The 68,870-nt window shown below is 46.0% G+C and overlaps 1 protein-coding gene across 13 annotated transcripts; it reads right to left on the bottom strand.

Moving 5' to 3' along the window:
- Positions 1 to 37,154: 37,154 nt before the first annotated feature.
- On the bottom strand, positions 37,155 to 68,474 carry SRRM1 (serine and arginine repetitive matrix 1). Of its 13 annotated transcripts, none has more exons than XM_045035309.1 (18): positions 68,322 to 68,474; positions 65,343 to 65,432; positions 64,967 to 65,089; positions 62,669 to 62,839; positions 61,967 to 62,082; positions 60,440 to 60,643; positions 59,607 to 59,801; positions 59,165 to 59,284; positions 57,041 to 57,315; positions 51,817 to 51,897; positions 50,692 to 50,778; positions 48,068 to 48,212; positions 47,639 to 47,680; positions 43,820 to 43,930; positions 41,295 to 41,759; positions 40,526 to 40,721; positions 38,801 to 39,010; positions 37,155 to 37,987 (listed from the first exon to the last, which is right to left on the bottom strand). In XM_045035309.1, exons 1-18 carry the CDS (start codon positions 68,340 to 68,342, stop codon positions 37,883 to 37,885), a joined length of 2,757 nt encoding a protein of 918 aa, XP_044891244.1. In that variant the 5' UTR covers positions 68,343 to 68,474; the 3' UTR covers positions 37,155 to 37,882. The 13 variants fall into 13 exon arrangements, with proteins under 13 accessions (XP_044891244.1, XP_044891247.1, XP_044891245.1 ...); XM_045035312.1 differs by having other exon boundaries at positions 48,068 to 48,188; XM_045035310.1 differs by having other exon boundaries at positions 50,692 to 50,775.
- Between the last annotated feature and the right edge of the window lie 396 nt (positions 68,475 to 68,870).

The following is a 68,870-nucleotide window of genomic DNA, read 5'->3' as shown; positions in this document are numbered from 1 at the left end:
GTCCTCTTTACCCCGGCACAAAGCACAGGGCCTGGCCCGGGAGTCGATGCTGACAAAAGTGCTGATTATGTGGTTGATGATCTCTATCTTCAAAGCCTGTTCTGATTCTAATATACCACTTGGCTTCCCCATTAAAATGTGATCCATCTAATCATTGAACTATTCTGCAGCTGTTAAAACGATTGTTTGCTTAGGGCAGCTGGGTGGCTCAGTCAGTTAAGCGCAGGACGCTTGGTTTCAGCTCAAGGTCACGATCTCGTGGTTCATGAGTTCGAGCCCCACGTCAGGCTCCGTGCTGGCAACGTGGAGCCTGCTTGGGATTCTCTCTCTCCCTCTCCCTCTGTCCCTCTCCTGCTCACACACTCCATCTCTCTCAAAATAAATAAACTTTTTTTTTATTTTTTTTTTAACGTTTATTTATTTTTGAGACAGAGAGAGACAGAGCATGAACGGGGGAGGGGCAGAGAGAGAGGGAGACATAGAATCGGAAGCAGGCTCCAGGCTCTGAGCCATCAGCCCAGAGCCCGATGCGGGGCTCGAACCCACGGACCGCGTGATCGTGACCTGAGCTGAAGTCGGACACCCAACCGACTGAGCCACCCAGGCGCCCCACAAAATAAATAAACTTTAAAAAATGATTGTTTGTTTAAATAAGACATAGTTCATCCATAGAATGGAATAATACACAGTCATTAAAATGATGTTGAGGGTTGCTGAGAATAGATCCACGGACAGGGTCTGGCCACCAGGGTGATGGCATTCTATCTATACCTCTGGCCTCCGCTCAGTGCCACTGGCTACTCTCTTAGCCCATACCCCACTCCTACTTCACCCTGGCTCCAATTTCCTAGTCAACCCTAACACAGCAGCCCGGAGGCTCAGAAATGATAATAGTGATCATCACCATCGTCATCATCGCTATTATTATTAGATAGGACACTATTTGGGGAGGTTTACTGGATACTCAATATGCGCCTGATTGAGTGGGTTACAAATACAATCTCATTTAATTCCTACAACCTCATTTAAGACCTGCCATACCTACGACACGAGTGGAGTATTCTTTTTTATTTAAGATGTTACTTTTAAGTCATCTCTACACCCACCGTGGGGCTCGAACTCACCACCCCGAGACCAAGAGTCACGTGCCCTGCCAACTGAGCCAGCCTGGTGCCCCTGAGTTTGAGTATTATTAGTGCTCCCCATTTTGCTGAGGACAAACTGAGGCTTAGAGAGATTAAATCACTTGCCCAAATCAATCAATCAATGAATCAATTTGAACCCAAGGTTCTTCTGACTCTAGATGGTGCTTTGCTGCACCGTCCATCGGGCAGTACTCTGTGTTCAGCAGTCTTCCCCTAAACGCCTGCTCTGCCCTTTGCCCTTTGCCTCAAGAATATGGCTGTGATCTTCAACATAGACAAACAGCTCTGACCACAGAGGGTCTCCACCCAGAGCTTTGTGGCCCTGAGTCAGATGAGCAGCTCATTCCCTACTGTCTGAAGGTGCAGAGGATGCCAAGCGGTTGCCCCGGGAGAATCCCAGGCCTGGGTAGCCTACTCCCCGGCTGTTTCCTTGCTACATAAGAGCAAACGTCGACAGTCCTCTCCAGCCATACATTTGGACTTGAATAAGGACGTCTCTTGTCCATCCTTGGGCATTCACAGTTCATTTATTTGGTACTTTGAGGCCCGAACAATCAGTCCCTTAGATCACAGCTAGGTAGCAGAGGGGGCGTTAAACTATTTGAAATTCAAGCAGTCAGCTGTATTTTTTTCAAAGCTGAGAAGTGTCCTTCACGCTTCCCCAGTGCTGAGCCGTGCTCGTGCTCGTGCTCAGTGCCGGCAGCCGGAGGAGCCCTGCAAAAGGGGAAAAGGAGAGGCAGCAGGCTGATGTTTCCGCAGCTGCATCCCACACCCTGGGGGGGGGGCCACCTTCCTCGCTTGCTGGAGGCTTGGTGATACCTGCCGGCACACAGAGCTAATGTAATGTCCACGTCTGGACACCCAGGGGACGGTCCCCAACAGAAGGACAACAGCCTTGCCTGCGCTGACCACAGACACGGCCAGGGACCTGAGGGATGAGCCCAATACTATTTTCTTCTCCCATTTGGTTTACCTCTTAGTTTTCAGGTGAGATTCTGGAACGAATCCTTTCTTCCCCTGCCATTCTCTTCAGTTGCTGGATACACCCCACCAGGGCAAGGACCAGAACCCCTGGATTCACCCAGCGGGGCTCCCACAGGAGTGGGCATGTCCAAATCCCACAGAATGCTGATATAGGCCCCATCCCAGTCCCTCAACAGGGGAGGGCGACAAGAACAAGGAAGGTGAAAGGGGGCCGGGCGCCTCATCCTGCTGATCAGAAATAAACACTACAAGAATCAGCAGGAACAGGATATTTACATGACCTTAAAGTGTCCCTACAGATTGCTTATTGCTTGCAAGGAGGAAAATTGTAACTTCTACGGTGGAGAAACACCAGACCACCTCTTAACTGTTGCTCAAATTGAGCACCACTCTCTCCAGGCAGACAGACATGGGCGGAAGGGGTGGGGGGGGGGGGCGGGGAAGTGATGCATATGGTATCAGTTTTGCAAACATTCCAGCTGAGAATGCAAAACCTGAATCTAGACAAGAGGAGACATCAGACATACCCAAATCGAGCAACATTCTATAAAATAACTGGTCTGTATTCTTCCGAATACCAGCGTCGTGAAAGGCAAGGCAAGGCGGCTTGCTGTTCCTGACTCAAGGAGATTAGAAAGACACGTCAGGCAACTAAATGCAATGCGTGAACTTGGCCAGATCTCGTACTGGAGGGAAAAGAAGACCGTAAAGAACATTCCTGGGTCAACTGACAGCATCGGAATACCGAGAGTAGATTAAAGTATTATGTCAATGTTACATTTTCTGGATTTCATAGCTGTACTGTGGTTGGGTAAGAGGATATTTTTGTTCTTTAGAAGTACATAGTGGGGCGCCTGGGGGGCTCAGTTGGTTAACTCTCTGGGTCTTGGTTTTGGCTCAGGTCATGATCTCGCGGTTCGCGGGTTCGAGCCCCACGTCAGGCTCCACACAGACAGTGCCAAGCCTGCTTGCAATTCTCTCTCTCTGCTCCTTCCCCATTCGTGCTCTCTCTCTCTCTCTCTCTCTCCCTCTCAAAATAAATAAACCTAAAAAAAATCGCATACTGAAGCGTTAAAGGGGAAAGGGGCATCAATGTCTGCAATCTGCTCTCAAATGGTTCAGAAACCATAATGTGTATTCCATAATTATATGTATCTATCTATATGTCTATATATCTACCCATCTATCTGTCTCTATTTACCTATCATCAAAAGAGAGAGACAGAGGGAGAGAGAATAAACATGGCAAAATGTAAAAAAAAAAAAAAAAAGGTGAATCTAGGTAAAGGGTATTTAAGAGCTCTTTGTATTATTCTTGCAACTTTTCTGTTAGTTTGAAATTATTTTATTTTTTTTGTTTTTATTTTTTTAACGTTTATTTATTTTTGAGACAGAGAGAGACAGAGCATGAACGGGGGAGGGTCAGAGAGAAAGAGGGAGACACAGAATCCGAAACAGGATCCAGGCTCTGAGCGGTCAGCACAGAACCCGACGCGGGGCTCGAACTCACGACCGTGAGATCGTGAACTGAGCTGAAGTCAGATGCTTAACCGACTGAGCCACCCAGGCGCCCCTGAAATTATTTTAAATTAAAATAAACATCATAGGAGTCCAGAGGGGGGAAAAGTTGGATCCCCGATTGAAATCCAGGGAGTTCTTCCCCCTCCTCTTTGAGTAACAGAACATTCTATGACTTCTCTCTTTGAAGGACTTTTTGTGGGTTCATTGGTTCCTCTTTTGCTAAGAGCCAGGAAAACACTCTAGCCCTCTTAAAGACTTTTTTCTTTTTTTTTTTTTGTCTTAAGTTTATTTACTTATTTTGAGAGAGATAGAGAGAGGCAGAAGGAGAGAGAGAGAGAGAGAGAGAGAGAGAGAGAGAGAGAGAGAGAGAAAGAATTCCAAGCAGGCTCCGCATGGTCAGCTCAGAACCTGACAGCTTGAACCCACGAACCATGAGATCACAGCCTGAGCCGAAACTAAGAACCAGATGCTTAACCAATTGAGTCACCCAGATGCCCCTAGCCCTCTTAGATCATTACCACTGGGACCACCAAGTCTGGCCATAAGGGCTGGGCTTCCCAAGTGGGCCAGGTGAGAAGCATGGGGAGCACAGGCACACCCCCCTGTCATTCCAAAGTGAAAAGGCAGAGATTCTGAGCCTCTGGGACCCATGTGGAAAGTAAGGAGAAAGAAAAGGCTACACATGATTCCTCCACATGATGACAGAAGCCTAGCACCCCACCTCCCTTTGTCTCCAGTGGGGCTGAGAATCAGCCGAACGAGAAACCACCTTTTTTTTTTTAATTTTTTAATGTTTTTTACTTCTTTTTGAGACAGAGAGAGACAGAGCGTGAGCAGTTACTTCTTTTTGAGACAGAGAGAGACAGAGCGTGAGCAGGGGAGGGGCAAAGAGAGAGGGAGACACAGAATCCAAAGCAGGCTCCAGGCTCTGAGCTGCCAGCACAGAGCCCGACACGGGGCTCGAACTCACGGACTATGAGATCATGACCTGAGCTGAAGTCGGATGCTTAACCGACTGAGCCACCCAGGCACCCCCCAGATGCAAGGATGTTTAACACAGATATAAACTGAGCACCTGCTATGTGCCGGACATTGCTCTAGGCCTCATGAATGCCATAAAAATAGAACAGAAGCTCTCACAGAACTTCCATTCCAGTGGGGAGTCAGGTTCTATTAGGAAGAGACAAATAGATACATAACGTGTCAGGAGGTCATGTGCTGTGATGAAAAAGTAAGTTAAGGGGATGGAAAGTTTACCCATCTGTGAAATGGGGTATCTACAGGTATCTCACTCACACCCTCATCACAAGGATTAAGTGAAGTCATGTATAGAAAATGCTTAGGGGCTCCTGGGTGGCTCAGTCAGTTAGGCATCTGACTTCAGCTCAGGTCATGATCTCACAGTCGGTGAGTTCGAGCCCCGCATCAGGCTGTGTGCTGACAGTTCAGGGCCTGGAGTCTGCTTCGGATTCTGTGTCTCCCTTTCTCTCTCTGTTCCTCTCCTGCTCATGACCTCTTTCTCTCAAAAATAAATAAGTATTAAAAAAAAAAAAGTGCTCAGTGTTTAAGACAGAGCGTTAAATACTTTACATGCTTTGTAAATGCTCAAGAAGTGTGTATTTGTTTGAATGGATCATTTCGTTTATTTAACAAGAATCTCTTGAGAAGTTTTTAACGTGTACCAGGCCCTGAGTGGGTATCAGGGTGATATAGCCCACCTGCGGCATTCAAGCTCAAAACCGTCTAGAGGGGGAGACAGATAAACAGGCGATTCCGAATATCACGTGATGAGAACCAAGCCTTATCGAGTGCTTACCCTGTACCAGGCACTATTTTGAGCATTTTATCTGTGTTGAGTCATAGAATCTTTTACAACAACTCTGAGCTTAGCACTCTTTCACACATGAGAAAACCGAGGTTCCGAGAGGTTAGGTAATTAGCCCAAAGCTACAGGCATTGCAAAAGGGGCAGAGCTGGGATTCTGAACTAGGGGACCCCGGTGTGTTACGGGAGCCCCGAGGAGGCCCCTGACAGGACTGATCAGGGAAGGCTTCTTGGAGGAGGGCCCATCGAAGATCAGGTTTGCATCATGGGTAGATAGTAGCTGGACAGTTGGGGAGAAGGACTGTTCAGGTTGTGCGTGGGCCCGAGGGGAGAGAGAGAAGGCTGTTGTGCTTCCCAGCTATTAGTCTGAGATGAGGAAGCGGAGCAGGGTGGGTCAGGGAGGACTTTCTACCGTCCGAAGAAATGTGGCCTTTCTCTTTGGTGTGGGGGTGCAGTGAGGAGCCGGTGAAGAGGCTGCCTGTCCTGGTGGGGGTCCACCAGGTTGAGTGGAGTGGGCAGGGGGGCGCCCCCACGGTTCTGCTCCCTGAGCGGGTAGGTGCCCACTTTGATAGAAACAGCCACCTGGCCGGGGGACTCCTAGTCGGACCCGGGGTCTCTCCAAAAGGGGGTCACCTAAACAGCCAGAACAGGGGTACCTGGGCCAGTTGCTCAGTCAGTTAAGAGCCTGATTCTGGATTTTGGCTCAGGTCATGACCCCACGGTTTGTGGGTTCGAGCCCCGCGTCGGGCTCTGTGCTGACAGTGCAGAGCCTGCTTGGGATTCTCTCTCTGCCCCTCCCCTGCTCTCTCTCTGTAAAAATAAATAAATAAATGTTAAAAAAAAAAAAAAAAAGAACGAGAATAGAGAATGAGAGGGGGAGCCCATAGCTGGGTCCCTGAGATGGCAACTGTGGGACCTAATGGAAATCTGGGGCTTGGGTCTGGTTGATATTCTTGACTAAAAATGAAACAAAGCAAAACTTTCTGAGGGCCCCTGGCTGGCTCAGCTGGTAAAGCATGTGACTCTTGATCTGGGTTCTAAGTTTGAGCCCCATGTTGGGTGTAGAGATTACCTTAAAAAATAAATAAATAAATAAATAAATAAATAAATAAATAAAAACCACAAAACCCTTTTTTTGGAAAGGTTATGCAAGCATATGGTAAGATAAGTAAATAATAATTCAAGCAGTCCCATGGAGCCTAAGCCCAGAGGCACCCCCCTCCCTCCACCTGGGTCTCTCATTTCCCCTCCCCCCAGCCCTGCGCTTGACCATTTTTCTGGACTGCCTTCCAAAGACATTCTATGCATGTATGCATAGGTTTATGTAGATGCGTCCCAGGGAGGAATTTTAATAATGAATTTTAATGTTCTTCTTTGGTGGTGGCGGGGAGTCCATTAAAAAGTAAAATATGTTCATTGTAAAGAACATGGGGGGAGAAAAAAAAACACGAAAAGGAGACAAACAGAGCAAAAGCTGAGCCGCAAAGGCAATCGCCGCTCACCCCCTTCCACTTCGGGGCCCCCACCTTTTCCCTGTCTCTCAGGCCTCGGGAGGGGGGGTCACCTCCCTGCCCACCAGAGACAAAACCTGGCTTCCCGCCTTGGTCTGCCATTCTCTCCTCCCACTGCTGGGCTGGGGACCCGGTGAGGGAGGTACAAGGAGTGTTACGAGCCCCGGCTTTGGGGTCAGAGTGCCCTTGGCCAGCTGTGTGACCTTAGGCAGGTCACTTAAGGTTTCTGTATCTCCCTCTCTCTCCTGCCCGAGTAGTGCTTGCCCATGGCATGCACTCAATGCTTTTATCATTCCGGTGCTCTCGGCCAGAAGGTGAGGTGGATAGGAGCCCGTTCCGTGTTCTGAGGGCCATGTCTCCACACGCCCTCCCTCCCTCCCTCCCAGGCTACTCTGCCCCTAAGCCCCAACTTCCCAGAAGCGTATAGCTCTTTGCTCATGCCGTACCCTCTGACCCTCTTCTCAGGCTTTCCAGCCTGAGGAAATCTTCCTCAGACTCCAGGATTCAGAGGCGAAGCCTCCAGGGATCCTCCCACAAATAAACCTCCACCCTCAGTCCAAATAAACCTCTTCCTCCTCTGGATCCGGCACCACCGCACAATGGACGAACGCATTGTATTCAAATGATTTGTGTAACCCAGGGATCCCCCCCCCCAGACCCTCCAGTTGACAGGGGTCACTATTCTTTAAAGTTGCGTCCACAACCGCTTTATGAGTTCCCAGCAGATCCCTCCTCTGGCCAGCCCCCTTATTCTGGGAAAGCTTGCCCCAATATCAGTTCAGAGCATGCAGGCCGAGAAGGCAAAGCTAACCAGCTCCTGGCATTGTTTCAGTGCCGTTACTGGTCCAGGGATGACCACATGACACAGCTTGCCCAGTCAGACTGAAGGGAAGCCCTTGGATGTCCCGTTTAGGGGCACAGCCTCTTCCTCTTGCCGGAAGAGTAAGGATGCTTGTTGGTCTAGAGGCTGCGGGCAGCCATCTTGTCATCAAGAAGGTAGCTAACCTTGGACTGGATCCAACGTGTAGAATCAGAGACGGAAATCTCCTGGGTCCTTAGGCCACCGTGGAACCACTGAATCAATCCATCCTGAGGCCAGGAATGCTCCGGGACTTCCTGTTGGTGAAATAATAAATTACCTTGATGTTTAAGCTTGAGTCGGGTGTCCACATCACTTCTCACACCACAAGAGCTCGGATTGAACTTCTCGAGCACTTACGACGCATCAGGCACCGTTCTGAGAGCTCTGCATGCAGAAATTCACTTAGCATTCACAGCTACCTTCATAAGTAGATGTGATCTGGGTCACAGCTAATAGCACAGTCTCTGGACCGAGACCTCCCGGGTTTTCATACCTCTGCTACCGATTGTATAAACTTAGCCAGCTGCTTACGCTTCCTAGTCCTCAGTTTCCTCATCTGAAAATAGCACCTACCTCATAGGGTTGTAGTAAGCTTTAAAAGAGGACAATCCAGGGGCGCCGGGGTGGCTCAGTCGGTTGAGCGTCCGACTTCGGCTCAGGTCATGATCTCGCGGTCCGTGACTTCGAGCCCCGCGTCCGGCTCTGTGCTGACAGCTCAGAGCCTGGAGCCTGTTTCCGATTCTGTGTCTCCCTCTCTCTCTGACCCTCCCCCGTTCATGCTCTGTCTCTCTCTGTCTCAAAAATAAATAAACGTTAAAAAAAAATTTAAAAAATAAAATAGGACAATCCATAAAGTACCTGTATCAGGGCCTAGTACCTAGAAGATGCTGAAAAACTTAGTCTTTATGTTATTGTTCCCATTTTACAGATGAAACCAAGGCTCAGAGAGTCTATGACAGGACCTAAGTTTACACTTGCAGTAAGTGTGTCAAACCCGCATCATCTATCTCTACGGTCTGCAGTCTTTTTTTTTTTTTTTAATTTTTTTTTCAACGTTTATTTATTTTTGGGACAGAGAGAGACAGAGCATGAGCGGGGGAGGGGCAGAGAGAGAGGGAGACACAGAATGGGAAACAGGCTCCAGGCTCCGAGCCATCAGCCCAGAGCCTGATGCGGGGCTCGAACTCACGGACCGCGAGATCGTGACCTGGCTGAAGTCGGACGCTTAACCGACTGCGCCACCCAGGCGCCCCCTGCAGTCTTAACTGCAGGGTTCAAAGCCCCAGTGCCCGCCTGGGGAGAAAAACCCAGGAGACGTGCAGGTTACAGGCAGTCCGTCTCATCGGCCTCCCAGGACCGCATCCACTGAACTGGCCATCTCCAGACACGTCTAGCGCCCCAGGGGTGCTGTCCACACCCCCAGTTCCGGTCGTGGAACACCACCGCCCACAAAGTGGTGGGAAGGCTGGGGTGGGGCAGGCGGTCTGGAGGGTTAGCGGTGACAGTGCGGGGTGCCACCACTTAACAGCTGAAGTTTGATTGTTAAATAGCCTTCTTCTTAAAAGCCCAGCAAACATTTCCGCCCCGGGAACCCTGGGACTCTACACAGGCTGCCTTTTTCTTCAGGCTCCGATTCTCTGCTCCCATTTTCGGTGACAAGTCTCCCCTCCTTTGCTCACAAGAAGCCTTCCTCTCACGGGCAGGGAGAGGCTGTGGCAGGGAGAGGGCAGTGCCGCTCACACCCGAGGTGGCCATCGGTGTACGTGGCCACGCAAAGGCCTCGTCTTCCCGGAGGGATGCCGTGGCCAGGTCTTAATCTAGCATTTCTCCCCCTGCCAAGTCTGTGAGCGTGTTGGCATTCAGGCCTCTGGCTCCGGGGCCCAGTCTTCTTGCAGGGAGTGTCCGAGGAAGGAAGACCCAGCTAAGGCACCCCTGGCCCTTCCCGACTCGGCGGCTCACCCCACCTCCCCAAGAGGCAGTCCCGAAGCCGGGCCTCTCGGCCTTTCCTGTTCTCTTCCCAGGCTCCGGAAAAACAACAGGATGTGAACTGCGCCTGAGCCGTTTTTGGACTTGACCGAGTGGCAGGTGTTGGCAGGCCGTCCGCAGAGGCTAAGGCTCCTTGCTCAGTTCCCCGCATCCCACCGCCAGCCCCCACCCGTCACCCCAAAGGTGGGAGAACCCCGTCCCAGGAGATGAGTAATGGATGCCCACGGATGAGTGGGGTCCACTGTGCACCCCAACTCCCGAACAGAGGGGACAGGGGCAGAGAAGGTCAGAAGGTGGAACTGCAGCCAGATGACCTGGGTTTGACTCCCCGGGCACAACTCTCTGCCTCAGTTGCCTCATCTATAAAAAACAAAAACAAAACGGCGGTAACAATAGTCCCTCCCGCCAAGACGGTGAGGAGTAAGTGCTTTATTCTGTGTAAAGCACTCAGAAGAGTGCCTGGCACATAAAAAAGCGCTAGGTCCGGTGTTTCATGAGAAAAATAAATTCAGTAAACGTTTAAATGTTGATTTATTTTTGCGGGGCGCCTGGGTGGCTCCGTCGGTTGAGCGTCCGCCTCCGGCTCAGGTCACGATCTCGCGGTCCGTGGGTTCGAGCCCCGCGTCGGGCTCTGTGCTGACCTCTCGGAGCCTGGAGCCTGTTTCGGATTCTGTGTCTCCCTCTCTCTCTCTCTCTCTCTGCCCCTCCCCCGCTCATGCTCTGTCTCTCTCTCTCTCTGTCTCAAAACTCAAATAAAACATTAAAATAAATAAATAAATAAATAAATAAACTTCGCTGAACAAGTGATAAAATTGAGGCACGGGGAGGGGCAGGCTGTCGCCCAAGATGTTATAGCCGGAGGGTGACAGCAAGCGCTAAAGCTTAGGGAGCGCTTTCAGTGCCCCAGACGGAGGGTTGTTTCATCGGTGTTTTGTTCTTGTCCCCAGTGTAGAAGTGAGGAACTGAGCACAGAGAGGTTGAGTAACATGCTCAAGGTCAAATTGCTAGGAAGGGGTAGAGGCAAGACTGACCCCCAGGCAGCCTGGCTGAGCAAACAGCAGGACAAAGCTAATAATTAACTGTCGTCTACGGAGAGCCCCCAGCGGTATTGCAAAATACGTCATCTTCTCTCATCCTTACACCACCCAGCGAAGTAGGTACCATTACTGTGCCCATTTCACAGATGAAGGAACTGAGGCCCGGGGAGAGTATGCAGTCTGCCCAAGTTCTCACAACAAGGCCGTGGCAGAGCTGGGGTTTCTAAAAACTAGGCTCTCCCGCCTCCCCGGCCCTCTTGATTTCCAGCAGCTTCCCCCCCCCCCCCCCCCCCCCCCCGTCTGGCTGGAGCCTGTCCTGTTGCCCTCCGTCCCTCCCGGGCCCCGGGGCAGCGCGTGCAGAGAATGCAGAAGCCACTGAACCACAGTCTGGACAAATGCGCATTATAAGCACGGTCCGTCTGCCAAGCGGAGAGAGAGCCTTAGAATGTAGCCAGAGCCAAGCGGCTGCTGTTCGGGACCAGCCGCAGCCTCACTCCCTGCAGCCGGACCCCAAGATCAAGGATGCTCTGGGACGACTGGACTCCGCCAGGCTCGGAACACCCACTGGTAACAGCGGTGCTCAGCTCGGCTGGATCTCCCACACACATCGTGCCAAGACTGGGCTTCACGACGACCTAACGAAGAAGGTTCTGGGAGTAGCGCCATCTTGCACGGGGCAGGACAGTTGAGCGTGAGGAGCATTGACTCTGGAGCCAGACAGCCTGAGTTCCAACCCCAGCCCCGCCACCGACTGGCCGTGGTCTCAGGCAACTCTTACCCTCTCTGGGCCTCAGTTTTCCCATTACTAGAAGAGGATGATGAGAGCACCTACGCCTCCCAGGGTGGGTAAGAAAACAGCGTGAGGACACGGGAAGCACTTCGAAGAGTGCCCAGCACACCAACAAGCACTATGTGTTTGCTATTTTAAGGAAACCGAGGCTCCAGGAAGTCCCGTGACTCGGCTCACCTCACTCAGGTGCCACATAAAAGAGCCAGGACTTGAACTCAAATCCATTTGACTCCCGAAGCAGCCCTTTGTCACACGTTGGGGGCAGAGTCCCCCGATGGATGAGCAGGGTTTGGGGTTGAAGGGAGACAGGCATGTTAGGTTGACGTGGGAATGGGCCGCACAGCTGCCCCGTAGTAGAGCCAGAGAAAGGGCCCCGTCCCCACAGCGCCAACGCTCAGCCGCGCCCACCCCGCCTGAAGGCAAGGCAGATCAGTCCAGAAGAATTCCTTGGGCACCTACCGCGTGCCACGCCAGGAACTGGGCACTGAGAAAAGAAAAAGATATCACACACGGGTCTCGTCCGCCAGAAACCCAATAACCTAGTGAAGGAGATGAGTATACAAACACACAAATCACAATCAAGCAGCCAAATAATGGTTCCTTAGTGGACAGGAACAAAGAGCAAATTCTCTTTTATTTGCGCCTGGGTGGCTCAGTCGGTTAAACGTCTGACTCTTGGTTTCGCCTCAGCTCATGATCCCGCGTGTCGTGAGTTTGAGCCCCGCGTGGGGCTCAGCGCTGGCAGTGTGGGGCCTGCTTGGGATTCTCTCTCTCTCTTTCTTTCTCTCTGCCCCTTCCCCGCTCGCTCTGTCTCTCTTGAAATGAATACATTAAAAAAAAAAAAAAAAAAGAGGGGCACCTGGGTGGCTCAGTCAGTTGAGCATCCGACTTCGGCTCAGGTCCAGCTGACCAAGTTAATGAAAGGGGAAAAGCGAATCAGCCCCAAGTAGAGAGCCCAGCAGAAGTCACAGAGTACATGGGGTGTCTGGGGGGAAGGCAAGTCCAGAACAAAAAGGCAGATGGGAGCTCAAAAGTGGTTTGAGGCCACAGTAGGCAGGGCCCCTGTATTGGTCAGAACTCCTGGGTTGCAAGAGACAGAAAGCCCAATTCCAAGAAGCTTAAAGGAAAAGGAAACGTATTGACCTCAAGAAACAAACAAAAAAAGGCAGCTTGTCTGCTTCAGGTATAGCAGGACTTAGTGAGCTCAAATGATGCCACCAGCACCTGGTCTCCCATCTTCCTGATTCTCCCTGCGTTGGCTTCATTCTGGAGCAGGTTCTTTCCAGATGGAGGCAGCCCCAGGCTGACACCCTCGCGGTTCCAAGCCCAGTGGAAGGAAAGATTCATTTCTCCAAATGTTCAAACACAGATTCTGAAACTGGATCTCCCTGGAGCTGTTTGGGTCACATGACTACGCCGGAACCGGCACTGTGTGGGGGTGGGGTAGAATATTCTCATTGGCCAGACGGGGGCCTATGGTTAGGTGTGAGCCCCACCCAAACGGCAGAAACTGGGGGTGGGGGAAAGGTGGCTTCCCAGGAACTAAAGGATTTGGAAATCAGAAGGAAGAGGAACAGGGGCCGAGTGGGCAAAGAAGGCAGGGCAAAGACCCTGAGGCCATGGTCCTTTGGGCAGTGGGCAGCCGGCGAGGCCTTTAATTCACTGAGCGGCTTAAATTAGATTTGTGCCTTGGGAGTGAAGAAGGGGGAGCGAAGGGGGGCAGACATGCTTGAGGGAAGACGTAAGTGCCTTTAAGAGATCGTGGAAGCCTGGGGCAGAAGGCATGGAGAAGAGGCCCAAGTGCAGAAGACACCTGGCTGGGATGCCCCAGTTGTCACTGGAAGGGCTTTTCAAGGACCAAGACCACGTTACCCTCTTGCTATGGGCCTGCAGATGCCAGCAAGAGTGTGGGCTGAGGGCCCAGCCTCCCTTCCCCCCAGAACTCCATGACTAACTCTCTCCCTCCATCTGCTCCCACACTTACTCAACACCCCCCCACACACACACCCCTACTCCAGCCCCGGGCCCCAGAGAATCTGAACTCCTGTGGCCCCTGTGCGGGGTGGTCACCTTGACATCAGGTGGCCGTGAGGGGGTGACTCAGCACCTTCACTTCTCCCAGCCTTAGCAACCCCTTCCTTAGTTTCTGACCTCCCACTCCATGCCCCTGGGGCCTGGGACACCACCTCGAGGGCTATAGGCAAGCCAGCTCCTCTTTGTGGTGAAAGGAGCCATTGTGAGATCAGCCTGAGAGCTGGCAGGCGCTGGGCTGGTTCACGTGGCTCTCCCAGAGGCCCTGGGTGCAGCCATTCCTGTTCTGACCGCTTGGGCCTTTCCAGAGAGCAGGGAGGAGGCCTAAGGGGGCTTGGGCTACCACAGGGAGCTTCTGGGCCTGCCTTAGCTAGACCCCAAGTGTATGCTAAACATTCTGGTTTCCATCTGCCTTGAGTCTGAGGGAGGAGCCTGGAGGGCAGGCTGGCTGCTGGAACCTTTAGAAACTTGGAACAGGCAGGACTTGCCAGCTGGCCCCCAGCAGATCTGGGGCCTTCGCCAAACTGAAAGCCATGGTGTGCTAGACCAGGCCAGAAGCCTGGTCCCCAGCAGCCCGGCCAAACTTGGAGAGCTGTGGAGGGAAAGGCAGGGCAGCGAGGCCGTCCAGGAAAGGTTATGAGGTTTGGGGGTGGGCGGTGAGAAAGGAAAGAGTTTCTTACGGTGTCAGCCCAGACTGCCAGAGACCTTCCAGACTGGGCCTGTGGTGATGTGTCATAACAGTCACTACTATTTCTTGAGTACTTTACTAAGTGTTGGGCACATTATCTCATTTAGTCCTCCTAACAACCACATAAGGCCGATGTTATCCGTCGAGCTTCCTTGTACAATTGTACAGGTTGTTCACTGCACAGGGGACCCAGGCAAGGGACGGGTGAAGGCCCAAACGCACCCAGTGCTGTACTCACCAGCTGTATCCCTGCAGACCTGTGTCTGTACTAAGGTCCCATTCCCCTTACGTTACAGCTGAGGGAAGGCAGGCTCTGAGAAGACGAAATGACTTGTCTGAGGGTCCCATAACTAATAAACCACAGAGAGGGGCGCCTGGGTGGCTCAGTCGGTTGGGCATCCGACTTCGGCTCAGGTCATGATCTCACGGTTCGTGAGTTCGAGCCCCGCGTCGGGCTCTGTGCTGACGGCTCGGAGCCTGGAGCCTGCTTCGGATTCTGTGTCTCCCTGTCTCTCTGCCCCTCCCTCACTCACGCTCGTCTCTCTCTCTCTCTCAAAAATAAATAAATGTGGGGCGCCTGGGTGGCGCAGTCGGTTAAGCGTCCGACTTCAGCCAGGTCACGATCTCGCGGTCCGTGAGTTCGAGCCCCGCGTCAGGCTCTGGGCTGATGGCTCGGAGCCTGGAGCTTGTTTCCGATTCTGTGTCTCCCTCTCTCTCTGCCCCTCCCCCGTTCATGCTCTGGCTCTCTCTGTCCCAAAAATAAATAAACGTTGAAAAAAAAAATAAAAATAAATAAATAAATAAATAAATAAATAAATAAATAAATGTTAAAAAAAAATTAAAGAAAAAAACTAATAAAACACAGAGGATTCAGACTCAAGGTCTGTCTGACTCTGAAACCTCTCACTTAACCACAACACTCTCTGTGTCCAGGCCTGTTCACTTATACTCCTCTCTACCTTCCTCTTTCGTTAGGACCCAACTGCTCCCAGTCTGCAGTATGGTGGGAGGCAGGACACCTGGGTCACACTCCCAGCTCTACCTCTTATCCACGTTTCCTCTCCACACCTCACTCTCCTCATCTGTAAAGTGGGTATGCCAATTAGAGCTCTTTAGGAGTAAGTAACAGAAACCAACTTGGGTGGGGGAGGGGGGCGGCACTTGGGTGGCACAGTGGGTTGGGTGTCCGACTCTTGATCTCGGCTCAGGTTGCGATCTCGTGGTCCGTGAGTTGGAGCCCCGCTTGGGATTCTGTCTCCCGTTCTCTCCTCTCCGCCTTGGGCTCGCTCGCTCTCAAAGTAGATAAATAAACTTAAAAAACAAAAAAGAAACCAACCTTGGCTTGCTTCAGCAACGACGGCAGCAAAGGAATGTGCTGGAAGGATCTGAGGCTGCCTATAGAATGGAGGGAGGAGGTAAACCAGGCCTAGGAAAGGCCAGAAATCTTAGCCACTCAGGGATCCAGCAGTGGGGATAGGGACGAGTACCTTTAGATTAGTTCTGGAAGTAATCAACCAGGCTCCGTTATCGGAAGGGGAATGGTTGTAGCAGCCCCAGAAAACTCATGCCCACCTCAGGGAGGAGGACGTCCTGTTGGTAGGGACAACCTGAATCAAGTGAACTCTGGCTGGGGAGAAGCCCCTCGAAGGCGGCAGAGTAGCATAAGACATACGGAAGCATCATGGATCCCTGCCCTTCATATCCAGTCATTTCTGACTTTGCCCCCGACTGGTCATACGTCCTTGGGCAAGTCACTTTTCCTTCTGGAGCAGAACTTTCCTCATCCATAGAAAGAAAGTGATTATCTTTAAGGCCTTTAGTAGCCCATCCCAGAGGAATTTGGGATGCGAAAAGATATTCCTGGGAGCAATTCCTCAACCCGAAAGAATGAATCAGGAACAGTGGAATTTCAGGCTTCCGTGAAGATGGTATTGGGCGGGGTTCTGTTTGTCACACCAAGTGGAGACGCCCTCGCGTCCCCTGGGAGGCTGAGCGGGGAGAGGGGTAGCACAGGCACGGTGCCCCAACCTCCTGCCTCCAGGACTTTGCCACGAAGGGGCTCCAGAGCTTCTCGCTCAGGGGCAAGGGGCGGGTCACTTTTGAGATTTCAGCCACTGGAAGTTTCCAGGCAGAGGAAATACAAGCCGGCCGGCAGGAGACACGGGGCCTCTGGACCGCTCGTGTCACAGAGCCTTTGTTGACGGGACACACGGATTTAGGACGGTGGACTGAGGCACTGTGCGAAGAGGGCATCAGTTCTCTCTGGGCCTCGGTTTCTACCTCTGTCAAACGGGGATGAGGTCACTGTTGTACCAACCTCCTGGGGCCTTTCTGAGGGTCAAATAGGAAAATACGTATGAAAGGAAACCTAAGGTGGGGGTGGTGCCTGGGTGGCTCAGTTGGTTACTGTGCCTGACTCTTGATTTTGGCTCCGGTCATGATCCGGTGGTTTGTGAGTTCGAGCCCCGCATCGGGCTCTGCACTGACAGCACGGAGCCTGCGTGGGATTCTCTGTCTTCTGTCTCTCTGCCCTTCCCCCCACACGTGTACTCGCTCTTTCTCAAAAAATAAATAAGAAAGAAAGAAAGAAAGCGAAAGGAAGAAAGTGAAAGGAAGGAAGGAAGGAAGGAAGCCTGAAGAAACATAGGGCGCCCAGCTGCTGAATAAGGACTTGAACGTGAGCTTCATGGGCCAAGGCCTGTATCCGCCTCGTTCCCTGCTGTATCCTCAGCGCAGCTTCGCATCCAGCATCCAGCAGGTGCCCCCAAATCATTTGTCGAATATTACCAGCTAACACATCATATGGACTTATGTTCTAAGCACTGTTCTAAGAATTTTCCACAGATGTACTCCTTCAATCTTGACGACCACACGGGTTCTGTTGCTGCCATCTCCGTTTAGAGGTAAAGACACTGAGGCACAGAGACTGAGTCACCTGCCCACGGCCGTGCCCTTGTAAGAGGGGGAGTGGGCTTTGAACCCCGGGCGGTCTGGCTCTAGGGTCTGTGATCTTACGCCTAACTACACCTGCCTGAATGGCTAACTCACAGAGTAAATACATGAATTAACGACTGTGGGTATTTACGAATGAGCTCGGGGGTTCAGACTTCTCAGAGCTTTGCTTTGGGAACGTGAGCTGAAGCTCCTCTCTCTCTCTCTCTCTCTCTCTCTCTCTCTCTCTCTTTTTATTACTCTGTCAGCAGGTTCTGGTATTTACGGAAGGCACATTGCAAAGGCCCCAAGTGGTCTTATCACCTTCCTCCGAACCTGTTCACCCACCCTCTCCCTCCCCCCAATTTCAGCTCCAGCTGTCACTGAGGACAGTTGCCCAGGACAGAAACTTCCAAGTCACCGCTGACACCTTCCTTTCTCTCACCTGGACGGTCTCTGGGCCCTCCTCAAGGTCACAGCAGAAACCTTATCTCATACCGAGTTCATCCAGATGTCACCCCGGTCATCCAGGTATAACGACTTGCTGAGGCCCCCCCTGTGTTTTAAGCTTTCATGAAAAGTTGGCTCCCCTAGGGGCATCTGGGTGGCTCAGTCGGCTGAGCATCCGACTCCAGCTCAGGTCATGATCTGACACTCCGTGAGTTCGAGCCCCGCGTCAGGCTCTGTGCTGACAGCTCAGAGCCTGGAGCTTGCTTCAGATTCTGCGTCTCCCTCTCTCTCTGCCCCTCCCCTGCTCATGCTCTGTCTCTCTCTGTCTCAAAAATAAATAGAAACATTAAAAAAAAAAAAAAAGTTGGTTCCCCTAGCCTATCCCACTGTGACAGGATTCATAGCTTGTCTCCTGGTCCGGTTAGACTATTGCTGCAAAATGAATCAACTAAAACTTAGCAGCGTGAAACAACATCATGTTATTATTTTTTTCTGACAGCTCTGTGGGTCTGGTGGGCCTAACGAGGGGCTCTCTCTCTCTCAGGGTTTTTCGCGTGTATGCAGTCACGGTGAATGGAGTTGGAGTGATCTAGAAGCTTCCTCATGCACACAGCTGGCAGCTGACACTGGTTGTCACTAGAATCGCAGTTGGGACTGTTGGCCAGCACACCTACACGTGGCATTCCAGTGTGCCCTGGGCACAGCTCGGTGGCTGGATTCCAAGAATAAGTGTCTCTAGAAACGGGAGGTGGAACCTACCAGTCTCTTGAGATTTAGGTCACTTCTTTTTTTTTTTTAATTTTTTTTTTTTACATTTATTCATTTTTGAGAGACAAAGAGAGACAGGGCACGAGTGGGGGAGGGGCAGAGAGCGAGGGAGACACAGAATCCGAAGCAGGCTCCAGGCTCCGAGCCGTCAGCACGGAGCCCGACGCGGGGCTCGAACTCACAAACTGTGAGGTCATGACCTGAGCCGAAGTCCGACGCTTAACCGACTGAGCCACCCAGGCGCCCCAAGATTTAGGTCACTTCTATGGTATTCTATTGGTCAAGCAGTCACAGAACCAGTATTCAAGGGGAGGGTCGGAGCATTTGGGGGCCACGTTTCAGAGCCACCACACCGATCTCTCTGGGGACCCTTGCGGAGGGGTCGTTTCCCCTCGTTCACTCCGCAATCCCTCCTTTCCGTACCACCTTCTTCTGCTGGATTTAACACCCTTCAGCTCTCAACTCCCTTGAAAGCTCTTTCTACTCCACTGGCAGCCCAAAGGTCAACGCCCCTTGCTCTCGATTTTTCCCAAGGTCATGTGTCGAGACGCAGGAGACTCGTACTGACTTACCCATGGGTGATTCACGCATGAAGGGCGAGAATCCCTACGCTGCCTGCGGCTGCGTGCGGATGATTTCTAGCCGCCCGTCGGCCCTCTCTGCCCTCCAGCGTCCTTCAGCCACCCTGGGGCCCCCATCCTCCCTCCTGCCTGGGCTGCATCTTCCCACCAGGCTGCTAAACCCTCCCCCACCCTCAACCCACTCACCTCGCCTCTTTCAACTGCCTCTCTCAAGTCCACACCGTTTAGCACCCTGAACAATGAACTTCTCAGCCCCTTCTTCCCAGTGCATCCCAGCTGCACTCAGGGAGGGCTCTCTTTCCACAATTACAGTATCTTTGTAGCCAAGAGAGCTGCCGAACACAGGCGGGTCCCTCCCCTAAGGGGAATCCAGCTACCAGAATGTTCCCCCTGCTTCACTTGGATTTGGAAGGGCCCTAAGAGAGCCTCTCACTCAACATCCGACCCCCGGTCCTGGGAGCGGTATTCCTTCTCCAATTGGTCACAGATGTGCCGTAGGGGTAGTGTGGCCAATCGTGTGCGGGGACCTCTGGTCAAGGTGGAACGGCCCCCTCTGACTGCAGTGCCATTAACTAGCACCTTCTACAAGCAAGGAAACCCTCTAATCACTTCCATGCTACATGGTAACCACCAGCTGCACGTGTCTATGGAGCCCTTGAAACGTGGCTGGTGAGATGGCGGTAATGGACTTGAAACTTTAATTGATTTTAATTAATTTTAATTTCAGTAATCACGTGTGGCTAGTGGCTACCATGTTGGACAGCCCAGCGTCAGAGTCTTTAATATTCCAGTAAGTGTTAAGTGGTTTTTCCCCACATGTTTACCAAGGATTCTCTCTCTCTCTTTCTCTCTCTTTATGGAGTGCATTTAACTCTGTTTGTTTGTTTGTTTGTTTGTTCGTCTGCAGTCTGGGAAATGCTCCTCTGGTCCGATCCTTATTTGACAACCGATCCCAGGGAGCAGAAGGGACTTTCCCAAGGTGACACAGCAAGTCAGTTGCCCAGCTGAGACTTGAACTCAGACCTCTTCTCTCTCCTAGTCGAGCTTTGCCTCTCTGGCCTTTTGACAGCTTTCAGGGCTGAAGCCAAAAGAAAGGACAGACATTGAGTTTGCTTAATGTTCAAGTCTGTGACAGGACCTCACACATCCTTTCAATAACCCTGTCGGGTGGGAATTAGTCGCCCCAGTGTACGCATGGGGGAACTGAGGCTCAGAGAGAGGAAGCGACTTGCCCAAAGCCATCCATGTACGTGGCCATGCCTGAAATGAGCAAAGCTGCGTCCAAAACGTGCAGTCAGCAGGAAAAAGGTGGGGAAGCGCCAGGAAGGAGAAGAATAAGCCTCCGAAAACAATGAACAGAGAATTGGGGTGGGGGCAGGAGCCCAGGGAACTGGCCCAGGCCCAGAGGAAAATCAGGGTAAGCAGAGAAAACGTTTGCGTAAACCAGAGGCAAAAACGACCCCGACCATCACAGCGCAGGGATGGGCAGGCCTCTGGTCTTGGGCGGCCGTTCTATAGGTTGGCTGGCACCCAATGGGGGGGGTGGCCGGGGCAGCTGGTGTGAATGCTCTGGCCAACAGGGGCTGCTCTGACAAGTTGGCGAGTGGGAGAACCAATCGGATCCTCTCTTCTGTGGGGTTTGGAGGTGAAAAGTTGTTGATAGCAGCCAAAGACACAGAATGAGCCAACGGTTGGGTAGCCTTGACCTAAACCTGTGTAAACGCTGCAGTCACAGACTTGAGCAAATGAGCAATGGCTCGTTGGAAAGAAAGGGTGACATAAGAGCCTTCCACGAGTAATGAGTAATTAGGGACAATGCATAACATTGTGCTGTGTGGGTAGCAAGAGCTCCATCATGGAGATGATTCAAGACTTCTTGTCTGGGAAGATGGGGGCTGGGATGGGATCTAGACCAGCTGAATGGACTGGGGAGGCATCACTTCCTCCACCCTGCACATTGATCTTAGAGAAGCCGTGCCTGCTCCCACAGCCCTGGTCGTGGGCGGTGGGCGGTGGCCCCCGGCCCCCCGGGGTGGCTGCCAGCCCCAGCTGGTCAATCAGGTTTATTCTTCTAGAATTTTCTATTGAGACCTAGACACCGGCCCCCGCTGAGTGCTTGAACTGAGGAGACCCAAAAAGCTGGGCTGGAGACAGCGGGGAGCCCTTCCAAAGCTAGTGGACAGGGGCAGGGGTAGGGGGTGGCGCGTGATGGCATTTCTTATTCTCTGGTTTTGTTTCTGGCCCCTTGGGAGCTCTGGCTGCAGTGCCTTGCCCTGGCCTCGCTCAGGGATCCTGCCAATATCCCCCACGCCCCCTCCCCCATTTATGCCTAAGTGGGCTGGGCTGAGCAGCCTCTGACCTTGCAGCTCGAGCAAGGCCTATGTGACCTTGTGTGTCTGGGTGTGAAGGGATAGAGTAACTTTTGTGCCCGTGAGAGCCCATGTGCTTGGTGAGGGTATATCTTTGTGGACAAACCACTTTTCTCTGACCCCCAGTCTTCCCACTTGTGTGGGGAGGGGTTGGGGGAGGAGAGAAGAGGCTCTTACTTAAAAAAAAAAAAAAAAATTAATGTTTATTTTTTTCAGAGACAGAGCGGGAGTCGGGGAGAGGCAGAGAGAGAGGGAGACACAGAATCCGAAGCAGGCTCCAAGATGTCAGCACAGAGCCCGACGCGGGGCTCGAACTCACAGACCGTGAGATCATGACCTGAGCCGAAGTAGGACGCTCAACCGACTGAGCCACCCGGGCAACCCCCAAAGGGATTCTTCTGATGGCCAGCTTTCTGTTGCCGGGCTATGTGCCCTAGGAAAACCGCATTCACTCATTCATTCTGCAAACGTTCACTGAACACCTACTATATGCCAAGCATCGTTCTAGGCAGCAGGGATGAAGCAGTGAATAAAACAGACAGAAACAAACAAAACCCTTTGTACAGATTGCCCTTAGTTTCCTTATCTGGAAAATAGTTGAACCAAAAACTCTTTGAGGTAACCCTAGGCTGTATCTGTCCACAAAACGCGCCTGCCCCCGCCTATAAAACCCGAATCTGTACTTCAGGCTCCTGGAGGGGGTGGGGCAGGGGACCTGGAACCCGAGAGGGAGGCGGGTGGGCGGTGATGGCTCCTGGGCTCAGGTTGCAGACTCCGCCGGGCCTGCCAGCTGGCCTTGCCCTAGCCCCATTCCTGGCCACCCTTCCCCTGTTACTGCTCAGCTCTCCCTATTTGGCCCAGGGGCTGCCCCACCCACCCTCTCTGACTCACCTTCCCCGGGCTTCCCTCACACTCCACCCTTGACCTTTTGGTGGGGTGGGATCCTGGAACACCAGGCGGTTAAAATACCTGCCCCACCACTTTCTGGCCGTGTTACCTCAGGCAAGCTTCTTCTCCTCTCCTCCCCTTTGTGTTTCCCTCTGTGAAATGGGGATAATAATAGTACCTTACATCATACGTGATGGAATCATACGTGCCTGGCACATGAAGTGTTCACGTTTTGTGACGCACAGGCTCCTAATGGAGCGGTGGCGTTGGCCCGGGTTCCACAACAGGAGCTTCAATTTTGTCCTCTATGGAATGAGGATAACAAAGATGACATCTTTGGATAACAGGCAAGGCAAAATGCCTCTGCGTGTTTTAGAATTCAGCTCTGCCTGGAACCAGATGGATCGCTTTGAGCGAGTCTCGTCTCTTCTGAGGCAGACCCTTCCTTCCCCTCTTCCTTCCCCCCTACCTTCTCCCCTCCTTCCCCTCTTCCTTCCCCCCCCCCCTCCAAGGGGACTCCAGGAGAGCCCCTCCCCAGGAGAGCTCCCCTCTAGGAGAACCTGCCCCAGGAGGACCCATCCAAGGAAAGCCCCGCCCCAGGAGAGCCCCCACCACCCTACGCCCTTACCTCCCACCTCCACCCCTGCTCCAGAAGAGGTCTTGTCCCCTTACCCAATGGTTGGTTCAGGCAACCCTGGCCAATGGGAGGCAAGAGGAAGTCTGCGGGGCCCGCCCTGGGAGGGTCTCCCCTCTCTTACAATGTGTCACAGGGAAGAGAGAGTTCGCTGCTTGCCTCCGGACCCACCATTGTGGGTCCCTGACACCTTTGCGGCCATTTGGGGACTGTGAGAGAGGGATGCGCCAAGGTGCCAAGAAAGGAGCTCACAAAGAGGGTAAAAGCCCTGTCCTGGTGGCCCGTGGAGTCCCTGGATTACCGAGTTGGAATTCGCCAAATCTAGAACTTTGGGCGGTCTGTCAGATAAATGTCTTTATCGTTTAAGCCACTTGGGGTTGGCTTATCTGTTGCTTGAAGCTGACAGAATCCTAACAGATAGACTCTCCTGAGCCTCAGTCTTCTTCTCTGGAAAGTGGAGATGATTCCCACCTCACGGTTGCCGTAAACATGATAGGAGGGCACACGTGTGAAAAGTCCAGTGGCCTCTGCATAAGCAGGGGCTCCCTCTTGTTTTTCTTCTGCGAGGCCAGGACCAGGTGCCCCTGGGTAGCACGGCTGACTCACTTGCTCCCGCTGGGCTGGCCCCAGCTCCCCAGCGGGCGTCCCAGGCTGACTGGGTGTTCCCCATGGGTCCAGCACGGGGAGCGCCAACGCAAGTATCACCCCCAACCACACGGTGAATCGAAATAAGCCAGGGGACCGGCGCCGGTTCTGTCCACAGACACGTGGTGGCTAGGGGCCCGGACTCCGGGGCAGCCAGACCTCCGGTCTGAGTCACAGCGGTGTCACGGCCAAGATGTGTCATCGGTTACATTCACTGCCTTATGGCTCAGCTGTTTGGTCTGTAAACTGGGAATAACAGTGGCACCTGCCTCACAGATGCGATTGAATGAACAAATGTGGTCAGATGTTTGGAACCAGTGAGCAGCTTCCTTCATCCTTGATTCCCTAGCTTGGCCCGCGTCCAGCTTCCAGGTCCTTAAAAGCCTGTGACTTCAGCGGTCATCTGGTCCAACTTTGTCCTTTCTTTCTTTTTCTCTTTCTTTCTTTCTTTCTTTCTTTCTCTCTTTTTCTTTCTTTCTTTCTTTCTTTCTTTCTTTCTTTCTTGTCTTTCTTTTTTTCCAGTCTCTTTTTTCCTGTCTTTGTGACTTCCTTCCTTCCCTTCTCTATCTCTTTCTCTTTCTTTCTTTCTTTCTTTCTTTCTTTCTCTCTTTCTTTCTTTCTTTCTTGTCTGTCTTTCTTTTTTTTGGTCTTTCTCTTTCTTCCTGTCTTTCTGTCTTCCTTCCTTTTGTCTTTCCTTCCTTCCTTCTCTCCTTCCTTCCTCTTTCTTTCTTTCTTTCTTTCTTTCTGTCTTTCTGTCTTTCTTGTCTTTCTGTCTTTTTCTTTCTTCCTGTCTTCTTTCTTTCTGTCTTTTTTCCAGTCTTTCTCTTTCTTCCTATCTTTGTGCCTTCCTTCCTTCCTTCTTTCCTTCCTTCCTTTTTTTTTCTTTCTTCTTTCTTTTTCTTCCTTCTTCCTTCCTTCCTTCCTTCCTTTCAGTAGTGCAACTTCTTCAGATAAAATCTTATGTGAAGGAACATTCATAGCTCTTCATTTATAATAACTAAAAACTGAAACAACGCAAACTGCCCTCAACAGGTCAATGGATGAAGAAACTGGCATTTCCATGAGGCAGAATACTACTCGGCATTACAAAGGGATGCGCCACGGATACATGTGCCAACAGAGATGAATCTCAAAGTAATTACGCTGAGTACAAGAAGTCAGACAGAAGAGAGCACGTACCGCAGGCTTCCGTTTACATAAAATTCTAGAAAATGCAAACTGGGATGCCCGCGTGGCTCAGTCCGTTAAGCGTCCATCTTTGGCTCAGGTCATGATCTTGTGGTTTGTGAGTTGGATCCCCGTGTCGGGCTCCCTGCTGTCAGCGCAGAGCCCGCTTTGGATCCTCTGTATCCCTGTCTCTCTGCCCCTTCCCCGCTCACGCTCTCTCTCTCTCTCTCTCAAAAATAATAATAAACGTAAAAAAAAGAAAAGAAACTGCAAACTGGTATATAATGAGAGAAGGCAGATCAGTGGTTCTTGGGTCACGGGAGGAATTAAAGGGCATGAGGCAACTCCTGAGGGGGATGCATATGTTCACTATCTTGATTGTGTTGATGGGCAATGCTTTTCAAATTGTACGCTTTAAATATGTCAGTTTATTGCCTATCAGTTTCCCCCCAGTAAAGCTGTAGAAAACAAAACCAAACAGACATCTCAGGTGAAAGCCGAGCGTGTAAACGTTGAAAGTGAAGAACGGAGCCCCTCTGGGCGGTGGGAGCCGGGCCTGGAATGCCAGCTCGCGCCCTTGGCCTCTCCCCACCACTCAGGAATATCCACGGCACGCCTGGCCTCCACTGAGCGCAATCTGAAAAACCACAAAGGCTTCCGAGAAAGGGCCTTGCCCGAAGTCATGCAGACCGAGCCGGGTGCAGCCAGGGGCAGAAGCCGGGTTTCCTTCCTGTGCAGCCGGACTCTTTCCACTAGACGCTGGGGGTCCGGCGGGTGTTCGTCAAAGACCTCAGGGAGGAGCCGGCGACACCGTCAGTTACTGGTCTGCTATACTCTGCGCTCAGCCCTACCCTGGGCTCTGAGGGGAGCACAGAAGCAAGCGGGCCCCGGTCTCTTGTGCTTAAACGAGCACTCAAGTCTCGCTGGAGGCAAGAAAGACCTGGAATTCAGGAGGAATCAGAGACACAAAATTATAAAGATGGCTTGGTGTCGAATCCCCGGGCTGGAGCACTGGCGACGGCCAACCGGGAAGACAGCGTGTGTAGAGGAAACTTTCTCGGGGCGCCTGGGAGGCTCAGTCGGTTAAGCGTCCGACTTCGGTTCAGGTCACGATCTCCCGGCTTGTGGGTTCGAACCCCGCGTCGGACTCCGGGCTGACAGCCCAGAGCCTGGAGCCCGCTTCGGATTGTCTCTCCCTCCCTCTCTCTCTCTCTGCCCCTCCCCTGCTCACGCTCTCTCTCCCTCTCTCAAAAATAAAAATAAACATTAAAATAAATTTTTTAATAAATAAAAACAAACACTGTTTCTCCAGCAGCCCAGGAAGAGGGACCGAGGGGCAGCACTTTGTGACAGGTGTGGGAGGTGGCTATTGTGTGAACCCCCCCAGGACGAGACTCAGGCCCCAGGACCGCAGTAGGCCAGTCCCCTCAAGCTAAAGTTCCTTATTTCAAAGTGCAGACACTGAGGCCCAGAGGGGGGAAGGGGGTGAACCAGAACTAGAACCCCGGCGTCCTCACTCCAAAGCTGCTGCCCCTCAGGAGGGCTGGGAAGTGGGTCTTCCCTCCTAGAGTCTGGTGTTTCTCTCCGTAGGACGGATGGTGGGGGCTGGACCTCAGGCTGGGTCCTGGTCAGTCAGACCAGGGCAGTACAAAGACAGGGGCTGAGAGGGGAGGAGTATAGCCAACCCATCCAGGCCTTTCTAAGGCTGATGCTGGGTCAGGCGATGACAGACTTCCTCGCCAGTGAGCCCTCTGGAATGCTTGGAACTCAGTGGTGACAGTCCAGAAGTTTCCCTTCCCCTAGAGGGCCCTGGAATGGAGGGAAAGTTCTAGATAAGCACCCAGGGCTTTGGCCTTTCATCCTGCCCTGCCTCCTCTCTCCCGGGGACTTCGAGTGTGCGGGGGCGGAAAGAGCCCCTCTGGGACGCGCGGCCGGGCCTCGTGAGCCTGCCCACTTCCTGCCCCACCTCCTGCGCTGGGATTAAGGAAAATGACGATCTCTTACATTTAGACAACGCTTTGCAGCCCACAAGGAATGCTCACATCCTTCTTCACTAAAAATGTTCCTCCCCAATCCTCACAATGCAGGGGAGAATCATTATCCCCATTTCACAGACAAGGAGACAGAGGCCCGCAGAGATGCGTGGTTTTCCCTGGCCACGGAATGAGTAAGGGCTCAGAGTTTGTTCAAGAACCCAAGGCTCGGGGCGCCTGGGTGGCGCAGTCGGTTAAGCGTCCGACTTCAGCCAGGTCACCATCTCGCGGTCCGTGAGTTCGAGCCCCGCGTCAGGCTCTGGGCTGATGGCTCAGAGCCTGGAGCCTGTTTCCGATTCTGTGTCTCCCTCTCTCTCTGCCCCTCCCCCGTTCATGCTCTGTCTCTCTCTGTCCCAAAAATAAATTAAAAAAAAAAAAAAAAAAACGTTGAAAAAAAAGAACCCAAGGCTCCGGCCTAGCTTTGCTCCAGCCAATTCCTACCCTCACGCCCCTGTAAATACCAAGAGGGGGCGTCACGTGATGAAAAGCACGGACAGGCTCTGAGACATTCAAGCTGCGTCAAGTCCCAACTCTACTGTTGACTTTTGCTGCATTTTCTATAGTTCCTTCACCCTCTGGGTTTCAGTTTCCTTATCTGTAAAAGGGGGTAATAATAGTAACCACCCATTACGGTTGACGTGAGAATGAACACGACGGTCACACATGAGGTACCCGGCACATGGTGGGCAGAGAGCACTCAGTAAATGACAGTGGCTGTTTTGTCACGGGCCCTGGAGGTGAAACCATGTCGGGCCTGCGGCTCTCTGCCTTGTCCCGGCTCCTCACTGGCTGCCGGGAGGATCCAGCGGGATGGCAGCGTGGGGATATATCTCTGCCATCATGTGAAACCACCACCCAAGACCCGACTGTCTGAAGTGAGGCTTCCTCCTTAAATTTCCGGTCTCCTTTGGACAGCAGGGAACTAGGAAGATCCCGAAGCATCTCAGACACGTGAAGTCCAATCTGCTACTCTCACACGGAGAGAACCCCGAGGCCCGGAGAGGAGCGGGGACTTGCTCAAGGGCACGCAGCAAGGCAGGGTGGGAGACTGACCTAGAATTCTTGTGGTTCTTCCGTCGCCGTCCCCTAAAGGAGGACTGACCAGGAGAAGCCTGCAAATTGTTGCCCAATGTTTAAGGGCAAATCCAGGAGGTAAAGGTCGTGTCTTAACAGAAGCAGCAAGTGGAGAGAACGTGCTGGGTCAGGAGTCAGGAGCAGTGGGGGTTTCCCACGGCCATCTTCACCGGTGGCCACGGAGCCGGGGCACATACTTTGGTGTAGGATAAAGGACCAAAGGCACGGAGGGCCTGTCCTGCGTCTCCTGGAGCCTGGGCCCGGCGCTCAGCACCGCACTTCAGAGGGACACAGTCAGACCAGGCAGATCTAGAGGAGATAATAAAGATAAAACCACTCCCCGTGAGGCACTGGGGGCATTCATCAGGGTTCGTTCATTTGCGTGGATCGGAAAACCCAGCTCAAACCAGCTTCAACGATAAGGGGACTAAACCAACACTAACAAACCACCTACCTAACTCATAACGTATCAGAGAGTTCAGAGGAGGGTCCTGAGGTATGAGCTGCTCCAGAAGCTCGAGTGATGGCGCCACAATGATGACTTAAAACTAGTCTACAGGTTCTTTGACACTCCTTTCACAGGAAGCCTCATTACCCTCCCCCTTGAATTGTGGGTCCGACTTAGTCACCAGAGCCTAGAAAAAAAGTGGAGATGACAGCACACCGCTTCGGAGACTAGACCGTTGGTTCCTGGCCTCGTTCTTTCTCCTCACTCACTGCGGTGGAAACCGTCCGCCACGGAAAGGACCACCTAGCGAGGGACTGAGGCCTCCCGCCCGTGGCCACGTGAGTGCGCCATCTTGGAAGCGGATGCTCTGGGCCCAGTCAAGACCACGGATGAGTGCGGCCCTCGCCGACCTCTCCCTACGAACTCGTGAGAGACCCCGAGCCGGAACCACCCGTCTAGGCCTCTTCGACCGTGTGGAGTGATTCGTGGCACAACAATAGTTAATAAAACCACGGACTGGCTTCTATGTCTCTACAGAGTCTCTGGGTGCTGCCTTCCTCTGTACGTGGGCCTCATCCTCGAAAGGAATTCTCTTTTGGCAATGGCTGCCGTGCTTCTGCCCTCCTATCCCCGGCCCAGGTTGTCCAGGGAAGCAAGCCCTGCTGCTTCTCCGGACAAATCGCTGGCTCTGACTTAAGTGTCCACTGTTGTCCCTGGGAGTGTGGTGATGCGATGCTTGGCCTAAGCCCTCTGAGCCCACTCTGGGAGCTAGAGGTACCACCATCACCCAATCACACGGGCTCCCAAGAGGACCGAACACGGCTCTGATGGCGGGAGAGATGGGGAACCGATGCTGGGAAGCCGCGAAATCGCCATGACATCAAGGTAGTGGTGGCGGAACGATCAGGAACAGGAGGGTCCTCACTGGCCCCACAGCATCCTCCAGGGTATGGGGATAGCGGGGCTTAGAAGTTAAGGTGTGAGCTCTGGAGTCAGACAGGATCCAAATCCTCGTTCTACCGCTCGCCAGCTTATGTGACGTCTCTGTGCCTCAGTTCCTCCATCTGTAAAATGGGGCTGGCGTGCCCAGGAACACAGGTGGAAGGAGGAAATGAGGTGCAGTGAAGGTTCGATAGATAAGTCCTATTATTCAAAATATTCACCGAGGGCTCACTACCGCTCAATTGTCCCTTGTCCTGGCCAGACCGAGAGGCACCCCCAAAGGAAGAAACTATGGGGTTATGTCTTTGTCTCGGTAACCCCAGGGCTTGGCACACAGGCAGTACATGTGTGCATGGCCGAGATGAATCATTTGGAAAAGGGAGTAAATGCTCTTTGTGCCTCCGAGGGACAGAGGGACAGAGCTCAGCCCAAGGCCAGTGCATGCAAGTTTTGGGAATCAGGATGCAATTTGCTCTAGAAAACTTTTTTTTTTAATGTCTCTTGATCTTTGAGAGAGAGAGAGAGAGAGAGAGAGAGAGAGTGCAAGCGGGGGAGGGGCAGAGAGAGAGGGAGACACAGACTCCGAAGCAGACTCCAGGCTCCGAGCTGTCGGCACAGAGCCCGATGCGGGGGTCGAACCCATAAACCGTGAGATCCTGACCTGAGCCAAAGACGGGACACTTAACGGACTGAACCACCCAGGCGCCCCTAAAGGAGAACTCTCAAATAAGAGTGGAGCTATCCATAGGTATACAAGAACCCAAAATGAAAGACGTATTTGCTGAGACTAAGCCTGTTTGCACGTCGTCTCCTTCGCTCCTCACAACCTTATGAGGTAACTACTCTGATTAGCCCCATTTCCCAGGTGAGGAAACTGATGCTCAGAACAATGGAGCTTGTTCACTAACTCGTTCACCAAATGAGTGCCCCGCCTGTGCCAGGCCCCGGGGATTCACTCATAAACAAAACAGACGGGGTTTAAGTGACACCTGCTAAACCAGGGGCAAAGCTGGGACGTTGGAGCCCAAGTGCATGACCATTACATCCTCTTCCTTCCAGAAGAGGATCCTCCTAGAGTAGTGCGTTTCCAGCCACCAAAGGTGTTTGTGGTCAGAACTGGAGAGAGCTGGGGGGTAGCCGGGAAGAAATTCCAGTTTGGGATGTACTGGAGCCAGGGGGCTGCGAGGGCCCCTGTGGCCAAGCTCTGGAACCCTGCGGGCAGCCTCTGAGCACTGGGGCCTCCCGCGGCCAGGAAGCAAGACAGGGATGGAGGGAAAGGGCAAAGAGAAGCGGGGGAAGCCCACCGAGGACTCCCTTGCAGGGCGGCAGCTCCCGCTGCAGGCAGCCGGGCTCGGGGCGCCACCTGGTGGAAGAGTGTTAGAAAGCCGCTGAAACAGGCGTTAGAGACCCCGAGATGGAGGGATGAGAGGTGGAGCGACACACGAGAGTGTGTCGCAGGGCTGGGTCAGGAGCCCTTCCTCGGCGTGGCAGGCCCTTCTGTGCACAATACTGTATTGAACGTGACACAGCGTAAGAACTTTTTTCCCCTCTACGTTGTAAATTCTCTGAAATCGCGACGCGTCTTTACAAATGAGTGGGATGCAGAGCGTAATGGATGGCATTGCAGCCTACAACGGCCGGCCGCCGGGATTTGACGAAACATGGTGGCAACTCCCGTTGGTGGGGTCCTCCTGATGTGCCGGGCACAAGCCAAGCCCTTCATCGTCTTAACTGAATCCGTGCCCAACTGACGGGAGAGGAAAGGGAGGCTGAGGGAGGTGAAGTTACCTGCCCGGTCCCAGCGTCCGTGGTTGAAAAGCTGGCCGCAGAACATTGTCCTTGTTCATTTCTGCACGGCCTTGCTGTCTCGATCCTATGCCTCCAGTCATATGGTTTTATTGCCTGACTGGCCCTCTGTTCCCACCCCTTTCCTGTCAAATGCCGTGAGCGCCAATGGGGCAGGGACTACGTTTTGTTCATGTTAGTCCTCCCCCAAGCCCTATGAGGGGCATACCATCGTTACTAATTTTCCTACAGAGCTAAGGGTTTCAACAGAGAAGCATCTAAAAATCTTTTTAAATCACTAGGTAAGACGTATACAAAAGGGAGAACTGTAGCTGTGGTTTGCTAATGGCATGGGGTGATTTATCGAATTTCCAAATGTCCTGGTTATAGAAAACATTTACAATGTACTCTGCAATTTTAGTTTAGGATATGCCCAATGAAAAAAAGAATTATTAAACATTATTGTATATATACGGTATGAGCCTGATATGTACTTCTAAACAGGTAAGAAAAAGACCTGGTTTGTTCCATATATTAGACGTGGGGGAGCTCAGTGGGCACTGGGCATAGTCAGGTAGAGAACTTGACCTGACACAGGTGCCCTTGGTTATATTAGGACGGTATGATTGCCAACAATTTTTTTCTCTATATTTTTGTTTCCCAAATTCTCTGAAAGTCAGCATATATTTTCCTTATAATTAGAAAATATCATCTTGTATACATTCCTAAGTCCAAAAAGGATTTGGACATTAGGAGAGAACATTCCAGAGAATGGCAAGAGAAAAACAAGAGAATTGAAGCGGGCGATCACAGGATAGGAGCCCCGAACCGGCCTTGAGCACCTGCCAGGTGCTCAGCAAACCCTGGCTGCTTGGGTAGATCCTGCCGGTCTGGGTGGGCTTCTCCCTCCTGGTGGGGCTGAGCCCAGTTAGACTTATTACCCCCCCACTGGTCATGTCGGCTGTGTAGGCCAAAGCCTCTGCGCTTAAAATGCCAGAAGGGTCCCTGCCTGGTTGTGCACTAGGGAGGATCTTGAAAGAACAGATGTCGGACTCTTGGATCCACCAACTTGCATGTGTCTAGATGGGGTTTCTCCTTCCATATTACCGATACCCAGAGAAAGCTGCTTCACCCCTGCTCCCGAGGCACTTGGCAGATCTTAGTGGGTCTGCTTCCTCCCACCACAGCGTAAGGTTGGGTGCCATTCACAGCCCCCAGCCGAGGCAGGGCAATGAAGTGGAAAAGTACCTGGGGGAGTATTATTTACTATGATGTGTAGGGCCTTGGGGCAGTCTGTTCCTCTTTGTACTTTTTCTGTAGAAGACACGGGCTAGGCTAGATGGGTGGTTTTCACACGGTGTTTGGTTGCAGATCCCTTTATTCAGACAGAACACTACAGGAAAAGCCCAAAGTTGAAAGAAAAAAATACGTGTTTGTATGTACCTAGATACCTACGTATCAGAGTCAAGCACCTGCAAGGCTTACCTTTATCATCTCTCTGTCCTTCCACAAAGGTAGGTACGACCAGCAGCCCCGGTTTACAGAGAAAATCTGAACTGTAAACCCCACCCCCCCCACTTAGGGTGCTGCAGGGCAGTTTAGACACTGGTGGACCAGATGATCGGCGCGTGCGGCAGTGGCTTTCCACTTTGACTATGAATTAGACTACATTTTACATAGTAGCCCACTTACACATGTGCGCGTGGGAATAGACACGTCATGAAACGATACTTAGCCTGCTACAATTCACAGCCAAATTTACTATTTCACTTTTTTTCCTTTAATGCTGGTTGTGATCCAGTAATCGTAAAATTATAATCCCCTACTGGCTCTCAACGTGCAGACTCCAAAACACTTCCTTAAAGTAGCTCCTACCCGAAGGGTTTATGACTGCTTCCTCTGGTTAGCAGAGTCCACAGCCCTCTGCACGGATGCTGCCACTCCCCGGGATCTTGGGAGCATGCTGGCTGCCCCTCCCCTCTGATACACCTGAAATAAAAGGGGATCTTGGCAAAAAACCTTTTATGATATACTAGACAGACCTGAGAAAAAGATTGGGTTCTTTATCAGATGGTAGGAGGGACAGTATTTTTTTTTTTTTTTTTTTTTAGTGTCTTTATTTGAGACAGAGAGAAACAGAGCATGAGCAGGGGAGGGGCAGGGAGAGAGGGAGACACAGAATGTGAAGCAGGCTCCAGGCTCTGAGCTGTCAGCACACAGCCCTACGCGGGGCTCGAACCCACAGACTGTGAGGTCATGACCCAAGCCGAAGTCAGACACCCAACCGACTGAGCCACCCAGGTGCCCCGGGACAGTACTTTGTTTTTAATTTATTTTGAGAGAGAGAGAGAGAGAGAGAGAGAGAGAGAGAGCGAGCGCACGCACAGGAGAAGGGCAGAGACAGAGGGGGAGAGAAAGAGTCCCAAGCAGGCTCTGCACTGCCAGTGCGGAGCCTGACATGGAACTTGAACCCACAAACCGTGAGATCATGACCTGAGCTGAAATCAAGAGTTGGATGCCTAACCAGCTGAACCACCCAGGCGCCAGAGGAAGGACAATATTAACTAGACCTGCATCTACCCCTTACCTTAAGCAAGTCACACTGTCTGAGTCTTCTGATCTTCTTTATAAGAAGGGAACTAATTTTTGTTTAGCCCCAACCTGTGCAGGGAGTATGAGCACATGTCAAAGCACTTTACAAATGAATTATTAGCTCTCCTCTACAGACCCTGAGAGACCTGGATCCAACCTACAGCAATTTCAGAAAAATCTTCATGTAGATACAAACCAGCTTAAAAGAGTGCTATGGTGTATCGACAAATGAAGAGATGCTCAACATCACCAGCCATCAGGGAAATGCAAATCAAACCACAGTGACACCAACTAGGCTGGTGATAATAAATTGATACATAACAAGTGCTGGCAAGAATGTGGAAAAATTAGAACCCTTATACACTCCCGGTAGGAATGTAAGATGGTGAGCTGCTTTGGGAAGGTCTAGCAGTTTCTAAAAAAGTTAAGTTACAGTATGACCCAGCAATTCCACTCCTAGGTGTATATACCCAAGAGAAAACATGTCCGCATAAAAACTTACATGCAAATGTTCTTAGCACCTTTATTCTTAATAGCCTGAAAGTGGAAACAGCCCAAATGTCCAGCTGATGGAGGGACAAACAAAATGTGATATAACCACATAAGGGAATACTATTTGGGAATTAAAGAAATGAAGTCCTGGGGTGCCTGGGTGGCTCAGTCGACTGAACGTCCGACTCTTGATTTTGGTCATGATCTCACGGTTTGTGGAATCGAGCCCTGCGTCTGGCTCTGCGTACTGACAATAAAAGCCTGCTTGGAGTTCTCGCTCTCTCGAAATAAATAAATAAACTTAAAAAAAAAAAAAGTACCACCATGGTTGAACCTTAAAACATTATGCTAAATGAAAGAAGCCAGATACAAAAGGCCACATCTTGTGTGATTCCAATGAGATGTCCAGAATAGATGGATCTACAGACAGGAAGGAGTTGTCAGGGGCTGGGGCTGAGGGGACTGTCAAGAGAATGAGAAGTGAATGCTACTGGGCAGCAGGTTTCTTTTTAGGACAATGAAAATGTTCTGGAATAGACAGTGGTGGTAGTTGCACAACCTCGTGAATATACTAAATACCAATGAGTTGTACACTTTAAAATAGGAAATTTTAGGCTGAGTTACAACAAAAAGGAAGAAAATTGCATTGAATAGGGCGGTGATTGGTTAAAATCTTTTGTAGACGTGTAAACTAAAATTTGCATTACTAAAATGGATCCATGTCCTTAGCTAAAAAATTGGGAACCTTTCTTTGTGCTATCAGTGGATTATACGTATCAACTAACACATTAAAAAAACCCTGAAACCACTCTGAGGTAGATTCCACCATTATTTCCCTTATAGAAGAGGAAATGGCAGGACTTAGGTCAAGTACAACTTGATGGAGGTTACACAGAAGGCTACGGTAGAAACCTTGGTCTACCAGTCTGTATGACGTTCTGTCCACTACGAAGCGTCTGCATGGTTACAGCCCCAGCGGGCAAATACTCCTTGGTGGCAGCAATCGCGGTCTTTTCATTTTCTTTACCTCAAACCCTAGTTGCACCTGGCAAGTGCAGAGACAAGTCAGTTAAATGCATTCATCCATTTGTCAAATATTTGTGCTTCTACTGTGTAGCAGGCACTGGGAACACGGTCACGAACAAGACCAGAGTTCCTAGGGACCAAAAACACGATCGTTTCAGGTACTAATAATTGCTATATATGAAGACAAAGAAGGGGAGTTCAGGAAGACTGAGGAAAGCCAAGGAAGGAAATAAGCCACAAGGTCAGGAGCAGTGTCTCCCAGGATGAAGGAACAGTGGGTGTGAAGGTCCTGAAAGAGCAACCAACTTTGATGGGTCACAGGGAGAGCAAGGTAGCAGGTTCGGCGCGAGACTGAAGGATGGAGGAGGTTGCCAAAGCAGACTCAACCCGGTGTGTCAGGTCTGGGAGGCCACAGTAAAAAATGTGGATTTTCCTCAGGGGCAGGAAGCTATCAGAGGGTTTTGAGCAGTACTGTGATCTGACTTAGGACTTGGGAACGGGATGGCCTCTGTGCCTAAGTACTGGAGCGTAGACGACACTGCTCCTAACAGTACTCACTCCAACTCTGAGTAAATGAAGTCGACGTGGACCGAAAGAAGAAGATGGGGAGAAGACCAGAGGGCGGCATCAAAAATACTCTTTGGATACGTTCAGTATCTCTTTTAGACCCCCGAAGCGAGGTAACCAGTAGGTGGCTGGACAGGGTCTAGGTGAGGGGGAAGTTCAGACTAGAAAGTAACCGACAAACTAACAGAAAGAGGACATTTAAAGTCAAGGGATGAGGAATTAAATGTAGGGAAATCCACCAAGGACTAAGACAAACTTCCATCACGTTATGTTTGAAAGAAGCCATTAGATATAAAAGGACCAACTAATGAGACAGGAGGGAAACTAGGGCTGAAACCAGTGGTATCTCCTACCACCCAAGTGCAGCGTTTCAAAGGAGGCATGAGCGACTGAGCCAAATCCAGCCAAGGGCCAGTAAAGGATCAAGAACCGATCGTGCAGTTTGGCAGAATGGAGGCTACTGCTAACCCTACCGAGCAATCTCAAGTGGAGAATGAAGGCATACTGAATGAACGGGAAAAGTAAATAAATGGACCGAATGAATGAATGACTGGCTAGATAGGTCCAAGTACCCAGTGATGCTCACTGGTTAGCTCACACTGGAAGGGATTAAGTCATCAACGACCATTTTAGAAACTGCACATTCTGCGCTTTCCTTAAATAACAGAATTATAAAATCGAAAGGAAGTCACGTGAAAGATGCTTAGACTTAAGTTACAGCACACACATAAGATTCTGTTATCGATCATAGATTCTAGTTCACTACAGAAGCAGCTTCATTAACTGAGCTTCTGCCTTTTTACAAATTACTCTAAAAACCCACGGTAAAAACAGCCCCTTTATGACCATGTCCTTCAGGTAAAAACCATCCCACCGAAGTTTCCTTGAAGTTAAGATGTGTAGGCATATAAATAGATACTGCTCTGCTTGAGGTGCCAAGTCGACTCTGCCTTGTCCATTATATATTACCATACACTCGCCCTTCATAGCACGTACCACATCAATTAAAATAAAGATGGCAGAATAATTTCACCACCTTTTGCTTTCCTTGCTCAATCTTTACTGTGTCAAAGGTGCCAAGAGGGTAAAAATATAGGCTTAACTGTAACATTTTTTTAAAAAAGGTGGGTTCCCACAGTATTGAGACGATTAAGTAAAAGTGAGTGGCAAACGTTTTTAAATTTAGAAATTTATTCTGTTTAATCCACAAGCTTTATATAGCTTTAGTTTAAAAAAAAAAAAACAAAAAAACAAAACAAAAACAGTGAAAACAAGACACTATTTCAAAGTCTGGGCCCTTCCAGCCTTCCAAATATGAGAGAGCTCTGAAAGTTGTATATACCAGTTGGAAGAACAAGACAAAATTATGAATGGAGCCGTGACATTTCATAAAACAAACTTTTATATAACTGAAGGATCCTTCCTGGGACTAGTTAATTGCCTTTACAAAAAAAACACAACAGAATAGAATGAAATTCCAGTGTTCCAAATCAACTTGTTACACATCCATATAAACCCACAGTGTCCTGGCAAACAACATGCTTTCATTTTCCGTCTCATCCTAGAGCTCGAATCTGGATTCATTTCAGCAGAGACTCCACAGGCAACAGGAAAGATTGTGGCATCAAAATGTTCATTTATACTTTTGTGGTAGTTCAACAGTGGTCTTATTTCTGGGCTAGCTTGCAAACCATACAAGGTTGGAAGCATCATAACTTAAATGGGTGCTAACACTCAAATGAGAAAAAATAAAGGGGAAAAAAACAAAAAACCGAAAAGAAAGGAAAACCTCTGGGAATAGCCAAGGCCTTTAAAGAAACCATAAGAATGCCAACAATATTGAAACCCCCTTTTTTAAAAAGGGGATTTTTTTTGGCTTAAAATATTTCACTCTAAATGAAATTTATGTCAGCTGTCAATGAAAGAATGTCACTAATACACTGTGGACACCTTTTGCAATGTAAATCCATGCCCTTTTTTTTACATGGTGAACTTCAACCTAGCAATTATTACAACAAATGTTATAGTCTAAAGCTCAAACACATTTTAGCAATTTTGAAATTGAATTGCGTACAAACCAAATAAAATGTACATCGTAACACACATTCCCACCTAAGACTGTGGGGACACTTGAGCCTTCCGCATCGACCTCAGCGCCTTTTCACGCAGGTGCTTTTCTAAGTCATCGAGGTTGTCTTCGGGCTCGCTTTCGGTCTCCTAAAACCAGAGGAGTCACACTGGTGAGTCTTGAGAAACTGGCGAAAAGGTGTGGGGTGCAGGGCAGAGCCACATCGTGGCAGCAGCTGCACAACTCTATGAATACACTAAAAACCCCTGAATCATATAGTTTCTTTTTTTTTAAGTTTTATTTTTGGGGCGCCAGGGTGGGTCAGTCGGTTGAGCATCCAACTTCTGCTCGGGTCACGGTCTCGTGGTGAGTTCAAGCCCCGCATCGGGTTTGCTGCTGTTGGCACAGAACCCACTTTGCATCCTCTCTTCCCCCTTCTCTGTCCCTCCCCTGCTCGCGCCTTCCCTCTCAAAACTAAACTAAAAAAATGTTAAAAGCGTTATTTTTAAGTAATCTCCACCCACAACGTGGGGGTCAAACTCACGACCCTCAAGATCAAGAGTTGCATACTCTACCAACTAAGCCAACCAGGTGCTTCTGAATCACGCACTGTCAGTGAGTAGATGGCATATTAATTATACCTTAAAGTTATTTTTTAAATACACATTAAGCTTTTGGTAGCCATTCATACTCTTTTCCTTAGTCTTGGCAAATTCCTGTTCTTGGTAGATCATCAAGGAATAGACCAGAAGACAGCTAACAGCCGAGGAGTCAATTACTGTAAAAAATTAGGTAGGATGCCTGGGTGGCTCAGTCAGTTAAGCATCTGACTTCGGCTCAGGTCGTGATCTCACGGTTCGTGAGCTTGGGCCCCGCTTCTCTGTCCCTCACCCACTTGTGCCCTCTCTCAAAATCAAATATCTGGCCATCTGTATAAACGGCAAGACAACATCCATACGCACCTTCTTAGGCTCGGGCTCCGCTTCTGGTTCCTCCTGTGCTGATGTGGTTGTGGGAGCAGCAATGGCTGCAGGGGTTACAGCAGCCGCAGCGGCTGCAGCCACGGCCTTTTCCTTCTTGTGTTTTTTGTGCTTCTTGTGCTTCTTATCCTTTTTGTGTTTCTTGTCCTTCTTTTTCTTCTTTTTCTTTCCACCTCCTTCTGGGTCTGAGTTCTAAAAATCCAGAAAAGTAACAAAAATAAAATCAACCTAAAATTTTGGCCAACTTAACATTTTATTCCTTCAAGATAATAACTAAATGGACAAATCCCAGGATTTCTTAAGGCCTCGGGGAGTGGAAAAGCCCAAGGCCAATTCCTACCAAGAAAACGATTTCTGGAGAGGAGAACCACAATGAAAGCAAAGATGCTCTTCGTGGATTTTAAGAGTCAGAATGGACCCCGAAGGAACGGATTCTATATGATTTTCCCCAACTAACTTCACATTACACCAGGTCTCCAAGCCACAAGCTGCAAGTCAGGGCTCCAGGATCCGGGGACACCTCCAGATGTAAGGAAAAGCAGCACGTGCAAAGGAAAAGATGTCTCTGAACTCAACTGGGTCTGAGGTGAATTCTGGCTCCCGAACCTGTTAATCATCTGACCTCAGACAAATCCCCTTTTTCTGAGCCCCTTTTGTCAACCTAAAATTGGTTCAGCAATCCCTGATAAAGCTGTTAGAAGAATCAAATGGGTATATCTGTAAACCATCCACAAAAAGAGCCCAAAAGGTAGCAGGATTTGAAGAAATACAGCTATTATTCTAAACATACGCTTGTATGAATGCCAGGTCTCTAGCCACCGTATGACGTCTCTTATCTCTAGAATGGAGGTAGCGTGCTTGTCAATGCATACGGTTGACCCTTGAACAATGTGGGGGATAAGAGGTAAATCCCCCACATAGTTTTGAAAATCTGCAGTAACTTTGGACTCCCCGTCTCCAAACTTAACTACTAACAGCCTATGTAGACCAGACGCCTTATTGGTAAGTTGATGAACACGTATTTTGTATGTTAAACATATACTGTATTCTTACAATACAGTGAACTAGAGAAAAGTAAATATTAAGAAAAGCGTAAGGAAGAGGAAACACATGCACAGTGCTGTTCTGTACTGATCAAAAAGACTCCACAGAGAAGTGGCCCTGCCCCACGTTGCTCAAGGGTCAGCTGTTTCCCACTTCAGCCAGTAATTCTCAGGCTTTACAACTCATTTTTTGTTAAAGAAGTAAATGTATTTCCTATTGAAGAAAAAAGAGCACTACATATAAAGAAAAATTAAGATTACTCATCGTTTCTCTTTCTAACATATAACCACTGTTAACATTAGAATTTTTTCCTTTATGACAAAGGAGCCATACTAACATACACGATCTAATTTTGAAAGTTTTACTGATTCTGTGATCTTAAGAGTCCCCAAATGTGTCAAAAAGCAGAAATACAGTCCAATTTTAACCACCAAGGTCACACAATTTAAGAGTATTAGACATAATGTCAATTAGTGGGTGGCTAGAATATTAAGCATGGACTATGATGCAACCACCACCACTTAATCTGTGCTTCCTTGAAGTCCATCTGAACTAAAGAAAATGCTGCTGCTCTGAGCCACAAAAAACAACAACAAAAAAAAACTGTCTTTGCTTCCAAGTGACCACATAAAATTATAAAGATAAAACAGGGCAGACACATACCCTTGCCGGAGATGGGCTTGGTGTCGGGCTTTTAGCCTTTTTGACCGGTACCGCTGGTGACCAGTTGGTAGAGGGTGACTGAGACTGGACAGGAGACTGAGGTGCTGGGGGTTTTTTAACTGCCGGCTCAGGAGATCCTGAGACAGATCGGGAGGATGAAACCCTCCTTACAGACTGAGGGCTTGGTGAGGCAGCCCTAGAAATAGAGGGGAAGAACAAAACATTTAATACCCAAGAACAAAGGTCTTTCCCAAGAGAAAATAACCCACTTCCATTATATAACCAAGTCACACACTTTTAAATATTTTAGAGTACTTAGTTTGCTAGCTGATTCTACTAACACGTATCATCTAAATCTCCTGGAGAGTAGTTTAAGTCCCATAATCCTCTATCCATTGTTAATACTTCCTATATGAAATTAAGAATGCCCAATTCCTTGTAATCAAGACTGCTTTTATCAGTCATACATAGCCGTGCAAGAAATGTTCTATGCATTACTTCAGAGTTCAGTTTTGGAAACACACATCCCTCAATAAACCAGACAACCCCTAAGAACCAAGTAAAATCCTATGGCATTTAGTGTGTGCCAAAAGGAACTATCCTGAAAACAGAAAACGAATCTGCAAATAGTACCTTTAACCTGCCTCACAAGCCTGTATTCCCACCAGCTTATTTTCTGTAATTTCTCAGTAAAGGGAAAAAAGGCTTCCAAACATAAAAGGCTATGCAAATTAGTGTTCCCAACCAAAAAAGCATAAAATATTTTTACTTCTTTGTCTTTTTGGGTTCCGGAGTCCTGGAGACTCTCCTAATGGGCCTAGTACTTGGAGATGGGGACTGCCTTCTTTGGGGTGATGATGACGCTCCTCTTCGAACAGGTGGAGGACTTGAGGAGGTCTGGGGAGCTCGAGGCCGTGGTGAGGGCGAATGCCGTTTGTTTGGTTGTGGTGACCGGGGCTCCCGGGTAGATCGGCTCGGGGAAGACCCTTTCCTATGCTTTGATGATAACGAAGGCGAACGTCTCTTGGTGACCGGGGAGCTTCTTTGTTTGGGAGGTGGAGAATGGGAGACCCGGCGCTTTGGTGGTGGAGATGGCGATGCCCTACGTTTAGGAGGGGGAGGTGGAGAAGCCGTTCTTCTCTTTGGAGGCGGAGAAGGAGAGTATCTCCTCTGTATTGGAGGAGAGTATCTTCTTGGGGAAGGTGAGCGGCGCCGGGGGGGAGGAGAAGGAGTCCTAGGAAAAATACACCATTAAGTCGGAAGGTCCAGTAGAATAAGGCAACAGGATGCACAGAAAACTAACCAGCAGTTATGGCGCCACTGTAGTTAGCACCAGGCAGAAAGTGTTTCCAATTAAAAATTGGAATTAATTAAAAATTAATTAATTTAAAAAATATTTAATTGGAAACACTATGCCTTTATCCTCATTTAAAGGAAATCACTTAGTGGGTTTATCCTAGATGACTATAAAAGAGGACATTCTGCTTAATGGAGAAATCTGAAGTTTTTGGAATTAAAGTTTATTATGTCATTTAACGTAATCCATATGGAATCTGAATGTTTTTTTGAGAAGAGAATCTTGCATAAACTGAACATCCTTATCATGCAATAGCTAGCCAAATACATTAGCAGGACTCTACTATGGGCAACTTAGGATATTTGTACTTTATTTTATTTTATTTTATTTTTTTAGTGTTTACTTATTTTTAAGAGAGGGAGAAAGAGAGAGGGAGCGCATGCGGCGGGGGGGGGCAGAGGGCAGAGACACACAATCTGAAGCAGGATCCAGGCTCTGAGCTGTCAGCACAGAGCCCGACTCGGGGCTTGAACTCACGAGCTGTGAGAACATGACCTGAGCCAAAGTCAGCCGCCCAACCGACTGAGCCACCTAGGAGCCCCAGGAAATCTATACTTTAAAGAGCTCTTCTATGTGGTGCTCTCTTGAGCTGGCATTTAGACTTAGCATTAATAACAAGAGTTCACTTGCACAAGTTTTAAAAGATATCTCTACACCCACCCCACCCTGCCAAGGACAGACTTGCATTTTATGTCTCAAAAACCACTTTTCACTGTAAGTTTACCTACTAGAACAATCCTTCGCTGAGGAAGTCCAAGCTGGACTTCCTCTTAATGCTTATTTCCTCCATAATCCTCACATGCCTCTTTAAAAATTAGACCTGAATAGAACATTCAGTTCCAATTGCCTAATTTGCTCCTGAAATGTTCAGACCTTGAGCTAAAAATATCTTCAGCTTTACAATAGACCACTTTTTGTTCAACATGGTAATGGGAACCTCCATTTCCTCACCTGAAAAATGGGAACAATACCACCTACCAAGCAAGTTCACCTCAAGGACTAGAGATGAAGTATATAAAACACCTACAGCACTTTACCTGGTATATAACGGGCACTCCTATTGCTTGGTAACGTATTTGAGTAATATCATTACAAATCTTTTCCCCCCTTTATTTTGAAACCATTTCGATTTACGGAAGAGTTACAAAAATAATGGAGAGTTGCCACTTAACAGCTCACGTAACCACAAAAAAATTATCCAAATTATGAAATTAATCCTAGCACTAACTTGGTATTAACCTAAAATACAACTCCACAGTTTCCCACTAATGCCTCTTTTCTGTTCCAGGTTCTAAAAATCAGAATTCTACATTATATTTAGTTATCATGCGTCCTTAGTTTCTGCCAATACATAACTATTCCTGTCTTACGTGACTGGTGTTTTTAAAGAGTACTAGTCGGTTACCTTGTAGAATATCCTTCAATTGGGTTTGTCTGATATATCCTAATAAATTTGACTGAGGTTCTGTAGAATTGGTAAGGCTGCTACAGAGGTATCTGGGAATTATATAATACCACTATGTGTTACTGCTAACTTTGAATCCTTACTTAAGGAGGTACCTGACAGAATTCTGCACTGTAAACTTAGTATTTTCCCCTTTATAATCACTAAATAGAGTGACTTCACCTTTAACATCTTTGTTGACATGTGATTCACACACCTTAAAATATAACCATTTTAGGGGCGCCTGGGTGGCTCAGTCAGGTAAGCATCTGACTTTAGCTCAGGTCATGATGTCATGGCTCATTTGAGCCCTGCGTCAGGCTCTGTGCTGACAGCTCGGAGCCTGGAGCCTGCTTCCGATTCTGTGTCTCCCTCTCTCTGCCCCTCCCCTGCTTGTAGTCTGTCTCTCTTTCTCAAAAATAAACATTAAAAAAAAAAAAAAAAAAAGTTAAGTTGTTCCCATCAGCTACAACTAGCAAATCCGATAAAATACCTTCGTCGAGGTGGCGGTGTGGGAGACCTGCGCCTTCGAGGAGGAGGGGCAGGAGAAGGAGAACGGCGCCTTCTGGTGGGTGGTGGGGAGGGGGTCCTCCTCCGTCTACCACTAAAAAAAAAAAAAAAAATTACAAGTTATTTGGAGTCAGCAGCATTTACAATTAAGTGATCCAGATGATATAGTTTTAATCATTGTTAACCAAAAGTGCCGTCAACTGTTCCTCTATCCCTCAGAGCAATGTTTTTCATACTAAACAGGATCATTGGCAAGGCTCTGTCTGAGAACCAGCATTTTAGAAAATCTAATTTTACTTGTTAACGGTAAATTTTGTTTTGTAAAATTTTTGTTTCAGTATATACATATGCAGAGTCTGGGTCATGATATAGAAATTCTCAACATGACACAGGGTAAAAAAAAGTTCGAAAACACTGCCTGAAAGCATTGGAATGCACATCAGTTACCTAGGAGACTAATGTGAGTCTGTGCTCACCAGGCCCAGACTACGTATGGTCTAGCCAGTATGTGCTAAAAAGGCTCTCTAGGTGATTGTTTCCTTATCAGAAACAGAACAACTGCTTTAAAACCCAGAAAAGTTCAATGTTCTAACTCAGAAATTTTAAATTTGGGGACTTATGGCCCCAGATCTATATGTCACTGTTCCAAGTTCTCGATTTTTAAAAATGTATTTCCACTATTCAAGAGTTGGCTTACTATTAACTAAAAACACTATCTCAAAAACAAAGGATTAAAAATTGAGCAGTAAAGCTATCACTGGGAGCAGTGTGGTTGAAACACAATCTTAGGAACCTTAATTCTGAGCTGTTACACACTTAACAAACAGAAATGCACACATGAAAAATAAAATTGTATCAACTGGACTAACTCATAGCAATCTCCCCAGATTTATATTAAAATATACACCAAGCCAGTTTGCCATAATCACATAATGTAGTTTTCAACTTCTTGCCCAGCACAGGACTGAGGTTTCCTGTGAATCTGGAAATATTTTCTACAGTTTACTAGTCTTGATCTCCCTTTAAAACTAAAGAGTGCTCTGTTACTAACAGAACAGAAAAAATTCTGAAATTCATTTAAATTTTATTTTCACAATTTAATTTTCAATTTCAATTTGTTTATGCCTCGTGGGGACTAAGACTTCACTCGGAACAGATTTATAATAACTACAAAAGGCAATCTATCTAGACAGAAAAGCTTTGGATGAAATGAAATGTAGATACTGAACTACTAATTATACGAAAATACAGTAAAGGAGAAACCACTTTACTAGCGGGGTTAACCTGAGAATTACAGGACCTGGGGAGACAAGATGACCACAGTACTGATTCAAAAGGTAAGCAAGATTTCAAATAGGAGAAGACATTTGGGTTTTAACTTAAAAAGAAGAAAGAAAAGTTTACAGGTGCAGACTTAGAAAATGAAGTGATATAAAGAACTCCCAATGTTATCAGTAAATATAATAACCTAAGAGGCTATTACTGTTGATTATGTAACTTCTCTTTAAATCTAACCAGAAACTCTCATTAAAAAATTGGGACTCAGATTAGAATCTATTATGATACACTAATGGCCTGAGACATTTATTTTGTGCCTCATCTTCACTTGTAAAATGAAAGGCTCAGAGGAACCAAAAGGTCCCTTCCAGTGAGGACCTTCAATGTCCTGTTTCTATGTAGGAAAATAACCAAAAAGAACAAATAACACCATAACCAAACTAGCATAACTTAAGGGATGCCAGAAAAATCTAATAATCGCTTAAGACTGGAGTCTTGACACCACACGGCTCTATGATCCAAAGGCTACAGAGTTCTACCTGAGCTGGTAAGGCACACATTTTAAGAGTTAAAACAAAAAGCTGATTTCTTTGAGATCAATCTATTTCAATTTTTCCGTATATGCTAAAAAAAAAAAAAAAAAAGAAAGAAAAAAAATGACATAAATGCCAGGTTTAATATATTTCCAAGATTTGGTCAAGCTTGTTCACTGTATTATTCGAAATTCTGAATCCTTAATAGATTTCATCCGCTTAATCTAACAACAGAAAGCTAAGCATTTTCTAGTGTTACTCTGAATGATGCCAAGCTAAACTTTCAACTGCGTGCAGAAATTGAGTAGGAAAGTGTGCCCTCAAATTGCGTGAGAACCGGTTTCAGTAAGTCTCAATATGTGATGTCACTAACCCTCAAGTATGCAGGAAGACAGGTTTTATCAGAAGGGGCCAGCCTGCTCTCAGAACAACCTCACTTCACTAGCCATGCTGGTAATGAAGACAAGAAATAGAGATGTGATGCCAACCTCTTAATACTATGATCAATGTACCTCGTTATCCTTTAAGTTGAGGAGTGTTCGATCCCAGAGACACTCCCAGAGACACGTGTTTCAAACATGGAAAATGTTACTTTGTCAAAATTTATAGGAAATAATAAAAAAAAAAAACAGGCTGTATGTCCCCTCTTAAAAATACAGTAACTACTGAGATGCCTGGCTGGCTCAGTCAGTGGAGCATGTGACTCTTGATCAAGGGGTTGTGATCAAGCCCCGTGTTGAGTGTAGAGATTACTTAAAAAAATAAAATCTTAAAAATAAACAGAATAAATACTGAAGCATGATTCCAAAGAATTCTTCCTCCATCTTTAAATCCTGGACACCTGATAGCCAATTTCTAACATCACTAAAACTCGAGGCCTTTTTAAAGAGGAAAACCAAAACACCCTGGAGCAGGATAATAAACATCAGTGTTGCGGAGAAATTGCTTTCCAATATAGAAAGTAGTTCCCGAACAGGTGGAAAAAAGAAATCTTACCACTAACCTGATTTTGTAAAGCAACTTTTTAGCTGCTGTACTAGACTTTTCACAGAAGTCAGGGGTAATTATGGCTGGAAACAAAAAACCTTAGCATCTAAGTTTATCTTTCTCTTAAAGGTTTTTTATTTTTTATTGTCAAGTATTCTGCAGCACAAATACACTACTCTGTTCCATCGCAAACATTGCTGACTAGTTCCAAAGAATCTTTCCAAGAGAACTCTTACTGAGACTACCTAAAACAAAACAGTTTCAAAAAATGAGCCATAAATAGGACAATGTGATCATTTCAGGAAAGATACTCAGAAATTCAGCGGCAGCTAAGACCCCCCCCTTCCCCCCAAGCAGAAGACCAGTGAAGACAGTATAATGGTATAATGCCAATAGCACAGGTCGAAGATCTGGCTTTGTCACTTTACTTACTACCCTAACAAACTCATTTTACGACTTCTGGGCCTGTTTTCTTTTTCTCACTTAATGGGATAAGCTACAATTAGAGATTTCTATTTCTATTTATTAAGCTCTAAAATGTTACGTTTTACAATCCCACAGATACCTGATCAAAAAGGTTCAATAAAAATATGCAACCTACTTTCCTACTGTGGGAAACACTCAACAGAGCCAGAGCCTCACTTCCATCTTTAGTCTTTCTAGTCTTTCCCAAATTTTTCTTGTCTACCCTAAAGTCATCACAAAGTCCCTCCCCACTAAATCTAAGGAGCAATTATTATTATCCTATCTCTTGGAAAATATCCAAGTACTGTAACTGCACAAAAATCTAAGCTCAAATGGTACTCTAAAATGAACACTGTGTAAGTCTATCATTAATTTGACATGTAAAGAAATATACTTTTAATAAACTTAAACATCTGAGGAACTTCTCCACAACCATACCCACTGTATACCTAGGAATGGCATCAGGTTACCTAAACAGCAAATTAAGTCACTAAAACTTTGACATGTAACCCTAATTTACAAAGTAGCGTCTAACCAACCTTTTAGTCATTGGCGATTGCCATCGCTTTCCCATTTGCATCCTGAGAGCAGTGGAGAAAAACAAAGGTCAAGAATTCCATTCACCAAATTATTTACTTCAATGGAGTTAAGTATCACTAATGAAGATTCATTTTTTTTTTCACATGTTCAAAGATATTCAGAAGTTAATGCTATGATTTAACTGATCTAGTCATGCAGACATATGACATGGTGGTACAAAACTTAACATCTCATTACTAGTAGTAACCACCAAATAAAGCAAAGAAAAATTCCAAAACCTCCCAAATCTGACCACCTCCTTCTAGGAGCCCTTGAAATGAAGGAATTAACCAATTTCTAAAATAAACCTGTAGCCCATCCCATAAGTTACGAAGTTTCATCACAACTACACAGAACACCAGTGAAGACTACTGAAGAAAAGACATTACCGAGGGGAGGTCTCTTTCTGGCGCTTTCGAGGTGATGGAGAGGCACTCCGGGAAGGGGAATGTCTCCGCCGCCTGCCTACCTCACCATTCTTCACATGGGACCTTTTGGGTCGCTCATCTTCTGAGGAAGAAGAGGAGCCAGAATCTATAATTACACAATAAAGAAAAAACCACATTACACCTATGCTTAAGAGTCTGCCCACATTTTCTGAATCTAAGTAGATAGGAGTGTCCAAATTAGCAAGTTAAGTCCCTAATGTAGCGAGCACGTATGTAAGCCATCAGTTCTAAACAAAGGTTACTGTCAATATATGGTCAATGACTTGAAAGCCAAGCATAAACATATATTATTATACAATTATATAAATCATTCCCATAGCACACTCCAACAAGACATAAGCGTCCCTTAAGAATCTAGTGATCTGCCAAATAACTAAGCTTAAAAAGCATTTCAAGTGGGGCACCTGGGTGGCTCAGTCAGTTGAGCATCTGATTCTTGATTTTGGCTCAGGTCATGATCTCATGGTTTGTGAGTTCAAGTCCTGCCATTGGGGATCTCTCTGCTTGGGATTCTCTCTCTCCCTCTCTCTCTGCCCCTTCCCCGCTCCTGTGCTCTCTCAAAATTAACAAACATTAAAAAAAGCACTTCAAGCAATTACTTGATTCTTTTACTTTAAGCACTTATTTTTAATTTTTATTCATTTTTGAGAGAGAGAAACATAGTGTGAGTGGGGGAGGGGCAGAGAGAGAGGGAGACACAGAATCTGAAGCAGGCTCCAGGCTCTGAGTTGTCAGCACAGAACCTGACGCAGGGCTCGAACCCATGAACTGTGAGATCATGACCTGAGCTGATGTTGGATACTTAACCAACTGAGTCACCCAGGTGCCCTGAGCACTTATTTAAAAAAAAAAAATTTTTTTTAAGGCACTTTTAAAGCTACTGAAAGTCATCTTAGGGTCTGAAGAACTTATTTCCACATCCCTAGCACTTATCATACAAACAAAAAAAAAATGTATGTAACAAGCCTTTCCTTACAGGCCTGGTAGCAAACGTCCAGGACTGCAAAGAGAAAAACTTACAACTGTTTGCACAGGGTTTCCTGAACTTAAAATAACAATTATTCCCAAATATCAAAACTTACATTTAAAGTAAAGTCCCACGCACCAAAAAACATCCAAGACCTACATGCATTTTAAAACCTTTCTATGATTAACTTCATGTTAAAAGAACTGCAAAAGCTCTATGGCTTTTAACAGACCCAATGCCACTGTGGGGTGTTTTTGTCTCTATCTTATAACTGAAAAGCAAAAATAGCACATCTAGACTTGGTCACAAAGACCCACTGAGCTAATATAATTAATTTTTATTAAATAACAAATATTATTTACTCAATTATTTACAAAATACACACACACAGAAAAACCCAGAAACAACCTAAATGTCTAAGTAGGTGACTGACTCAATAAATCACAGTATGTTATTATAATAAAAAAAGTTTTGGTGATTTAAAAAATTAGATCTATGAACAGGGAAAAATATCTCTATTAAGTTAAAAAGGGAGACAACATAATCTAAAGTTTGAGCTTACGTAATTTTTTTGTTGTTTTGTTTTTTGCCTCTTTTTTTAAATGTTTATTTTTGAAGAGAGACAGAGTGTGAGTGGGGGAGGGGCAGAGAGAGAGAGGGAGACACAGAATCCAAAGCAGGCTCCGGGCTCTGACCTGTCAGCCCAGAGTTGATGTGGGGCTCGAACCCACAAACTGTGAGATCATGACCTGAGCCGAAGTTGGGTCGCTTAACCGATTGAGCCACCCAGGTGCCCATTTTTTGCCAATTTAAACCACAGATCCGCATACGTGGCACAGAAAATTTCTGAACGAAGACTTTAGGGTGGGGCACCTGGGTGGCTCAGTCAGTTGAGCGTCTGACTCTTAATTTCAGCTCAGGTCATGATCTCGAGGTTCATGGGTTCGAGCCCTGCCTCACCCTCTGTGCTGACAACGTAGAGCCTACTTTGGATCCTCTGTTGCCCCTGTCTCTGCCCCATTTACGCATGTAGGCGTACTCTCTCTCTCAAAAATAAACAAACATTAAAAAAAAAAAAAAAAAAAGCTTTAAGGAGTAACACTAGAGATTGGGAAAAGAAATCCACTTTTCCTGGGCACCTGGGTGGCTCAGTTGGTCAAGCCATCTGACTTCAGCTCAGGTCATGATCTTACAGTTTGTGGGTATGAGCCCCACATTGGGCTCTGTGCTTACAGCTTAAAGCCTGAAGCCTGCTTTGAATTCTGTGTCTCCCTCTCTCTCTGCCCCTTCCTTGCTCATGCTCTGTCTCTATCTCTCAAAAATAAATAAAAATGTTTAAAAACATTAAAAAAAAATCTACTTTCCCAAATTTTATACCTCTGTTTTTACTTTTGTACTATAAAGGTCTACTATGTTCATAACAACTTAAAAGAAAATTAAACTTCAAAACCAAAAACTAATACTTCCTCCCCTTAAAGAGATTTCCATGTAAGCACATAATTTTCCTAAGTACACTCACTACACTGATGGATATTTATATTTTAAGTAGTTTTCATCAGGAAATACAGGTAGAAAACAGATGAATCCATGTCCATACCAGATGAAGACTGCTGGTTCTGTCGTCTGTACTGACGTCTCTGCTGCACAGAATCTGCTGCAGCCATTTTGCCACCTTTATCTTCTTCTGAAAGATGGATGCATTTAGAAAAGTGTTTCTTTAGTTACACATACAGAACACGTAACATACTTGAAATGGAAAATGGTCTCTTAAACTTTTATCCGATTGGGTCAAGCAATACAAACACACACACACACACACACACACACACACACACTTTTTAACAACAACCACAAAAAGCTTAAAATCCCAATTTAAAATGCTGACTTTAAGGGTGCCTGGGTGGTTGAACATCCAACTTTGGCTCAGGTCATGATCTCATGGCCTGTGGGTTCGAGCCCGTCTGGCTTTGTGCTGACAGCTCAGAGCCTGGAGACTGCTTCGAATTCTGTGTCTCCCCATCTCTGTCCCTCCCCCACTCACACTCTCTCTCTCTCTCTCTCTCTCTCTCTCAAAAATAAACATTAAAAATACAAACAAATAAGTAAAAATAAATAAAAAGCTGACTTTAGACTATGTTCACGAAACATAATAAAAATAAACTTATTTACTATAGGTCAAGTTAAGCACTAAGAACTTTATAAGCATTATTTCAGTTAATTGTCAAAAGCCTAAAGGATGATACTGTTACCTGCATTTCAGATTTAAGAAATGAGACTCAAATAAATTAAGTAATTAAACAAAAAAAGTAGTTAAGTAGTGGGGCACCTGGGTGGCTCTGTGGGTTAAGCCTCTGACTTCGGCTCAGGTCATGATCTCATGGTTTGTGAGTTCAAGCCCCACGTCAGGCTCTGTGCTGACAGCTCAGAGCCTGGAGCCTGCTTCGGACTCTGTGTCTCCTTCTCTCTCTGCCCCTCCCCAACTTGTGCTCTTTCTCTCTATATCTCTCAAAAAATAAATAAATGTAAACAAAAAAAAAAAAAAAAAAAAAAAAAAAAAGTAGTTAAGTAGTGAAGCTGGGGATTCAACCCAGGTTGGTCTGACTTCAGAACCATAGCTCTTAACCACTAAGTCATATTCTATAATTAATCTTTAACCAGAGGGGCTGACCAAATGTGCAAAAAATATAATTCGGCTCAAACAAAAAAACACACGAAAACTTACCCGATTCAGATAACTCTACTTTTCTAGGCTTAGGTGCTGGTGAAGGGGACTCTCTTTTCTCAGTACCTTTGTGTTTTGTCACTAAAAATAATGAGGAAAAAAAACCACCTTACATATAAGGAATAGCAAAACAACAAAAAACAAAGCTACCTCACAAGACACTGTCTTAATGGCAGAAAGACTATGCTTATAAAGAATTTATTGCCAATTACATAATTCCACGAGACCTTGTCATTATCTCAACACTACCTGAAGGGAAGCAAGCATTTTTAGACGTTTGGTGAAAAGCTTAAAAGGTTCCATAATGATTTTTGAATCTTAAGATTCTCCCAAGAGAAATGCCAGTTAAGAGAAATCAGGAGTTGCTGTTTCTCAGCAACAAAAGCTCTGCATAGAAGATCTGTGTAACCTTCAACTCAATAAACCTCTGGGTTCCACCCCACAACCTAAATCACATGTGCTCAACTACACAGGCCCCATCAGCACAAGAGCTTTCAAGCATCTGCTATAGGTGGGTTCAGAAAAGTAGTAAAAAATGATACATGGTTAAGAAATAAGATTTGATGAAATCTTCAGAGAAAGAAATTTGTTCCGGAGAAGAGGTAGGAGTTGGCTACCAAGAGACTAAAGACTCTATGTAGAAATACAACCTTCATAATAGCATGAGGGATTTAAACTACCTATAAAAAAAGTAAGCCCTCACAATAACAAAAATAATTAAACACTATGGCTGAAGGATTCTTGCTAAAGCTTAAAAAGGGGGGAGGGGGCAGGAGCTCTGAAATATACCTAAGGTAGTAAGAGAGCTGTGAGCACCTTATAAGTAACCCAACCTCTCTTTTCCAAGTTGCATGGAAAATTATTATGCAACAATCTTTTGTATGCTTGCTGTATTAAGTAGTTGTTGCTGTTGCTAGTAATACCACCTCCCCCCACCCTCCTGCCCAATTTACAAGAGGAGAAATGTGAGGCTTAAAAAGCAGTAACTTCAACCACAGTCACATAGATAATTAAAGTGAACTAGGATCTGAACCCAAGACTCTATTTCTAGAGCATAGGCTTTAATTTCCACCAATTTATAATTTCCGCCCTATTTATAATATCCGTCCACGCCTTCAACTAAAATCAAAAGTATACACAGATATAACCAGTAAGCTTACCACAGATTAACCTGAAATATCATTTGAGAGCATCCTGCTAAAAACTAAATTTGAAGACAGATATGATCCCCTAAGGACCCTCATATCTGTTTTGACTAAAGCAATTACCATGGGATGTTGACCTAGAATGCAAATACATTTCATTTAACACTCTTCTTCAGAATGCTGTAAAGGCTTAGTCTAAGGGGCAGTAACTTAGAGAGCTAGTGATCTAAAACAGAAAGCTCACCTTTGCTAAAGTACTGAAACTGAAGAATTTACCACAATACTTCAAAAATGATCTGCATTTTACTAATTATTCTAACTAGTGTTTTGGACAAACTACTGGATTGGGTAAAAAATGGTTAATATCTAATCAGTTATCATGAAATATAGCAGCAAGGGGTGCTTAAGTGGCTCAGTCAAGGCATCTGACTCTTGATTTCAGATCATGATCTCATGGTTCGAGAGTTCGAGACCCATGGTCAGGCTCTCTGTGCTGGCAATGTGGAGCCTGCTTGAGATTCTCTCTCTTCTCTCTGCCCCTCCCTGCTCACTTGCTCTCCATCTAAATAAATAAACTTAAAAAAATATTTAAAAAGGGGGTGCCTGGGTGGCTCAGTTGGTTAAGTGTCCCGACTTTGGCTCAGGTCACGATCCTACAGTTCACAAGTTCGAGCCCCATGTTGGGCTTTGTGATGACAGCTTGGAACCTGGAGCCTGCTACAAATTCTGTGTCTCTCACTATCTCTGCCCTTCCCCCGCTCGCGCATGTGTGCATGTGTGTGTGCACGCTCTCTTGCAAAAATAAACATAAAAAAACTATTAAAAAATACTTTAAAAACCACAACAGCAAAAGTATACTCAAAACGTGTATTTTAACAAATTCAAAGACATAAAATACACATGCTTTTAAATAAAACTTTTAAGGACTTGAGGCTATTTTTCTGGTCTGTATTCTCCACTTCAAAGTGTCAGTTAATCTTGAATTCTTGAAAAATTATTAGAGGCATCCAGTTACTTATACCCCCCCCCCCCATCCATGTCTAAGTTACTTCCTAAAAGAACTGGGTTCTAAAATGTGTTTAGAAGCTGTCTAAATGTCAGAATGCATTTTCCCCTATGATACACTAAAAATGTGGTTATATCTGCAAGATAGTTGGCAAATGCCAACTGAATAAACACCACTGAACTAGAACATACACATTTTTCCCCCACAGAAATACACATTTGGAGTTTTATCTTGATCCAATCTCTTTAGCTAATGGTTTAAAGTCTATTATCAATATATTCATACCATTAAAATAAGTATCTATTATATATGCCTACTCTGGCTTAATATGACTGAATCATTGCATTATTAACATAGTTAATGTTTCATCAGAGTTTGTTGATCTAAAGAAGATCTGACAGTTTATTATGTTAATGTTTTATTTTTAGTATTCAAGGGGCAAAATCATTCTAGCATAAAGTCAGAAATCTTCTAAGTCAACTGTAAAACCAGAATTTTAAGTTTACTTCAATAGTCCTATTAATTATTAATCTCCCAGATTTGTCCAAAAGATCACGTGTAAAGTTACTGTTACTAGAACTGGTAAAATAATTTTGTCTGCAGAATACAGTTTACATGGCTAAATGGATCTCATCCTAAAATCACAATAGATATAGATCCTCTGTAAACATATTTCATTAAATATCTCACTGATTTCAACATACTGCTTTCTGTACTAAGATAATGCCAGTTTAACTAACATGCCACTGATTACAAAATGCCTCCTGAAGACCCTTTCGGATGAGAATGTACAATGTACTCCACAAATTATTCACCTTTAAATTCCCCAAAATGTTTTGTCTGCCTCCCTCCCACTCCATTTGCTCAATATTAAAAGTCCCGATTGGTAACTACTACAGTAAAATCTATTATATTTCAATGGTGTCACTGATCTTATAAGCAGTGGAGTGTTGCAAGAAAGGAATTTCTGAAATCATCCTACCAGGTACAGAATCTAAAGTTAAAGTTGCACCTTGCCCTCCATCTCCCCACTCCAGACATCAAAACAAGCTTTTTGGGGTAGGAAAGCTGGGCAAAGTATACATTTTTCAACTGGGAAATGAGAACCCAAATTTTAGACCTGGCTGGTTGACTTTGACCAAATCACTTAACCTGAGAACCTGTTTCTTGATGACAATCTCAAAAATCTGTTCTACCTCTGAAATTTCATCACAGGGGCCTGGGATCATCTTACCATAAAAAGTTACCTCCAAGTAGTCAGAGCCAAATTCAGCTTAAGGACACGAGGCAGTCTCTGACTCTACTGCCCACAGTGCCTTTCTTTGGTTGTGTTTTGTTTGCACATGGAAGACCTGCCCCAGAATCCATAGGAACATAACTAGCTCTTCGTCTTCACCAGGACTTATTTTATTTCTCTCCAACGTGCGTATCTACCATGAATTTTTTTTTTTTTTTAAAGTACTGGCCCACTCCCTTGACAATGTATCAGGACACAAGAGGTTAGTGCCTATGCCCTCTGCAAAAAGTGAACTCTTATCTACTTTAACAAAGACTCAATCCTCCCGTTCAGATACTTTTATTACTCTTTGGCTATATCACACCTTGCTATGTTTTTTGCAAAGGAACAGGTGGGAACTTTTATAATACTTTTTCACTATAGAGCTTTCTGGCTCCAAAGGAAGAACAAAAAAATATGCAGAAGTACAAATACTTAACATACTGGACACAGTTGCTAGAAAGCACTGAAATTTTCCTATTTGTCATACTTGTCAAAAAGGTACGAACTGAAGGTAATATGGGACACGAGGTTATGAAAATAAGTGATCCTAAGGCCCCCTCCCATACTTAAATTAGGTCTAAACCTGGAAGACTCAAATGTTTTTCTGTTCTTATCCAGGTGTCCGTCTAGGTCTAAAGAGCCAAAGCAACAAAAATGACCATAGAATAATTAATTACCCAATTAAGATTCAGAAAATAATCTACACATTACTTGTTATAGGTGACAGCATTACCTGTCAGTCCCCCTGTCACTCTGCTAGCTTGTCTATACCTCAAAGTGAAAACCTTGCCCATCCCCATTTTCTTTGTTCTAACCTGAAAATTTAGATGTGATCAGAGCAAGCCCAGTATATATTAACCTGCAGGCTGCTTCTTAAAAATCAATTACTACAGCAGCTTTTAGGATTTCCCCTGCCCCACTACTCACCCTTCAGGCTATCATCTCAGCCCTCAGCACCAGAGGCCCAATTCAAATAGATCCTACCGCCTTTCTCCATGTGTATTTAACCCAAAGGAACAAACCCCAATACACCACAACCTTCACTCAGACTAATACGGCATTCTACTTGCCTGGCCAGATCACAGATCATAAATTCCTCAGAAATCAATCTGCAGAATAAAGCAAGGACAACACTCAGAAGAACCCTGCCTAGAGCCTAAATTAAAAAACAAATAGGCTTTTAAGGGGACACCATGTTCTTCCCTAGCGAGCACAATGTGGCCAAGAAAGAACTCAAACAGAATATGGAGTCCTCAAATAAGATATCAAACAAAAAAATCTTCAGGGGAAAAAAATTAACTGGTCTCATAGTAATAAAATGGTCCCTTATCATGACAACAGGGACTTTGATAAGCTCCCCCAACTCAGCCCATGGCTGCTAACGAATGTATTTCTCCACTTACTCAATGCCAAAGGCAACTGCTAAAAACAAGTTTACACATAAACTCTGTTTCAACAAACCCCAAGAACTTAAAGAGGAAAGGGTGAAAAGCAAATTTACAAAGAATATCACATGCAAATATTGGGGCTGGTAATGTATTTCTCCACTTACTCAATGCCAGAGGGCAACTGCTAAAAACAAGTTTACACGTAAACTCTGCTTCAAGAAACCCCAAGAACTCAAAGAGGAAAGAAAAGGTGAAAAGCAAATTTACAAAGAATATCACCCACAAATATTACCCAGCTCCTTCTTACCGTGAAGGGGGAAGGGGCAGGAGCGAAAACTGACTAGGCACTTTGTAGCCAAACAGAGAAAGAACAAACATACACTGTTTTTGTGTGTTTGATTTTTACCTTTACCTGAAGTTCTCCCTGGAGAGACAGAAACACGACTTTTTCTTGTACGGTTTGACTGCTGGGGTGTTGGGGAATGACGAGTTTTTGGCGGTGGAGTTGCTGGAGGTGATGGCCTATGCCTTCGCCTCGGAGGACTTGCTGAAGGAGATAACCTACGAGTTTTCCGAGGGGGGCTGGATGTCCTCTTAGGAGGCTTCTTTGGCGGTGACCGGGAACGAGACGAAGAAGATGACGAACTACTTCCAGACAAGGACGCTGATGAACGCCTTCTTCTGTGGAATAAAGGATTCACGTTCGTTAACTGCATACTTGTCAAAAACGACCTTACAGGTATGTACAGTTTACACAAAAACAGCTATTTTTATCCAACTTTTGAGTTTATGTAGCTAAGCACATAATTAAGTTTAAAAAAAAAATGGGAAACAAAACCATGACCTAGGACAGGAAACAGCTAGTTCTGAGACTAAATATGAATAACTTATTCTGATGAATGCTTCTGTTTGAGTTGTCTGTCCAGTTATAAAATATGTCATGTTGAAAGCTATAATACAGTAACTAGCCAGTCTCTTTCTTCCTTAGGAGTGATATCATCGTTTGGAGTTTGCATACAAAATTTGGGTGGCGAAGTATTTTCCGTTTAAGAGCACAAAGTCAAACAACCTTTAGGCTGCATTTTTAAAAAAAGATGTGCAGCAGTTAGGAATTCATTTAGCTACATAAACTTAGAAGCAGGGGCCTCTCGAATTCTGCGGCAAAAACTGTGGTAAGTTCTGTTGCAATTATGTGTACCTGCAGAATTCACCTTTGGCAGAAGAATTCCTGAGAACCTGAAAAAAAGAAACCCTACCTTAAGTGTGAGATAAAAGCTGGCTGAAAGGGAATCTTACACAATCTGCAAAATATTTTGACTGCTAAATGGCTCAGTAAGCACAATTAAAACACGCTGTTTGCAAAACTCCAATTTAAGAAATAGCTGTTTCCGCTAATCTCGTACTAGAGAGCACCGGCATTAATTTTCTCCTAGAAAAGAATATAACCAATTTTAGAAAAGTGGGATGCCTAATCAACTGACCATTTACATCATCAGTCTCATTTATCAGCAGTAACATCAAGTCTATCATTTTTACCACTAGTCATAAAGAGTTCACAATAACCACCTCCTCCCCCCAAATATTTTCTTTTAAAACAATATGGGACTCCGAAAAACCCGACTACAGAAACAAACAACTATGGACCTTATTATTTCCCCTTTTTCCCCAAGTGGATTCATTTTCCCGCAAATAACTTAAAGGCTCAAACACAAAAGACTTCTGTGCTAACTATAATCTGAAACACAATCATCATAGCTCTTTCCAAGGAGGTCAAGAAGGCAGAAAACTCTATCGGTGCACCAAACCTCTACTTCGGGCAGATTTAGCAACAATCTTTTTGTTAAAAGGGATAGACCCAAATGTTCTGCCTTATGCCAATTTTAAAATGACTCTTTAAAAAAGAACATTGATACTGACAGGGTTAGTTTTCTGACTGATCTCTTCAAAAATGACTAGATGCCGAACTGCTAAAAATGGCTATATCCATGGAATAGGATTATGGGTAATTTTCAACTTATTTGTTTGAAATTTTATAAGCACTCATTTCTGTAATGGGAAAAAAACACTTCAAACAAAAATGTAATGCAAATAGGTTATTCTAATATTGGTGAAAGTAGCTTACTGCCTCTGTAGTTATCTGCTTTCTAGAAGCCAGTGATAATTTAAATCCAAGGAAAGTGGGAGGGCCGCAGATTCCCTCATTGCTAGGAGATCTGGGTGGGGTCTCAAAGGGTAAAAGTTAACGTCAAGTATCAGTGAAATGTGAATTTCTTGTTTCCCACCCCCAACACTGCACTAGCGTGGTTTCTGTGACATAATTAAACCTCAAATGAGAGGCTCTTTAGGCATCACCTCGTAACACTCCTGAGCTTTCTTCAGGGGAACACAAATACAAACACGAGCCTAAAGCTAACACGTGCTGCATTTTCATGTACTGACACTTCCAAAGAAAAAAAAAAGAAAAAAAAAAAGGAGGAGGAGGAGGAAAAGAAAATAAAGGAAAAAGTATAAGAAAAAAGAAAACCCTCACCGTCTCACTGGAGATCTACTTCTTCTATGCCTGGGTGGAGGTGGCATTCGTCTTGGTGGAGTTCTTCTTCGAGGAGATGGCCGCCTTCTCGGGCTTGGCCGCCTTCTCGGGGAGTATGATCTGCCATAACAAACAGAATTAGGGCCTGAATAAACAAGAACAAGGAACCAAGTCCCTGAGACAGCTTTCTCAACACCTACATTTTAAAAACCGACTTCAAAGGATGCGAGTTTCCATTTATGTAGAGATTTTTGTGGCAAAGCGTGTGCACACAAATTTCTACAGCACACAAAAGTGACCTCAAATTCTCTCTGTAGGTCCAAAGAATAACATTTGTACTAATTAAATGCTCTCTACTGCTCTGAAATTATCTACCTAATTCCACTCAGCAGAGGAGCACATAAAACCTAAGATCTATGTCACTCCTACAGCCCTAACTCACCTTGATCGGGATCTATGACGCCGTCTAGGTCGAGTATGAGAAGGAGAGCGAGACCGTGTCCGGGATCTTGATTTGGAACGTGACCGAGATCTTGGTCGGGTCTTCTCCTTCTCCTTTTCTTTTTTGGAATTCTTCTCTGGAGAAGGTTCTTTAGGCTCTGGTACAGGTTCAGGTTTGGGAACTTTCAGGATGTCACTGTAGAAACAAAATGTTGATGCAATATGGTTATTTCTCTTTTTAAGATGGTGCCAAAATCCATGAGGACTTCTCCCCAGCTCCAAAAGATATATACACATCAGTGAAAGCCAAAATGCAACTAACAATTCTAACCACATACATTCTTAAGAGTACAAAGTTGTCCACAATACTGGTGAAAAAAGCAAGTTACAGGATATAAGATATCTGAAACAATACAACCAACCAATAGCAGTGGTTACCTTTGGGGCATTTCACTTTTTAAAATTTTTTTGGTGTTTTTATCTTCGAGACAGAGAGCTGAGAGCATGAACTGGGGAGGGGCAGACAGGAACAAAAGCAGGCTCGGCGATGACAGCACAGAGCCCCACACGGGGCTCGAACTCACAAACCCTCCAACCGTGAGATCGTGACCTGAGCTGAAGTCAGACGCTTAGCCAACTGAGCCACCCAGGTGCCCTTGGGGCATTTTATTTACACTCTCCTACAGAATCTGAATCTGTCAACAAGCTGATCTTATGATTTAAAAAATACAAAAGGGAAATAACCAAGTAATTTTATGTTTGTAACTCAGAATTATACTGGCAGTTAGCAACAGCCTAAAATTCTTATTTATAAATAAATTTTTATCTACTTGCCTAGTAGAAGTGGCCTCTTGTACTGAAGGTTCTTTTACTTTCACTGATGGTTCTGGGAGCTCTGGAGTTTTTTCCTTCTTTTCTGGAGCAGGGGAAGGACTCCGGCTCTTGGTTCTGTGGCGGGGAGACCGAGAATGACTGCGCTTTCTCTCTCTCCTGACAGGGGAAGATCGTCTTCTAGGGGAAGGAGATCTGGATTTGCGTCTAGGATAAAAGCAATTTTTTTCAGGTTTGTGTCTAGGATAAAAGCAATTTTTTTCAGGTTTTTGAATAATGTTGGTTGGGGGAGAGGGTCAAGGGCAAACTGAGAAATTAATCTTTTTAATTATACCACTGTTCCTTATAGGTGAGAGATTCCTTATGAAAAGAAGATATCCTGTCATATTTACTTAATATGGGAAGGGCCAAAAGAAAACCAGAAAGGTAAGCAAACAAAAGGTAACAACACTGTCTGGTATACCAGTTATAAGAGGAAAGCATTGACCTGGAACTCTAGATTTAGATTCTTAATCATTCCCAGAGATGAAGAGACCAAAGACCAACTTTTCAGAGGAAGAGAATGCTTAAAAGTAAAGAGATATTCCCTAACAACAAATCCAAAAAAACTCAACAAAACAAGAGTTGGGGTGCAGACAGATCCCACCATAGAGTTTGTCAGGTAATCTAGGTATTCCAGAAAAATGACTAGTGCAATTAATGTGCTCTTTGGAAGAAAAAAGAAACATGTCATATTTGCATAGCCTTTTAGGAAAAGGAGAAGTCCCCTTTCCTTTTCAATAATAGTTTCCCTAACGTAAAAGTAAAACAGCAGACCTGGTTCATCAATAGCCTAGTTACCACTGTGATGTGCTTAACACTAGAAATAATACTGCTTCCCTAGTAAGGAGGTTTTAATACCAAATATACAAATTAAAATGGATAAAGAAATTACCTCTGCCCTTTAATTCCAGAAGATTTGTGAAAAAATTAGCAGAACTCTAAAAATGAAAACCCTAGTAGAATTCTCACCTTTCACCACAAATACAGTAGAAGCTGAGTCATGGGTTTAAAAATGGAAACCTAACCATAGTCTCATTGGAAGGAAGAAGAAAACAAATAAATGATCTGTTTTGGGTTCAATACAACCATCTAAGAAAAGCAGAACAGGGCATTAGAGAAGTATAACATGAATGGCTAATGGGTACAGATTTCTAATTAAAAGGAAAGAAAAAGAACTGGAGAAGATTAAAATAATTAAATGCTATATTTAAAGAAAAGCAATATGGAAAAGCAAGTCTAGATTCTGATTTAGAAATTGAGAGTTGTACAATTCACCAAGATTTAAGAGACAATTATTATAGTCCAATGATCTGCCTCAAACAAAACTTTAATATTTTGGGCCAGAGACCAGCCTTAGTTCATCATGAAAACTACATGATGGAAAAAATTCTGAATAGTGCTGGTAGCTTCCTTTTTAACTGTGTAACTTTCTACACACAGAATACTATCTGAAGTATTTGTAAAACATATGCATCCGTTATATTATACCTTCTTGGGCTCCGAGACCTCTCCCTTTTTTCTCTGCTGCTTTCTTTTTCTTCCTTATCCCTCTTATCCTTGTCTTCATCTTGCTTTTTCATAGATGCCAACTTTTCTTGTTCAATCTGCAAAGATCAAGTTTTCAAAGAAACATAGCTGAACGAACATCTGAGATCACTAAACAAATTGAGGAAGACTTTGCACCTCTGATAAACACCAATGCCATATAAATCATTTCATCAGCCTCCTGCTTTTCAACAAGACTATTCTCGCTGAAAATTAATCCCTAACAGCTGAATGAAAGAGAATAGTGATTTTCAAGTTTACTTAAAAAAATAATTTTCATGTTCAACTTATTCTCTTGTGATTTAACATACACTGCCCATACGAAGAAGCCATGCTTACACTTTTACACTGTTACTAAAGTTCAATTTTCTTAAGCTAGAAGTACTCACATTAAAAAAAATGTACACACACACACACACACACACACACACACACACATATCTGACTCTGGGAAAATGACATCTTAAACTTCAGTGTTTGGATTAGGGTTGGGGAGGAGTGGAGAACCAAAACTCAATGTCCAAATATATTAAAGCAAAGCAAAACAACATGCTAATCCTAGCCAGGTCACATAAGATTTAAAGTGTGTTAGCAGTCTGGATACCATGCCCTCAAATCAACATTACAAAACAGAAAGGCTATTACTTGTCTTTGTTTTATTTCTTCTTTCTTCAGTTCTAGAAAAGCAGAAGGGATTCCAGCGATGTTTTCTTGTGCACTTAAGAGCAGGGGCCACAGTTCTCCCATAAATTCTCTAGCATTTTTTCCATTCAAAAACCCAGTCAGGTTGATTTGCATCATTTTGGAGTCTGGATTCTGCAAAAAGACATGACAGGAAGAGAAACAGGTTACTTCAAAACAGGCCAACCAACCAACCTAAAACTCATATAAATTAGTATTTTTTAAGTCTACCATAGGGGCTTAAATACATATATATATATTCTTCACTACTTAAAAAATAGTTTTCTCTAATAGCTTCTCAGCAATATAATCTCTAGCACAGATTACCAAATTCTCTCTCACTCTACCAAAAGCATCAGAGCAGCCTGTTAATCCTTTGTGGATTTCGTAAGTATTTTTAGACTATGTGGCTGTTAGTGGGCCTTACATTTATTAACTTTAAAAACCATCATGAACATCCACAAATTCCTGCATTTACTAACAAGGAAAGTGTTTGCTTGCCTGGAAATCTTCCCCCAATGAGAAACTGAAAAAGTACATAAACTATTCACTTCTCTACCACTATAAGATAGCTTTCTATAAAGTATCTACCGTCCAGTTATGAAAACTAACAAGTTATGCATGCACTCTGTAACTTTTGAAGACTAAGCTGAAAGCCTGACTTCTACATAAGGAAAATCTACTATAACAATGCCTCGAATTCTCAACTGTCCACAAAGGGCTAAGAGGTCAAGTTTTCTCAAAAATAACTGGGTTTTTAAATGCTAAATCTGTTGGTCAAGCAACAAGGTCCATATAACAAGCACAGCTCAATAGCACAAAGCAAGTACAGATTCCAGGTGTCTTCAGTTTCTTCTTGGAACCTTGGGGGTTTGGAATCGCCAAGTCCCCTGTAGAGAAAGATGTTCCCTTGGCTTGCTTCCGACTCCCTACTGCAACTCAACCACCTTGAGTTTAATGTTATATCATTTATCTAAATTGCAAAAGACGAACAAGCAATAATGAGTACACAACCACAAAAAAAGAAAAGATTGTTTAAAAAAGTTCTAAACTTTAATCTCATGCTCACTACAAGGGGAATACTACCAGATACTTAGGTTTTAAAAATGCACTAAAATACAAATCAGTAAAGCATTTCTCCAATAAAATCTATCTTTAATCATCATTTTAAAAACGTTTTCCCATGTTCCTGGTTTTCTAAGTAAAATGTATACATTTTAAAAGAAGTGCTTTCTTAAAATTAATCTTTAAAAATATTCACAACAAAATGTAATTACCAAATTATTTTTAAAATAGAAATACCTTATCAGTTGAAATGCCAACTGTTCTGTCAAAACACAAGGGCGAACTCTTTGGGAAAAGGATTAACGTAAAGGTAAATTCACATTGGTATATTTGCCAAAAGGTCATATGGTACATCTTACTATCCTTTGGGTTGTTGTGGCAAAATAACAAACTATCTTATGATAAAATCGTTTTTAAACATCAGTTCTATCATCATCTCATATTATCTCACGTATGAAGAAAGGAATGATTATATTAACTGGTTCTAATAATGCTGCCAATTTATTTCAGTCTGAAGTTTAAGCATAATGTAAACAAAAAGTCTGTGCCTAAAATGTTAATCGATGACTAGCTGACATGCAGCTACAACTAAAGACTTCAGTTACTTGATTATTTTAAAAACAATATCCAATCAAATCAGAATTGCCCCTCATGCTTCACATAAATGTCCATCTCATAATAGTATTTTTAAAGAGCAGTGTATAGATTTACCCAATTGCTCTTTCCTGTTTGTGTTTTTGTTGTTGTTGTTGATGTTCGGCCACTTTACACAACTCACCTCCAAACACACACTGCATCATCAAGGGAGTTGGGTCAGAGCGACATTGGGACACTCACTCTGCTGTGACCTAATAAGGTGATGGTGCTATACTTCAGACGCAAGGAATAACTTCCATTTTGGTTCAGGCCTTTTAAATCATAAATCACATTATCATTAGAAAATTGCTGTCAAAGTAACTTAACATGTAACAGCAAAATTACAAACAATAAGTTTGATTTTTCACCTGTGTAGCTTTCAAAACTATGTACCTTCACTAAACTTCCAGCCTTAATAGTTGTTTACAAAGTGAATTCTTTTCACAACAAACATTGTAAAACAACCCTCCTATATTTGCACTCCATAGAAAAATTCAGTTTCCATAGATTCACAAAATTATGTCACATATTCAGAAATAAGAGCCATTTGTGTATTATTACCTTCACTTCCAGCTGGTTGAATATAAACTCAATCACAACATCATCTTCAAACCCAAGGATTTCCGTTACTCGTTTTGTTATCCAAGGCTTTATAACCTCCAAATTTACTTTGCTCATATCCACCTGATAAAGCATACAAGAAATGACTGAGTACAGGGTTCACAATCCTAAAAGAAAGCTCACTGAAGAGTTTTGCCCAACAAAATTCCTTTTAACCTATGAAATTTTTTTGGTGTAACACGCTACAATATGGCTCATTCTTATGTGGCTGTGCTATTCTGTGTTGTTGTTGCTAAAAGGTGGAAAATGTTTAACAGTCCCAAAATGAACCAACTGTGCTATAAAGGTGCAAAAATAGTTTTATCTAGAAGAATACCTTTTTTTCTAGGCATTCTGCAAACTTCAGCTGCTTCAGTAACTTCTTCTGTTTGTTGCTGAACCGATTATCCTGTTCTGCACTTGTTCCCTGTGGGAAGAGAAACACATTTTAATTAAGAGTTCAAAGTTAAATTCCTGATTTTTGTCAGTTAATCATGGCCATGACCTTTACAGTAGAAATAGGGTAATCAAGTAAATAGAAAACACCACAGCTAATATTCATAGGTGCAGAATGCATACTTTTTTCCCAATGAAGCTGACATTTTAAAAATTTGACTGTATTTAAAAATTACAAAACATAAACTTGTTGTAACAGGTCAATATGGCAATATTGCATAAAGCTAGCACCTCCCCCACAACCAAGTTAAGTTTGATGTGTATCTTTTTACACCTTTTTCTATGCTAAAAGACATTTAAGGCTTTTTTTGTGTAAATAAGAACACACTGAAATATTTACTATACTTAATATACTTCCAAACAACACCATTAAATTTCATCCTCTTCTGAAAACCAGTAGCATGCTTGCAAATTATGGTCATGCCTATGAACAAGCGGAAAAGGAAAAAGAAAACACCCTGGGACTGTATGTTGGTTTTCATAACTTTGAGAACATGGAATCTGTTACAGGTCTACCCTAATAATTAACTTAATTTCAGCAATAAATTTGGAAAAATGAGAGCTTACAAATACTACATGAGATTATCAAGTGATCACTAGTTAATCTGCATTTTCTCATTCCAAGTGGACCAAATAAAAAAATAGCTGGCTATGTGATGTGAAATCTACTGATTGGTTCACGGAGTTGGCCACTGTCCCTTGGAAAGTGATCGGGAAAATTTTGTTTAGGAAGGTAAAGAACCTGGATTAGAATCCCAATTCTGCCACTACTTAAGCCACATGACTCAAAGCCCATTACTTAACCTCTTTTACAATGCTTTCTTACTTGCTAAAATCTACTTTGCAGGGCCGTATAACTCAAAATAATATATGCAAAGTAACTGGCATGTGCCAGAAGTTCAACAAATGAAAGCCATCATTTTGATCTTAAACGAAAAGTTCAGTTTACTATCTTGTTGGCAGTGTACTAAAAAGTAATTGCCCTAAATTCTTGCAACTCAGTTTAAATCCAGTCAACTCCTTGAAGAAATTATAGGTAATATATAACTCCCCCTCCTTTCGTCCAGGTTTTTAGTAACACCAAAAACAAACTTTGTTTTAAAATTTATCAACCACCAGGGTGCCTGGGTGGTTAAGCGTCCGACTTTGGCTCAGGTAGTGACGGTCCATGAGTTCAAGCCTCACACTGGGGGGGCGGGGGGCTGTGCTGTCAGTTCGGAGCCTGGAGGCTGCTTTGGATTGTGTCTCCCTCTCTCTTTGCCCCTCCCCCACTCAGGCTCTCTCTCAAAAAATGGACAAACGTTAAAAAAATTTTTTTTTGGATTTATGAACCACCTTGTTCTTTTTCTGTTGGAACTCCTTTCCACTAAAGGTCATAACAACAAGAAAAAAAAATCAAAATAGGCTTTTGTATCAAAATATTACATTGGATCACAGGAAATATTGAGTACTTACTACAAAATACTTTTATGAAAATTAGAAAATAGAGTTCATTAACAGCATGAAAATGTGGTAAGTACTCTCAATTCAAACTATCATTATGGAAATAACTACAGTTATCCTTCGCACAACCTAAGAAATCAAGTAACTGGCTGGGAATAATACTGCAACTTTTGATGAAAAACTCATTGGCACATTTAAAGCCAATTCAAGAATCTCAACGTCGGCTTCAGAGTGTCCAGAGTTATGCTCTCTCAAGTCCTGGTCTTCCCCTCTTTCCACTTTCCCTTTAAAAACATGCAAACTGCATTATTATACGCCCCAGGGAGTAGCGAGGCGCAACGTATGTTACACAAAGTATGGATTTTGACCAAAACCACCGGTCTCTACAGGGTCGGTTCTGCACTGAAAAGCATCTGCAAACTCTAGTCCTATCGGTGTCACTTCCCATCCATCTAGGTCTCTCCTAGGTACTCGTTTCCTACAGAAGCGGAATACGGGGCAAACAGGCCCTGCAGTACCAGCCGGACAAAGTCTGGGCCCCGAGCACCAACTTCGACGAGGTAGCTCCCCTGCCCGCAGGTGCCGGGAGCGTGGCCCTGGGACAATCTAGGTAGGTAAGGGGCCCCTTTTCTCCAGCGGACTTCAAAAGAAAGAAACAAACGGGGGTGGGGGGTGGAGGGTGGGGAGCGGCGTGCGGGAGGGCGAGGGGCTCTACCCCGGGCCCCTGCCTCCATACACGTGCACACTTTTTGTTGCACCCGCTGCCCTTAGAGTCTCAGATTCGAACGTTCCAACGGCGTATTATCTGAGTTCCCCTCCCTAAAGGGATATCAAATTGGGCGGGAGTTCCCGCGAACTCTGACCCCGCGCCTTCGCGAAGACTTAGGACCAGGAGGGACGACGGGGGAGGGGGTGGTTGGCGCCGCTCTCGAGAGAGAAGCCGCTGAACGCCGTTTCCTGTCCTCTCCTCTCTCTCACACGCTCTCCCGGGGCGGTACCCCTAGCCCGTACTCTCCAGAATCCTCCCGCCGCCAGTCACCTCAGGGCTTCCCTCCGGCCTCCCCCCAGGGACTTCCTCCTCGCGGCCCAACTAGGCCCCAGGACCCGGCGGCGCGCGCGGCTCGGCCTGCAGGCCCCACTAGGCAGGCGAGCGCCGAGGTACGGCTCTGGCCCATTCCCGCCGCCATTTTCCGGCGACCGTCGCTGCCGCGTAGGGGGGACGATCCCGGAGGAGGAGACTGCGCAGGGGCGCACCGGTCTCCGCCGCAGGGCAGGGGGGGAGCGTCCGCCGGCACGGAGGGCCGTCAGGATCTTCGAAGCCTCCCCTCGGTGGCCACACCGTCCCGAGTTTAGGCCTCCTGTCGGGCCTCACCGATGAGGCCCTCCCCTCACCCCAGATCCCCGCGCTTCTACTTACGCGGAAGAATCCCGCGTCCATCTTGCTGCCTCGCTCGGAGATCGCTCCCTATCCCAAGATACACCGCGCCGCCGCGACGGAGGGCGGGACCGGCAGGGAAAGCCGAGCGCCGGGACGCAGCGCGCGCCGTTCCACCCGCCCCTTCGGCCGACACGAGGCCGCGCCTGCTCAGTGCGGGGAGCACCCGCCACGCGTGCGCATGCGCGCCCAAGGGGCGAGCCGCTGCCGGACTCCGAGACTCCCGAGTAGCCAGGCCGGGGAGGAGAGTCTCGCGACCGCAGCCAATAAGAACGAGAGAAAAAGAGAGAGAGGGAGACAGAGAAAGAGAGAGAGAGAGAGTTGGGTAGCCCCGCCCTGCGAATCCTTTTGTGGCACTGGATCAGCCTTGTTCGCGCAGCGCCACTTGACCCATCCTTCGACCCGTAGTGGAGGAGGCCTCCCGCCCTGGGGGCTCCATGGAGCGATTGAAGAGAAAGGCTGTTACCTCAGAGTGACGCGGGCGGCGCGGCCCGCGCGCGGAAGAGAAGCCTGCCGGCCTCTCCTGTCATC

This window comes from Felis catus, chromosome C1 (genome assembly GCF_018350175.1).
Source record: "Felis catus isolate Fca126 chromosome C1, F.catus_Fca126_mat1.0, whole genome shotgun sequence".
NCBI lineage: Eukaryota > Metazoa > Chordata > Mammalia > Carnivora > Felidae > Felis > Felis catus.
This window is presented reverse-complemented; position numbering and strand designations above follow the sequence as displayed.

Bases quoted from the DNA above. Each gene is read 5' to 3' on its own strand.
- SRRM1 (XM_045035309.1), bottom strand. From the start codon at position 68,342: ATGGACGCGGGATTCTTCCGC. The intron at 62,083-62,668 runs GTAATAGCCTTT...TGATCTTTGCAG, and splicing joins AAGAAATAAAACAAAGACAA to ATTGAACAAGAAAAGTTGGC. The intron at 47,681-48,067 runs GTAATGTCTTTT...CACTGCTCTCAG, and splicing joins CAGAAAGAGACCTCCCCTCG to GATGCAAATGGGAAAGCGAT.